The sequence below is a fragment of the Rhineura floridana genome, chromosome 9 (assembly GCF_030035675.1).
Source record: "Rhineura floridana isolate rRhiFlo1 chromosome 9, rRhiFlo1.hap2, whole genome shotgun sequence".
NCBI lineage: Eukaryota > Metazoa > Chordata > Lepidosauria > Squamata > Rhineuridae > Rhineura > Rhineura floridana.
In genome coordinates, this window is record NC_084488.1 from 13,487,766 (window position 1) to 13,549,303 (window position 61,538).

Sequence of the window (61,538 nt, forward strand, 5' to 3'; positions counted from 1 at the left end):
GAATGGAGGCAATTGTTCCAGGCCTTGTACATGGAGGGGACCACATCATGTTACGAATGGACTGCATACCGCAGATCAGAAAAGGTACCGCCAGGGCCAAGAAGATGCCAGCATGGTTAACGAGCAAAGTCAAGGAAGCTCTTAGAGGCAAAAAGTCTTCCTTCAAAAAATGGAAGTCTTGTCCGAATGAAGAAAATAAAAAAGAACACAAACTCTGGCAAAAGAAATGCAAGAAGACAATAAGGGATGCTAAAAAAGAATTTGAGGAGCACATTGCTAAGAACATAAAAACCAACAACAAAAAATTCTATAAATACATTCAAAGCAGGAGACCATCTAGGGAGACAATTGGACCCTTGGATGATAAGGGAGTCAAAGGTGTACTAAAGAACGATAAGGAGATTGCAGAGAAGCTCAATGAATTCTTTGCATCTGTCTTCACAGTGGAAGATATAGGGCAGATCCCTGAACCTGTACTAACATTTGCAGGAAGGGATTCTGAGGAACTGAGACAAATAGTGGTAACGAGAGAGGAAGTTCTAAGCTTAATGGACAATATAAAAACTGACAAATCACCGGGCCTGGATGGCATCCACCCGAGAGTTCTCAAAGAACTCAAAGGTGAAATTGCTGATCTGCTAACTAAAATATGTAACTTGTCCCTCGGGTCCTCCTCCGTGCCTGAGGACTGGAAAGTGGCAAATGTAACGCCAATCTTCAAAAAGGGATCCAGAGGGGATCCCGGAAATTACAGGCCAGTTAGCTTAACTTCTGTCCCTGGAAAACTGGTAGAAAGTATTATTAAAGCTAGATTAACTAAGCACATAGAAGAACAAGCCTTGCTGAAGCAGAGCCAGCATGGCTTCTGCAAGGGAAAGTCCTGTCTCAGTAACCTATTAGAATTCTTTGAGAGTGTCAACAAGCATATAGATAGAGGTGATCCAGTGGACATAGTGTACTTAGACTTTCAAAAAGCGTTTGACAAGGTACCTCACCAAAGGCTTCTGAGGAAGCTTAGCAGTCATGGAATAAGAGGAGAGGTCCTCTTGTGGATAAGGAATTGGTTAAGAAGCAGAAAGCAGAGAGTAGGAATAAACGGACAGTTCTCCCAATGGAGGGCTGTAGAAAGTGGAGTCCCTCAAGGATCGGTATTGGGACCTGTACTTTTCAACTTGTTCATTAATGACCTAGAATTAGGAGTGAGCAGTGAAGTGGCCAAGTTTGCTGACGACACTAAATTGTTCAGGGTTGTTAAAACAAAAAGGGATTGCGAAGAGCTCCAAAAAGACCTCTCCAAACTGAGTGAATGGGCGGAAAAATGGCAAATGCAATTCAATATAAACAAGTGTAAAATTATGCATATTGGAGCAAAAAATCTGAATTTCACATATACGCTCATGGGGTCTGAACTGGCGGTGACCGACCAGGAGAGAGACCTCGGGGTTGTAGTGGACAGTACGATGAAAATGTCGACCCAGTGTGCGGCAGCTGTGAAAAAGGCAAATTCCATGCTAGGGATAATTAGGAAAGGTATTGAAAATAAAACAGCCGATATCATAATGCCGTTGTATAAATCTATGGTGCGGCCGCATTTGGAATACTGTGTACAGTTCTGGTCGCCTCATCTCAAAAAGGATATTATAGAGTTAGAAAAGGTTCAGAAGAGGGCAACCAGAATGATCAAGGGGATGGAGCGACTCCCTTACAAGGAAAGGTTGCAGCATTTGGGGCTTTTTAGTTTAGAGAAAAGGCGGGTCAGAGGAGACATGATAGAAGTGTATAAAATTATGCATGGCATTGAGAAAGTGGATAGAGAAAAGTTCTTCTCCCTCTCTCATAATACTAGAACTCGTGGACATTCAAAGAAGCTGAATGTTGGAAGATTCAGGACAGACAAAAGGAAGTACTTCTTTACTCAGCGCATAGTTAAACTATGGAATTTGCTCCCACAAGACTTCCGGGAAGGGTGACTTAGCCTGTGCCTGCTTTTGAGACGGGCTCCTGCCTCAAAAGAAGCTTATTCAGATATATCAGTCAGTTTTTTCTTTTTTTTTTGACTGATTAAACTTCTCCCGGGTAGGGAGAAACGAAGAGATTAACCTCAAAGCCTATTTTTGTTGGGACGACCAGATCTCATTAATTTATGGGACGAGGTCCAGCCGACGAAGGTGGGACGGATTTTCAACAGCAAGCTCTATCTGTTAAAGCGAACGTTCATCTTATCTTCTAAGAGAGAACGCACTAACAGGCAAGCACCCTTCTTTCTATATTTTTCTTTTACTTGACTTAAATTGTTGCTGTTTAAAAGAGATTTGCCAGATTGATCAGTTTTTGACATCTCACTGGGGAGCCATAACTTCTCTCTGCTACGCACTAATTAATAGCTTATCTCTGTTTTTGTTGCAAAAAGCTGTCCTGGATTTGCATTCTAAAGATATACACAGAAGAGGGATTTCTATTCCAGATTTTTATTTTGAAAAATATTATACTGTTTTGAGACTACTCTCTTTTTGGTCTATTTTATTTTGACGAATCTGTTTCTTGACGATTGCCATTAATTGTTTCGATCCTGGGAACTGCATTTTGTTTACTTAACTATTGGAGAGATAAGGCTGTCTGCACTGTTTATACTGTGATGTCACCAAGTTTGGAGTATTAACCCAATTGTTGCTGAAATAAGAAGTGGTTTTCCTATATTTTTCTTTTAAAATGGCAATTAAGAAAGTGGCTGAAAATCTGGAAATAACTATGTTTCAGAAAATAATGGATGAGATTGAGATAACGAAAATTGAATTGAGTAAAATGAAGCAGGAGATTAAAGATATAAGGGTCCCTGTGAGAGAGGTGACCCTGGAAGGGGTCCCTGTGAGAGAGGAGACCCCGGAGATTGGAACAGGGGTTCCTGTGAGAGAGGAGACCCTGGAGACTGGAATAGGGGTCCCTGTGAGAGAGGAGATCCCGGAGATTGGAACCAACGTGGAACAGGAACAAGATTTGGAGTCTATGGACTTTAGAAATAAAACCTATTGTTTGGAACTCAATGTTATCTCTGAAGAAATGAATGAAGATTCTAGAGATAAAGTTATCAATGGCATGGATAATCTTCTGGACTGGAATGATGTGATGGAGCCCAATATAGAGAAAACCTATGGAATTAACTGCAGCCATGTGACAATGGAAAAACTTTTAAGAGATGACCCAGTGCATTTTGAAAAAAAGAACAGAGATATGATTTTACAGCAGTATTTCAGCAACCTATTCAGAATGGATGGCAAGAAAATATTTGGGATAGAGGTAATTCCCATCAGACTCTTACTATATGACTATGGCTTTGACAGCAAGATTATTATGGAATACTGATAATGGAAGATTGGATATTGAAATTACTGGACTTAACAAGACTACTGAAGATGGAAGATGGAAAATGGAACTAATAGAGATAATAGAACAATGGCTACTGAAATTATTGAACCTAACAGATTCTGATGTGATGGATTAATTGAAATGTTTATTTTGACTATGGTTATGACAATAAGATTATCATAATTAGTAATGAGATGGATTAATCGATATGCTTATCTGGAAAAAAAAATTGATAGATATATTTCTTAAAGAATTGAAACCTCTCTTTGACTTTTTGTGGAAAGAATAAAGTAATGTTTATGAGATTTGATGATTAAGTAAGATAACTACTGGAGGAAAGTGATTTTATAATATGACTTAAGAGACAGGATTGTTATATATTATAGACTTATAACTGATTTGATCTTTGACAAATGGGAAGTCAATATTTTACTCTTTATTTTTTATTTTTGTTTTTTTTTTTCTTTTTTTCTTTTTGTTTAACTATTTTTGATTTTGTTTTTTGTCTTTGAATGTTTTATGATTTTGTCTTGTATGTTTTATGAAAATCTGAATAAAAATTATTGAAAAAAAAAAAAAAGGAATTTGCTCCCACAAGATGCAGTAATGGCCACCAGCTTGGACAGCTTTAAAAGAAGATTAGACAAATTCATGGACGACAGGGCTATCAATGGCTACTAGCCATGATGGCTGTGCTCTGCCACCCTAGTCAGAGGCAGCATGCTTCTGAAAACCAGTTGCCGGAAGCCTCAGGAGGGGAGAGTGTTCTTGCACTCGGGTCCTGCTTGCGGGCTTCCCCCAGGCACCTGGTTGGCCACTGTGAGAACAGGATGCTGGACTAGATGGGCCACTGGCCTGATCCAGCAGGCTCTTCTTATGTTCTTATGTTCTTATGACCTTGAACATCCTCATGAGCAGAACTCACTAGAAATGCAAGTTCCCCTAGTGTGACTGCAGCAGGATCTTTGGCTGGAGTTACCCGCACGTCACCCCTAGAGCACGTATAATTTTACCCTTAACCCATGACACATACACAGAAAGTAAAATAAAGAGTGGTTTTATTAAGAGAAAAAACAAGGAAAAATATTGCATTTTACGATTACAGTTAACACTGAGCAGCTCCCTAACTATTATTCATTCATTCAGCAACAATGCTGATTCATTCATTCAGCAACAATGGAGAGACTAAAGCAAAGAGACTAACCCTATGAACACTTTCACATTAAGCTCATCCACACAGAAAGATAAAGGAAAGAAAGGCCCAGAAGTTGCATATACCTTTCCTGGAGAGTTGCTGCAAGACAAAGGCTGAGAAAGACTTTCGTATCTAGCCCAGTGAGCCAAAAGCTCTGTCCTCGTGTAACCAGTGCTAGATTTGAAAGATCTCACTCAAATCCTTAGCTCTGAAATTGTCCCAAAGATGCTAGGGTGCGTTGGTAAGAAAAACAGCTGTTGAGCCCTCCAGAAGGAGGAACTTGTGACCCCTCCCAACCCCTCATGTTTTATACCTTTTTCTAACTAAACTGACCCCAATGTAAATGTGACCAAGAAGATGTGAACCAACCCATTTCCTGATAAGTTCCCAGATAATAGGTGTGATCTCCCTGCTGTAGATTCCTGATGATTCCTAAAGGTTAAGATTATCATAATCTTTATGCAAAACCATTTCTTTGTTTGAAAGGAGTGCCTGATTCTTACTGGGCAACATTCCCCAAATTTCTATTGGAGACAAGAAGTCTATACCCTCAGGCTTTCAAGATATGTACTCAGGGGTCACAGAGAGGCTCTTTCCCAGGAATCTTTGTTGTTGTAGGTTTTCCAAACTCTGGTTCACTGAGGTGAATCAAAGATTAAAAATTCCCAATATTTGATTCCTTAGCACCAACACTGATTAACAGTACACTTGAACTGAGTAGAGATGGAAGGGATATCTCACATGAACACCCAGCCCCTAGGCCTCTTAGATTCTCAAAAGAGCCCTCCCCTGATTTAGATAACAGGGATGGAAACATGTGGATGCCTTGCTTCAGAAACCAATCAGTCACTTTATTGAGTGATGAGTGATGCGTGTTCTGCAACACAACTAAAGTGACCCCTCATTCCCTTAGTGGGTGCAAGAAGTTATTTTAGAAGCACAGGAGTGCTCCTATAATTAAAGTGAATAGAAAAAACAAGGTTCTGTCATTATAAGCCTCAACATTAAAGAGCTTATAAAGATGTTACCTGTTGGGCTAATAACTTGAAACTTGACATATATCATCTACCCGATGAGCTCTTTGAAACTGCCAAACTTCAAACCAATCTGATAAACATTGCTAGAAACACAGCAAATTAACAAGTGATGCAAATGGTAGTTTATCTCCTCCCCCCCTGTTTTTAATAAAACAAATAATATATTTTGGTAAAAACTAATATATTTTATTTAAGCTTGTTGGGGAATCTGCACTTTCATTGGTTTAGTGAAGGTCTGATCAGCTGTACTGAAGTTATTAAGATATCCCTGCCCCATTAAAGTTTATGGAAAACAAATTCTGCCAAAATAGTTTTGTGCATGATTGAAAGCAAAACTGAAGCTATCATTTTGCCAGGATTGCAGGACTGCAATATCCAGTGGTGGATGCTATGTGCAATGCATTATACAGCCACGAGAGTCAACTCACGAAAGGATTCATCTAGCAATACAGTAAAGTTCAGATGCTTCATAAGGCAATATAGAACTATGTGGAGCATCCTTGCTCGTCCCAGGCACTCCATCCTCCCCATCTGGATTTGGGTGTGAAAGACCAGGGAAAAGTGTGCATGCATGGAGGATAAGTGGGAAGCAAGTGCAGTTTTTGACACTGCTGATCCTGGGGCATGTCAGCTTCCAATTTCCTGGGTTTGTAGGACTTAGGTAAACATGGGATAATTTTAACTCTGATGTTAAATCGGCAAGTTATTTTGACTGCTGAATTTTGTTAAGCTCATAATTTTCAGGCTCTTGATTTTCCCCTCATTATCGCCACATAAACCTCCCTCCCTACTATTGCTTTTCCAGAACTTGGGGTAGCATCCATTGAAAGGGTATGGAAACAATTAAGCACTTATCCAGCAGGTGCTAACCTACGCTTGATGTTTTGCTACCTGCTGACCATAATGTGTCTATTTTGTGGGGGGGGGGTTGCCATACAGCTTGATGTCTTGTTCACTTTGAATGTGTGTTTTCTGCTACAAATGTGTTTTGGAAGCAGAAGGAAAGCATTCATGCAGTAACTGCACTCTGAAGCTAAAGTTCAAGAGCAAGAGCTCATCCCACCAGAAATATGCATTTGCACCACCAGCCCCATGTAGTACTTATCTTTACTATACCAGGAAAAATTCCTCTTGTATTCTGCTCTTCTGTAGGAAGCCCAGTGTGCGGCAGCAAACAAATAAATGTGGGACATAACAAATGCATTCCAAGGTGCCTTTTTGTCATATTTCCAAATCACCAATAGCATTTGGGGCATTGTGTAGGTTGTATGCACCAGCTAAGAACAAATCAACAAATCATTGTATTAAACTTTTATTTGCATCACATGGTCCTGCTGAGACACACCTGATGCCCACACAATTTTTCATTCCGCTTTTAAATGATAGTTTTGAGTTGCAATTCTTCTTGAATAGAATCAGCAAGTGAGACTTTGTTTAGGTCCATTCTTTTTGGGATGTAAAATCATCTGTTCTCTGGAGCAGGCAGTTTTCAGTGGTGCTGGCACAGGTACGCTCATCAGGCCATACCTTGCTGGCTAAGCAAAGGAGTCCTTCCATTTTCATGCCATGTGTTATGGGGGGTGTATCCATGGGCACATTTGCAAATCAAGAGAAGCTGTCATGGGTACCATATGTGCATTGCAACCACACAGACCTGCATGCACACACTCATTCTTCTCCTCTGCCAGCAATTGGGCTTGAAAAAAGTGTGTGCACTTTTTTTCAAGCCTTTTTTTTTTTGCAAGGGGGGTGGTGATGGTCTTTCTGGAAAGTCCAACTGGGAAGGCAAGAGTTAACCTTCCCTCCCCACTTGCAATTTGCAGGATTCTTGTACCACCCTCACCCCACAACACTTAGGTTTGATAAAAGCCTTCTAGCGGAGCCAATAGAAGACGTTTTTCAAGTGTTTGAGCATGTTGAGAACAACCACAGCTATCTCCCATGCACCTAAGAACATAAGAACATAAGAAGAGCCTGCTGGATCAGGTCAGTGGCCCATCTAGTCCAGCATCCTGTTCTCACAGTGGCCAACCACTCTCCCCTCCTGAGGCTTCCGGCAACTGGTTTTCAGAAGCATGCTGCCTCTGACTAGGGTGGCAGAGCACAGCCATCATGGCTAGTAGCCATTGATAGCCCTGTCCTCCATGAATTTGTCTAATCTTTTAAAGCCATCCAAGCTGGTGGCCATTACTGCATCTTGTGGGAGCAAATTCCATAGTTTAACTATGCGCTGAGTAAAGAAGTACTTCCTTTTGTCTGTCCTGAATCTTCCAACATTCAGCTTCTTTGAATGTCCACGAGTTCTAGTATTATGAGAGAGGGAGAAGAACTTTTCTCTATCCACTTTCTCAATGCCATGCATAATTTTATACACTTCTATCATGTCTCCTCTGACCCGCCTTTTCTCTAAACTAAAAAGCCCCAAATGCTGCAACCTTTCCTCGTAAGGGAGTCGCTCCATCCCCTTGATCATTCTGGTTGCCCTCTTCTGAACCTTTTCCAACTCTAGAATATCCTTTTTGAGATGAGGCAACCAGAACTGTACATAGTATTCCAAATGCAGCCGCACCATAGATTTATACAACGGCATTATGATATTGGCTGTTTTATTTTCAATACCTTTCCTAATTATTGCTAGCATGGAATTTGCCTTTTTCACAGCTGCCGCACACTGGGTCGACATTTTCATCGTACTGTCCACTACAACCCCGAGGTCTCTCTCCTGGTCAGTCACCGCCAGTTCAGACCCCATGAGCGTATATGTGAAATTCAGATTTTTTGCTCCAATATGCATAATTTTACACTTGTTTATATTGAATTGCATTTGCCATTTTTCCGCCCATTCACTCAGTTTGGAGAGGTCTTTTTGGAGCTCTTCGCAATCCCTTTTTGTTTTAACAACCCTGAACAATTTAGTGTCGTCAGCAAACTTGGCCACTTCACTGCTCACTCCTAATTCTAGGTCATTAATGAACAAGTTGAAAAGTACAGGTCCCAATACCGATCCTTGAGGGACTCCACTTTCTACAGCCCTCCATTGGGAGAACTGTCCGTTTATTCCTACTCTCTGCTTTCTGCTTCTTAACCAATTCCTTATCCACAAGAGGACCTCTCCTCTTATTCCATGACTGCTACGCTTCCTCAGAAGCCTTTGGTGAGGTACCTTGTCAAACGCTTTTTGAAAGTCTAAGTACACTATGTCCACTGGATCACCTCTATCTATATGCTTGTTGACACTCTCAAAGAATTCTAATAGGTTACTGAGACAGGACTTTCCCTTGCAGAAGCCATGCTGGCTCTGCTTCAGCAAGGCTTGTTCTTCTATATGCTTAGTTAATCTAGCTTTAATAATACTTTCTACCAGTTTTCCAGGGACAGAAGTTAAGCTAACTGGCCTGTAATTTCCGGGATCCCCTCTGTATCCCTTTTTGAAGATTGGCATTACATTTGCCACTTTCCAGTCCTCAGGCACGGAGGAGGACCCGAGGGACAAGTTACATATTTTAGTTAGCAGATCAGCAATTTCACCTTTGAGTTCTTTGAGAACTCTTGGGTGGATGCCATCCAGGCCCGGTGATTTGTCAGTTTTTATATTGTCCATTAAGCTTAGAACTTCCTCTCTCGTTACCACTATTTGTCTCAGTTCCTCAGAATCCCTTCCTGCAAATGTTAGTTCAGGTTCAGGGATCTGCCCTATATCTTCCACTGTGAAGACAGATGCAAAGAATTCATTGAGCTTCTCTGCAATCTCCTTATCGTTCTTTAGTACACCTTTGACTCCCTTATCATCCAAGGGTCCAATTGTCTCCCTAGATGGTCTCCTGCTTTGAATGTATTTATAGAATTTTTTGTTGTTGGTTTTTATGTTCTTAGCAATGTGCTCCTCAGATTCTTTTTTAGCATCCCTTATTGTCTTCTTGCATTTCTTTTGCCAGAGTTTGTGTTCTTTTTTATTTTCTTCATTCGGACAAGACTTCCATTTTTTGAAGGAAGACTTTTTGCCTCTAAGAGCTTCCTTGACTTTGCTCGTTAACCATGCTGGCATCTTCTTGGCCCTGGCGGTACCTTTTCTGATCTGCGGTATGCACTCCAGTTGAGCTTCTAATATAGTGTTTTTAAACAACTTCCAAGCATTTTCGAGTGATGTGACCCTCTGGACTTTGTTTTTCAGCTTTCTTTTTACCAATCCCCTCATTTTTGTGAAGTTTCCTCTTTTGAAGTCAAATGTGACCGTGTTGGATTTTCTTGGCAATTGGCCAGTTACATGTATGTTTAATTTAATAGCACTGTGGTCACTGCTCCCAATCGGTTCAACAACACTTACATCTCGCACCAGGTCCCGGTCCCCACTGAGGATTAAGTCCAGGGTTGCCGTTCCTCTGGTCGGTTCCATGACCAACTGATCTAGGGAATAGTCATTTAGAATATCTAGAAACTTTGCTTCTTTGTCATGACTGGAACACATATGCAGCCAGTCTATGTCCGGGTAGTTGAAGTCACCCATTACTACCACATTTCCTAGTTTGGATGCTTCCTCAATTTCATATCTCATCTCAAGGTCTCCCTGAGCATTTTGATCAGGGGGACGATAGATCGTTTCCAGTATTAAGTCCCTCCTGGGGCACGGTATCACCACCCACAACGATTCTGTGGAGGAGTCTGCCTCTTTTGGGGTTTCGAGCTTGCTGGATTCAATGCCTTCTTTCACGTATAGAGCGACTCCGCCACCAATACGTCCTTCCCTGTCCTTCCGATATAGTTTATATCCAAGGATAACCGTATCCCACTGGTTTTCTCCATTCCACCAGGTCTCGGTTATGCTCACTATATCAATGCTCTTCTCTAAGACCAAGCACTCCAGTTCTCCCATCTTGGTTCGGAGGCTCCTAGCATTAGCATACAGGCACTTGTAAGCAGTGTCTCTCTTCAAGTGTCTTTGGCACTTGTGGTTTGGCCTGTGGTAATTTTGCTCTTCTGAATTTATATCCTGTGCCCCTGCTCTCGCAATGCCTACTTCTAGGCCTACCCCTTTTAAAATTTCATCATTTGGTTTGGACAGGATTTCCCTGAGACTGAGAGATGCATGGCTTCCAGGGAAATCTGATCTTTGACACCTCTCTTGTAAATTACTCATTTGTCAACTCTACCCTCAGCTGCTTCCCTTTCTCATCCTTCTATGTTACTTCCTTATTATACAGCCACAAGAGTGGCTGTATACTATAGGCCACAGGATTTTTTTCATTCTGCAAATATCCCCCATGCCATTCTGATGCTTCCCATAAGCTCATTGCAAAACAAAACCTTACAAAACTTACAGTCCTGAACTCAGAAATGCTTCCTTAACAACCCTCTAAATTTTCATGGTGAAACACAAAACAGTTGGAGAGAAACAAGAGTTCTAAGTGTAAAAAGAGAGAGAGCGCGAAACCAGACCCCTTTTGGACTTTTTTCTGTCAAGAGTTATCATAATTTGTTGAAATTAATTAAAATCAGTCACGTTTACAGAGTACCTGTCAACCTATTACTGACCTAGCCCAATACTCTGACCATCTTCTGCAGCTTAAAAGTTAAAAAATGCCTGGCTGATTTTTAATTAATTTAAGAAATTTAGCATTGAACTGAATGATAAGCCTGGGCATGCTCAGTAAGAACCAACTGTCAATGTCCTAAAAGCCAGACTAAGCTGCTGGGCTTGCCTAATTAGGGGGCCATGCTCATGCCAGACCTTTATTTCACTGTAGATGGTCATGGCTTCCCCCAAAGAATCCTGGGACATGTAGTTTCTGAAGGGTGCTGAGAAGAGACTCCTATTCCCCTAACAGAGCTCCAATGGCCAGAGTAGTTTAACAGAAACAAAAGGGAACAGCACCAAACAAAGGGCAGGAAAGAGAGACAAGCGCTGGTGCTAGATGAAATTTATTGTGAGCTCGACGCATTTTGGAACTTGTCCTTCTTCAGGAGCTACAAACATTAAAACAGACTCAAATCAATATAGTGGAGACAACACTGTGATAAACAGAATATAATATTTTAGAGACCACGCTCCATATGACTCATTTTACAAACGTTTAGAAGACATAAAATTTTTAAAATGTCATATTATATCTTTAAACTTTGACATAATACTGACACCTTAAAAACTATACTGTGTGACTCAAAAGGGACAGAATCTTGTGCTAGCCGTGGCAAGACAGCTTCAACATAACACTCTCAATCCCTTCCCAGGAAAACAGAAGGGAATGGCCCTGTACTGACCTGTGAAGATCTGTTTTTCTCTTTACTCTGTCAGACAATGCACATTCTCTGAATAGGCCCACACTAAACACAAACTGAACTCAAATGCTGATAGTATCCATATCTATATATCTATATATCGTAGCCATGAAATTATATTTCTACCATGTGGGTAGTTGGCAAAAATGAATTGTTGTTCAAACTGTTGCATATATAGATTGGCAACCTCTGGAGCTATGAAGCATCCCATAGCTACCCCCTTGGTCTGCCAAAATAACGTTTTGTTGAATACAAAATAATTTTTTTGTAAAGCTATGTCTGCCAGGGAGATCAAAAAATGAGTTGGTGGATTCCATACTTCACATTTCTGTAAAACGTTAAAAATTATGTCCAATGCCTGATCTTGTGGAATACTTGTATATAAAGATTTGACATCCATGGTGACCATGATGTCTTCTGGTTGAATCTTGATAGGGCCTATTTTTTGTAGAAAATGTGTGGAATCCCACACATATGATCTCATGGAAGGAATGAAAGGTTTTAAAAAATAACAAACTGGGACAGTGGTTCCAGTATAGAGTCATTACCTGAAACTATAGGACTACCAGGGGGAGGATTGACATCCTTATGGATCTTTGGCAACACATAAAGTAAGGGTACCCTTGGATTTTTCTTGGCCAAAAATTCAAACTCAGAAGTAATAGTCCACCCCATAACATGACCCTCCTCCAGAATATCTTTGATGTGTGCACTGATTTCTTTGGTAGGGTCAGATGCAATTGGTGCATATGAGATATGGTCCTGTAGTTGACGAAGGACCTCAGCCTCATAATCTTACAATTTTGGATTACAATTGCACCCCCCTTATCTGCTTCCTTGATGACTATATCAGCGTTCTTTGACAGTTTTTGCAACGCATCCATTTCTATTTTGGTCATGTTGTACCATGGTGTATGTTCAGTTGCTTCAAGGGTCTCAAGTTGTTGCAGAATTCATCGTTCATATATCTGGATGGCTGGATCTGTAGGTCCAGGTGGCATGAATGTGGAGCGAGTTCTAAATTTTGATTGTGCACTCTGGTGTGTATAACCTTGTTTTTGAAAATAATATTTCAATTTCATGTTTTTAAAAAATCGGAATAAATCAAAGCGTGTCTGTACTAGATCGTGTTTTGGCATAGGAATGAATGACAAACCTTTTTCTAGAACTCTCATTTCTGTTTCTGATAATTCTTTATCTGATAAATTGACCACTATGGTTTCCTTGTCCTTAGCTGTCTGGGAGAATGTTGTTCCAAGTATCTTTTTTGACTCCTTTGTCGTGTATCTGTGCGTTCTGATCTCCTGGGAGGATCCTGAAAAGAATGAAGTCATACCGAACTGGTGGAGGCATCACTATTTTCTCCCATTGACTACTCCCAGTCTGAAAATGAGTCATGTTGTCGTGCGAAGGTGACTCTCTTTTTGGATCTCTGTAGCCACAAATATACACGATCATTGTCATAATCCTCTTTGTTCAATTTCTTATGTTTGAAATCTTTGAGTTCCTCATGAAACTTTTTGAGGTCTTGATCCATGGATGCCAATTTGTGGTCAAAATCTTTGGAGCTGTATGATGTTTTAAGAGCATGGACTTCTTCATCTATGCTGGCTTGTATAGGCTCATTCATTTGGAGAGAAGCTTCTATCAATAAAATCATTAGATCCTGTGAACATTTATTAAGTACAGCACACCATTTTTGGTGAAATCTTGGTTTTCTCATGACATGCCTGGTTCCTTCTGAATTCTAAGACCTCTTGGAATTCGCTGATGTCTGCAATACTCTATGAGGGTTGAGGCATGGAATTCATTTTTTATTTTATTCTTATGTAACTTGAATAAATTGTTCCATGAAGATTGTTCTGGGCAAACTGTCTGTTCAAAAAGGGAGGGTCTGGAGAGTAAATATTATATTCTGTTTATGTTTAAGACCACAGTGCTGTTCCCTTTTGTTTCTGCCATTTTTCCTTGGGAATGGAGTGGGACAACACACTCAGCGTTTCCAAAGAGCATCTGGACAAATTACTCTCCAGACCCTCCCGTTTTGAACAGACAGTTTGCCCAAAACAATCTTCATGGAATAATTTATTCAAGTTACATAAGAAAGGCGGGAGAAGGGAAACGGAGGCAGTGACAGCGACAGGAGGGAGGAGGGGTGGTGACAGGCACAAGGGGGGCAGCGACAGGTGCAAGGGGTGGTGGGAGGCAGGACAAGCAGGGGGCACACACACACACCATGTCACTCACCTCTGCTCTTCACCTCCATTCTGCTTCCACCTTCTCCTTCATCCTTGCCTTCTGGCACGGTCTGGCTCTCCACTTCCTCCCTCGTGCCTCCTAACGCAGAGCACGAGGGAAGAGCAATGCTGCTCAGAAGCCCAGTGCACATGTCTTTTGTCCACCAATCACAGGAACAGAAGACTTCCCCTGCATCCCCCTCAAGTAACATCCAAAAGTAACCCTAGAAACATTACCGTTGCTGCTAAAAAGTAAGGAAATTACTAGTCGTTCTATTATTAGCAAAATGTAATGAAGTTACCTACTCGTTACTTTAAAAAGAAATAAATTACAAGTAACTAGTTATTTGTAATGAATTACTTCCAAGCTCTGACAAAATATTATATCAACATAGGCACACAGGCAAGTACACTAGTTAGAATGTTCCAGGTAATATACAATACAGATATCTTCATACGTTACCTTCATATTCTGCTGCTAAAATTATGCAGGTTTCAAACTTTTATTTAGAAAAATAACTCCTTGGTCTAAGTCAGTGTTTCTCAAATGTTTTTCACCATGGACCATGTGAAAATTGCAGAGGGTCTTGGCGGACCACTTAATGGTTTTTCTGCCTGATGTGTAGCAATGGTAATACACTGTGCTAGATGCTAAAGTATTTAAAAATATTATATTGAATTCAAATTTTAATAAACAAAATACAATAAGAAATAAAAGAAGCAATAAAAACACAATTAAAATCAGTATGAATATTTTAATATGATGGATGAACAATGTTCATCAATGTTCAGTGTAATATTTGTCAGTTTGAGACTTAGGGCTCATCTACACAGTGGTTTACTGTGTGTTTGGTGCTACTCACATCTCCTTTAAATTTGCATGGTTCACATGACATTACTGGCAAACAGAATCTATCATGCAATTTTCCCCTTGTAAATCCATACTAACCTCTGATAATACAAAAAGTGGAGAAAAAAAGTATCCACTCCATTTCTCTAGTGGTTGTAGATGCTTTGCTCTGATGCTTTTAGGTAAGTGTGTCAATCATTTCCTCTCCACACCCATTATCTCCTCCCTTCTTTCATTTTGTTTCCTGTGGGCTGACAAGTAACTTCTGACTGCTCTCCTCCATTCTGCTAGCCTTTTGTATGTCGCTACAAATGGTGCCTTTATTTTCTTTTTCTCCTATCTTGTGCACAAAAGCATAATACTGCTCTAACACTTGTATTTCAGCTATATCCTACCAGCCATAGGCAAGGAAAACACAGATATTTGTACTTCCATGTTTTTTTTTAAAGGAAACTACTTCAGCTGGTAGAACAGACTGAGCATGCTTGGTCACCTAGCAACCAGAGGGAGTGGCAATGTATAATTAGAGGGAGAGCACAAGGAAACAGCAAGACTAATCCTTCCCAGAGGAATGCTTACTTGTGTGAATGAGAAAAAGCGATTGGCAGCTACCCTTGAGCAGGAACTGCAGACAGTGCAAATGAATAGTGAAGGTAAAAGCAGTGTATTTGCTACCAAGAAATGATCCCATGTAGATAAGCCCCTACGTCAGATTCAGCAATCATCCTGCTTCTGCTCATGCATTACCTCTCCAGTCCTTCCAATGCCTTGTCAATCTTTTCCCTGCTCAGCACCTTCCTTCATCTTGCTTCCATGTGTGGCTTTATTCCTCTAAGGAGGGCAGAGCTTCGTCCCACTCACCCTTGGGTGGACTGCTGGATTCTAAGAATGATCGAGCAGCCACAGTGCCCACCATTCTTCATACACATACGGCTGCTGTGCCAGCCATTCTTAAAACACGTACATGTACATGCACATACACACTGTTCTTCACACACGTTGCTCCAGTGCTCCACAGAGCTGCCACCATGGACCACCTGCGTGCAGCTTGTGGACACACTTTGGAAACCCCTGGCCTAAGTAATAGAGTTTAGGAAAATTTAAAGTTGTTTATAAGAGGCATCCATGGTGGGTGTGTGCACATTTATTCCACTCCATTGTCACCTCTGATCAAACCAGTTTTAAACAATATAGAAACCTGCAAAATGTGTTTACTAAAAGACAAGTGGGATGAACAAACTGCTTCCACTTGACAGCATCGTTTCTAAGGTGATATCAATATTCTGTCTATGGTAGTAGATTTACATTGGTTCAACCACGCATGTAACTTATGGCCTGGTGTTGCAGACATCAAGTGAAGATGTTTACCTGTGCTGAACCAGTAAATAGTTTATCTTGCATTAGTTTTTGTCAGGATGCAAGCATAGTTGTGCTTTCTGTCAGCACAATTCTAGTATATCAGTTCACTTGCAGGCAAATGTATGTAGCAGTTCTCTCTTCTATGCAAGCTTTATTGGGTTTTATTTGTTATAGACTGTAAAGAAAACATCGCAACAGAACTTTACACTGGAAGGTCCTCAGGGCAGGGAAATATCTTTAGCTTATGCTACTCCATGAAGTGCTACACTAATAGTGCTATAGAAATCATCATCACCTAAGTTTCTGCTTGTGTTTGTGTTAAAAACATATTTATCACAATATGCACGGAGGCCTCTGGAGTTATTGTTGGTCCAAAGGTAGAAAGGAATGCCCATTATGCTGAGCTGAATACTCATAGAAACCATCTTGAGATGCAAATCTAGATATTAGAAAGCGTTCTTTGATTTTGTATTGATGTGCTGGCATGCGACAGGAGGAAATTATTTCTCAATGTAACATTGAGGCAAGTATATTAATATCTTTAATTCCTGTTTTTAACTCTGTCTTTGACTGACGATTTTAATGTTGTTTTTTGTAAACCACTTAAAGGTTTTATGAACAATCAAGTATTTGTCATGTATTTGTCATCATATTAATATGAAAGTAAGCATATTAAAATTACATAGCTTTATGTAATTTCAGTAAGTGGTGCTTTTCAGCAAGTAGTGAGCTTTCACAAAACAAAATACATTTAGTACAAATCATGTAATGCCCTTTTTGTCTCTTGTTCTGCAGAGTGAAAAATATGGTCTGAAGCTAGCCACCACATCCAAAACACAGTATAATCAAGACAGATTAAAGTACCACTTAAGAAAACACAGATGAGTACACAATCCATGATCAGCTGTAAACTTGCTTATACAGTCAGATACACACACATCAGTAATCTACATAGTAAAAGAACAGGAAACGTTATAGTTTTTTTGATGTATATACAGGGCTTTCCAAGTCTCTTATTCAATGTCTTCTATTGCATTGAACCTAGCTGAAGTTCTGTGTAATAGTCCAAACTGGGTTTTTTTTCCAAACTAAATTGATTTTTTTTTTACCAAAATGCTGAATTCTGTGGTTTATGTAATTTATGTAAGTTGAGCAAGCTTGTATGAGATCCTCCATGGCGCAGAGTGGTAAGCGGCCGTAACGCAGCCGAAGCTCTGCTCAGGGCCGGAGTTTGATTCCAACGGAAGGAGGAAGTCGAATCTCCGGTAAAAGGGGTCGAGGTCCACTCAGCCTTCCATCCATCCGTGGTCAGTAAAATGAGTACCCGGCATATGCTGGGTGGTAAAGAAAGGCCGGGGAAGGAACTGGCAATCCCACCCCATATATACGGTCTGCCTAGTAAATGTCACAAGACGTCACCCTAAGAGCCGGAAATGACTCGCACTACAAGTGCGGGGACACCTTTACCTTTTGAGCAAGCTTGCATGTTGTATTTTGCATGATCTGTTCTTCAGTTTTAAGTACTCTGCATGAGTTTTCTGCTGTGCTGTAGGACAAGCAGCTGGACAAGGACCCTCTCTCCTCCCATCCAGCACACACCTCTACTGTTGAGATTTCAGCAGGCATTGCCCACCGTAACCCATTCTCAAGCATATCTTTGCATCCAGAAGGACTAGAAACTGGCTATTTCTATAAATGAAATGTGGGATTCTTAGGCTACATGGCGTGCCAAGTATAAATACCCTTCACTTTCTCTGAGCTTCTGCACAATTATGTCATATACGTATCACCCCGAAAGCAATGTATAAATCTATATAACTCATAGTACTCATGAAATTGGTGGAATGTACATACGTGTAGGATTGGCACACTTGGATGAGATTATTCTGTCTTGAATATTTCCTTAACAGAAAGGGTTTGCAGAGTTTCTGCACCCCCCAGGTCTGCACAATTGCCCTTCCTAACCTCATGTGACGAGAACCCAGTTACCCAATCTTACTATGGAATCAGTCCAGACTTTTTTAATTCTATGATTTGAAACTTCAGTCCTTGTACATCACATCTCAGCCAGCCCTACACTTGCATGCAATTGCCTGCGCAGTTGTAGGTCCAGAGGCAGGCGACTCCTTGAATGCATTCAATCACCTTAGAACATAAATCAAATGTTGCAGTGTATCCCTAGAGTATTTCTATTTGCAATAGTGGTCCAATACTTCAGGACATTCCAGCTACAATTTAATAAAATGAAAAATGAAATGAAATGACATCACTTGGTGCCTTCCCAGCAGTTTTCTTTGCAAGCCACATTGCAGAGAGTTCCTCTCTCTCAGCTGCAGCTCCTTTTCTTGTTGCAGTATGGGACAATGGACAGAATTTTGCTTTGGAATTTTCATTAGCAGGGATTATTATTTTTTAAATATTTCACACTAAGAACTGAGTTGGAAAGAACAGGAAATCTTTTTGCTGCTACTTTTTGGATTGATCAGGGATGGGAGGATCCCTGGTGGCCAATGTGATGTTCCACTGTACATATATTCATTATTGCTGTCTATGGTAAGTAGAGAGTGATGGGAGGGGGGAATGAATGAGTTAGAATGTTGGCAAGTGCTGTGTGTGATTGGCTGAGAGAATGAGGAATGACTGTTCATATTTGAGTGTGTGGCAGCTTGTCAGTCAGATAGGAATCCCGATCCGGGTGGAGATAGATAGGGAATTGATCCAGAGTATGTGAGAGAACAGGGTTTGTTTAGTGGTGGGATGTGATGGGAATTTAGAGAATAGGGCTTAGTATAAGTGATACTGAGGGACTAGGTATTTTAGTTATTTAGATAGGATAGAGCAGGATTAATACATTCTTATTATTTTAATTTACTGTTTAATACATAATTGTGTTTTTTCCATCATCCTATGCCTGACACTCTGTCACTCTGCTGAGAGAAAAGTAACGTAACAGTAGTATTCACACATACTTCCTCACACACCTAAGGTGTTCTGGACCTAAGATAAAGGTCCTGGTAGCAACGAAACAAGTGGTGGTTGGTAGATGCAGCCTGTTGGGAGGGCAAAGGCCTGGGAAAATCAGTGGATTGCCCTTTAAGGAGAACAGGGGCACCACAGCCAATTCCAGCTACAATGCCTTGAATTTCTCTACTAATTTTTATGGATGGCAGCACTCAGTTCCATCCTCGGGGTCTTTAAAAAAAGTTTCTAAATGTGACTGTGAAATGACATCACCTATCATGTAGACAATGAGCTGGTTCTTAGTACCCTTTTAATATTTTACTATATAAAAATGTATACCGCTTAATATAATAAAATTCTCTATGTGGTTTACATAAGAACAGTGAAAAACATTCAATAAAGTTTCCTAAAAACTAGATAAAAATGAGATAAAAGTAAAACAGAAATGTATATCACAAATAAAACTGAGCAGTGTACAAAACAAAATATTAAGAGTTGGAGTCCAGGAAAAGTTGGAAAACATATTTTTAAGAGGGGTTTTAAAGGTCTCACAAATTACCCGAGGGAAGGCATTCCAGAGGGTGGGTGCTATGGCTGAGAAGGCCGGCATCCGCATTGTCATTAAGACTCAGCAGGGTCTCCTTGGAAGGTCTTACAGATTAGCTGGACTGTATCAAGGGATAGCTAGTAGATGTCCTTGTCCCAAGTTGTTTAGGGTTTTCAGGTTTGTTTCAGAGTCAACAAAACCTTGAACCTGCCTCCTCTCAAACTATGCACCTGCTCCTTCAGAGGAAATGCAAGCACATCCAGAGCTGGCATACAACCCAATTTCTGCACCTAGGAACTGTCTATCTATAGAGTCTCCACCTTGTCAAGATTCAGTCACAGTGGATTAGCCCTCCTCATCCAGCACATGGCTGCATCCAGACACTGTTTCAGGACATGCACACCTCTCCTGATTCAGGACACACATATTTCTCCTGATTCAGATGTTTAATAGAAACAGAGTTGTGCTTCCTCAGCATAATGGTGACACCTTGCTCCAAATCTCTTAATGACTGCTTAAAGAGGCTTCATATAGATATTAAATAATAGTTGGGACTAAAGTGTGCCCTGTGTCACTATGTGGATCACCTGCCAGAGTGCCAAGGTGCAGTGACCCAATACTACTCTCTAGAACTGACCTTGTAAGTAGGAGTGAAACCACCATAAAATAGTACCCTCCAACCCCACCCCAGTCAAGGAGATGATCAAGGAGCTTACTGTGGCCAGCAGTATCAAAAGCTGCTGATGTTTGTGTCTCTTCCTCCAGCCTCCTTTTCCAGCTTCATTCTATTCCTTCTCACCCCTGGTGTTTCCCCACCCCCATTCCCCATCAGAATTTATGTCTATTGAGCATGTTCAGTACTCATTAGGCTGCTTGGCAGGCTTTCTCCCTTAGGGCTTTTGGCCTTAAGGTTTTTCTGTACTTCTGAAAACTCGAGTTCACACAAGCCTGCTGATACCTCCCTCTTGTGTGTGTGAGTGCTGCCATTTTAACTGTGTGGGCGCTCTCCCTAAAGACTAACAATATAGGATAAATTGCTCTGTGGATTTTTCCAACAGCAGTCACACTGGGAAACTCACAAACAGGTAACAGCCACCCCGTTTCTCTCCAGAATCTGGAGTTCAGGGATAAAACACCTCAGAACATTTAAGTGATGTTGCTAACAATAGTTGTAGACTTAAAGTGCATAAACGGACACCTTCATCAGGAATGGCTCACCTGGTGATGCAGAACTACGGCAAAAGCCTCCCAACACCAGCACCCTTTGCTGTTGCTTACCAGAATGGGGAGGGATCAGGCAGCAGACTAGAGCTAGCTATATGGTCCCCCAACAGGGATGCTGGATTGGCTCTGCTGGTGCACTGGACAGCTCCTCTCTTGCTCTTCCTTGTCCTGGTAAGCTCAATAATAACACGGCTGCCAGAAAACAATTGATATGACTCCACCCTGTCAGGCAAGCCATTCCTACCACAAACGGCTAGCTTTTCATACCTGCTCTAGGCCGAAACAGCCCAACTCCGCAGTTAAATGCAGCTAATTAATGCCAGCTGTAATTCCTTCCTTTTAGACAGCTTGCCTCAGCTGGAGCCTATGCTAAAGCACCGTCACCAGCCTTTTGTGATTGTATTGCTATTTGTACTCATGTGCTCCCTGCAAGTTCCTCGACACTATGAGGAGACCTAAAAAGTGAATGTTTTCTTAAGGTCTCTGCTGATGATATGTCCTAGCCCAGCTGTTTGCCTGCCACTTCCCTACACTGTCAGAAGTTCCTAGGTCACCTGAATTTAACATCCGACATCAACAAGTTGTTATACTTTTCTAAAATACCACCCCAGTCTCATTTGTTTATATAGATGCAAAGCAGAGAGCACTTGTATATACCTCCATTAATAGGTTTCAGTTGCCAGCATCAGTGTATAGACATTGTATTTTGAAAATGGGATACTTTAAAAACAATGCAGACCAACGTTTGCATGATGAACCAAGTTACAAGTTGGAACTGGTTAATTAAGGCAAGTTTTAGCTGGATAATTGATTTACCCAGTATATGGCTAGATAGACCAATATTCTGGTTTAGATTTTATTTACATTTTTGATTGTGCACTCCTCTCCTTTTTTCATACTCCTCTTTAAAAACCTGAATTGGATTTCTGGGCTATTAGTCCCTCCACATTGCTTAAATTGACTGGGTTCCACAACTGGCATAAGTGTGTAGGAGATTGGGAGGAGTAGTTGGCTGAAGCTGCCAAGCGGGAGACATGGCATTCAGCTTGCTGTTCCCTTACTCCTGAGTAGGCCACTGTAAGGCAGTAGGAATCCCACAGTCCCTGAACTAGGTGACAAATAAGTGGGTGGTCGCAAGAAGAAAGTAATGTGACGGTACATCTGTAGCTTGTGGCTATCCTACTGGGTTGGTGCTAGAACAGGGTGTTACCATCTGTGAAAGGCACTTATATGGAAGTTTTGAAAACTTATTTGAAAGTTAATTGATAAATTACCTGACTCAAATTTCCCTTTAAAGCAACTGGCTTGTTAGTTGATGTTGGGTTCCTTCCAGGTAAATTTTACTTGATTTAAATTTGAGTAAAATTTACCTGGAAGGAACCAACATCAACTAAAAAGCCAGTCACTTGAAAAGGGGATTAGACACATCTGTAAAGTATTAATCTGTTGGCCATGATAGCTAAATGAACATCCATGTTCAGAGGCAGTATACTCTGAATAATATTTGCTGGGGGACAAGCAAGAGGGCTTTTGCCTTTATGCACTGTTTGTGGGCATTCTGAAAACATATAGTTGCCACTGTTGGGGTACAGGCTACTTTGGGAAGTTTGGGACCTGCCAAAGCAGAAGCTTCCCAAAGTGCCCTGAATTGGATTGGGGAACTTGGAAGCAATTTGGGATGATTTGGAGATTCAGACAATAAATAACTGTGCAGACAGCATATCTGCAAAAATTGAAACACTTCCCTCCAATCTTACCATGCAAGAAAAATACCAGGATGAAAGGGGGGAGGGAGAGAGGAATGGTTCTTTTGTGACTGACAGGTCTAGCTTTTAATGAATGGGAATGATTTTATCAGGGCTTTCCAATCAGTTTTTTGGGGAAATGATGTTGCAGCAATATATTGCCTTGTTCTTAGCTGTTCTCTGCTCTTTGCTATATCTGCTAGTAGCGCTTGCTTGGATGAGCCAAGCAACCACTACTAGCAGATTCCCTCTCTTTGTTTTCTGAAGAAATGGAGTCTGAACCAAATCTTGCAGTCAGTGCACACCCTTAATAATATCAGTTGGCGACGTAAGGAATTGATTTTTGTTGTGTTTATGGTTATCCCCAATAATCAAGAACACAGTAAGTGCCCTGCTAGATCAGATCAAGGCTTCATTTAGTTGGTTTGGGATTTGGCATTAATCCAAATCTGATGTGCACATCTAGATATTATATGAGATTGTCACAGATAAAATCACATTGACGCATTGGAGAAGGGTTGTGAGATATTTGTTGTCAAAGCTGATTAGCTTGATTGCTCATTCCACAAACAAGAATTCACAATCATTCCTGCTGCCTAAATCAATGTTAACCTTCTGATCTACATTACTACTCTCTCTTGCAACATCCTCCACACTGGATACTTCAAGGTGCACTGAAGCCCAGCAGCAAAACAAGGTAGAAATTACACTATGAATTTTTTACTGCATACAATGGGTATTTCGCTATAGAATATGACAAAACAAATCCAGAGTTTTAATTGCCCCATGACCTTCATTGAAAAAAATACAGCAGTTTTGTACTGGAAAATATGAGCTAACCCACTTATTTAAAGAAGAGCATTTACTGAAGTTAGTTACCAGGGTTTTATTTTGCTTGCATATGTATGTGTGTGGAGGAGCTATATAAAACATTAAGGTTCCGTGGTGCCTGTGGAGGCCCCTGTTCCTTCCAGTTTTTTTTATATAAAATATTTTAATATTTGTTTGTTTTAAAAACTGTGCTTTCCCCCTTTTCCTTGTCCTGGTGCGATGCTGGGATGGTTGAAAAATGGTGGTCAAGCCTCTAGTCACCCCGCCATCTTCCTTGTCCAAGAAGTGCCCATACGGCAAAGGAAAGCAGGAGGGCGAGGAGGCTGGAGACCGGTGCTTAGCCTTCTAGCTGTGTTCATCTTTTTAAATAAAAAAGTTTTAGCAAAGACCCTTTTGCTCCTTGGTAAGCTTGGAGTGGGGGTGGACTAACTGGAAGGGGTTGCAGGAAATGGATTTTGGGGGTATCTTGCCTGTTTGGGGATGTCTCCTTGTTTGGGAGGGGGTAATGCCTGATTGTGTATGCATCTGTGTTGTAGTTTTTGTCCTTGGGGAATGATTTGAATGTTGAGGCTTTCAGGAGTGGTAGATGGATAGGATTGCCTGTTTGTGGCTTTTAGAGGTGGGTGGTTTTTGCCAGGTTTTCTTTTTTGGGGGTGGCTTTTGTGGGGCTGGATGTTTCTCTGAGCATCACCAGTTTTTCTTCTCTGAATGGAATATTTTATCATGCTTCATGGAGGCAAACATGTGGTTTAGTAATGGGGGCTCAAACCCAGCTTCTGTCTTGTTGTACTCCCTTTCTTGGGAAGTTATTTATCCTTTGTGACAAGGCAGGTTCCCTTGGCAGCCATTTTGTGACTAGGCAGGCTCTCCTATGACAGCCATTTTTGGTGGTTCCTACAGCAGTTTCTCATGTTTTCAAATGGGCTGCTAGAACCAGAAAAGTTGGGAACCTCGGCTTTAGGGCTAACTTAACGGACCCTTTCTACCTGAGATATCTTCTATCTAACTTTGAAATTCAATGCTAAAATGTGTTTCTGTCCGATGGGAGACCTGTGATAAATTTTTGTATTGCTCATCTTCCTACTCCTACACACTTTCTCACTTTACTGAAGTATGTTCCCACAAAGCCATGGGAGATGGTTTAGACACAAGTAAAAATGACAGGAGATAAAGTATTTGATTCCCCCCCTTCCCCACCTGGGCATGTTCATGGGGGAGCAGGTGCATTCATGTGCATGTAAGAGTACCTGGAAAGCGTTGCTCCTGTGGTCTTCCCTTCCTCCTCCTCCTCTGCAATCTCTGCTCTGACCACTGGAAGTTTTTGCTTGGTACAGCAGGTGAAAGTCACCAGAAAACCCTTGCGGAAGCGCTTGTACATGAAGCAGTAGATGATGGGATTCACACAGGCAGATGTGTAGGAGAGCAAATGTATGAAAGAGATGGGGGCTCCTGTCAGAAGCAGTTTTGCCAATTCTGCGTCAAATGCACGCCAAGTATTGACACTGAAAACTGGAGTCCAGCAAATGAAAAACAAGATCACAATCACTATCAGCATTCGGATGACCAGCTTCTTGGCTGTTAAGTTAGCAGTTGAGCAATTGCTTCTAGGCCGTTCAATTTTGGTGCTGCTGCTTTTTGCCGAAAGCTGTTGAAGTGGCATCTTTTTCTTCTTTTTGCCTTTTTGCAGATAGCATCCATCACCATCTTCGTATTTGCTGCTGGTGCTAGATTTCCTTTCTGTACAGACAGAGGAAATGTGATCACATAACTGTGTATATGAACATGCCTGAACAAAGCTTTTCCAACTTATAAAAATGTTGTGAGGGCACAAAATCCAGCATAATGTTGCACAAAGATAGGCATTAAAATGTGCAAAAATGCATGTTGGCCAGTGTGTGAGATCAGATGGGTGTGGTGTTTCTCAGCTTGTGATAAACTAGACACACACTTTTCTCAACTGAAATTAGAGGCATGCTTCAGTCTTGCCCCCCGAAAGGTTACCTTTAGAGTGTGTAAGAGTAAAAATTACCCTCAGTTGGTGGGGCAGTTTTCTAGTATACTGTCTGAGCCATTTCTGAGCTGGTAGTTTCCTCTGGGGCTGTAGCCCAGAGATTCAGCAACAGAGTGGCAGCTAGAACATCTGAGGAATGGAGGAGGGGCAGGTGAACTTAATGTATACCTTTTCTCTTTCCTAATAATTCCTGCCTATTAATTACTTTCTAAATATGTTTTAAGGTACCCCAAGAACTTAATGCCTAATTGGTTAGTAATGTAAATATACTGCCTTCAAGTTGATTCCAACTTATGGTGACCCTATGAGTAGGGTTTTCATGAGGCTGAGAGGCAGTGACTGGCCCAAGGTCAGCCAGTGAGCTTCATGGCTATGTGGGGATTCAAACCCTGGTCTCCCAGGTCATAGTCCAACACCTTAACCACTACACCACACTGGCTCACAATTGGTTAGTAGTTGGGGGATAAATATTCTAAATAAACAATAAATAAAATAAAGACAGTGAGCCAAAACTTATGGTTCAAAATATTTTTGCACATACAATATCTTTACTTTGACCTAAGGGTATTACTTGGTAGCATTCTGGTAATTTGGAGCAATTAATCTAGCTGCCTTTCCTCCTCCTTTTCCTGGATCCTTATGAAAATATTACTCGGTTCTGTAAAACTGAAACCAACAGTATAATTTAAGCCCAATACTTAGAGATGTAAATTGTCAATTAAATTAAAAAATGAATTTAGCATAAATGGAGATATCAACACTAGGAAATGACATTACAGTGCTTGATAATGCAATGAAAGTAACTTTTCATACAAAATGTTCCTATATAGAGCCCTCAATTTCTGAAGATTAACTGCATAATAACACAGCCTTTAGCCTGAGAAACAATACACACAAGGATTACATAGCTAGGGCCATTGCTAGCTAGTGCATTTGGACCTAATATCAGTGCAATTTTGAGCCCACCAGACTAATTTAGTATACTAGAAAACATTTCCTTCTTTGGAAGGTCTACTGTTCTGTTGTATACTACTGTAAAAGCAAGGTACTTTTCCAACAGGAAATCGTTTTACAGAGCCTCTGGGACTCCAGTAAGATTACTTAGTAAGGAGATAATTTAATCTGAAGCTAATAGAGATGTGGCTCTTGTGAAGTTTCAGTGCTGCATATTATTGAATTGGCTTGTAATAATCCCTCCCCCCCAACAGGATAATGATTCCAGCCATGGGATGTTCTTTCTCTTTAATTCTTGCTATTGATAAATCCATTCCAATTAGGCATTAACTGAGGGCTCTTCCAGATGTCCTTTTTGTTCTGCATTCATGATAGCTTGTGCTAATAATTTTATCGGAGTGGTAATATGCATTCCTGATTTCAATACTATTTGCACCTACAAAAGTTTTGGGGCTGTCATACTGCTTCATTTCCAATCAGTGCATATCATGTAACGTCCTGCTGATATCCAGTAACTTTGCACACCACAAATCTTCAGGGGAGGGGGTTTGTCCTACTTTTGTCGTGCCATAGCTCCTCTGACCTTCTCTAGGATGCACACCTTAACATGGTGAGGAGGTTTGAGAGTCTCGAAGAAGCTGACAGCAATGCCGTCAGGAGTTTAGACCAAGAGGCTAGACTCCTAGCAGGGGCACCCAAGGTGGAATGGTCAAAGCTGAGACACTAGACTAAGATGCATCCAAACTCAAAGTAAGGCAATGGTAACCCACGTCTGAATACCTCTTACCATGAAAACTCTATGAACAGAGTATCCAAAATGCAACACGAGATAGTGCTGGAAGATGAGACCTCCAGGTCAGAAGGCACTCACTGAGCTACTGGGGAAGAACAAAGGACAAGGACAAGTAGCACTGTGACTAATGACGCCACTGGGTCAAAGCCGAAAGGAAGCCCAGAGGCTGATGCACACAGATGCAAAAGGAGAGTCCAGAGTTGTATGAAATACACAATAGGAAAGTGGAATGTGAGAACCAGGGAAAGTTTGAAATTGTCAAGCAAGAAATGGAAAGCATCAACATTACAATATTTGGCATGAGTGAATAAAAATGGACGGGAATGACACATTTTAAATCAGACACCTACAAAATATTTTATGCAGGAAATGAGAAATTAAGAAGAAACAGGGTTGCTTTAATAATGAGAAGGGATGTAGCAAAAGGGCAAAATAAATAAACAAGAGCAATTAGGAGCTACAACGCAAGGTCTGAGCGAGTTATATCAATGAGATTAAACGGGACGCCTATTAACATAACCATCATCCAAGTCTATGCTCCAACGGCAAACAAAGAAGAAGAGGAATTGGAGAGATTTTACACAGAAGTACAGGAAAAAATTGATCACACACCAAAACAAAATGTTCTAATAATCATGGGGAACTGGAATGCAAAAGTAGGGAACAGAGAAGAACTAGAAATTGTGGGGAAATTGGGCTTAGGAGATAGAAATGAAGGAGGTGAAAGACATACTGAATTCTGCAAACCCAATAATTTATTTCTAGCAAACATATTTTTTGAGCAACCGAAAAGGCAACAGTACACGTGGACATCACCAAATGGTCAATATAGGAATACAATTGATTATATAATCGGTAGCAGAAGATGGAGAAGTTCCATACTGTCTGTGAAAACAAGACCAGGAGCAGACTGCAGTACAGATCATGAACTGGTCATATTGAAAATCAGAGTAAAGCTAAAGAAGAAGAACAAAGCGATCATAATGCCAAAATACAATTTAAATAACATCCCAGAAGAATGTAAAGTTCAAATAAGGAACAGATTTAAGGCTTTAAACTTAGTTGACAGAGAACCAGAAGAACTATGGAGTGAAGTCAGAGACATTATCAGGGAAGAATGCAAAAAGACAATACCTCTAGTTAAAAAGAAAGATCTCAATGGATGACTGACAAAACCCTTAAAATGGTTAAAGAAAGAAGGAAAGCAAAAGCAAAAGGAGATAGAAACAGGGTCAGAACCCTAAATGCAATAATACAGCACCTAGTAAGTAGGGACAAATAGTTACAATAGTTATTCTATTACAATACAATAGAAACAGGACAACAAAAAGGGAAGAACAAGAGCCCTATTCCGAAAGGTTAGAGAAATTAAAGGGAAATTTAAACCAAGAGTAGGGATGTTGAATAAACAACAGGGGAACACACTGAGTGACGAAGATGAAATAAAAGGAAGATGGAAGTAATATAATGGAGAAGTCTATAAAAGATATGCAAGGATGACAGATTAATTCATGGAGGAACCATATGATGAAGAACCAGAAATTTTAGAATGTGAGGTGAAAGCTGCTCTAAAAATACGTAGAAGAAACAAATCACCAGGAACAGATGACATACCAATAGAGTTGCTACAAGTTACTGAGACTGAATCTGTTCAAATATTGACAAATTTGTCAACAAATATGGAAAATAAAACATGCCCCACAGACTGGAAGCGTTCAACATATATCCCAATTCCAAAGAAAGGCGAACCCAGGGAATGCAGGAATTATCGAACTATTGCCTTAATATCCCATGCAAGTAAAGTAATGCTCAAGATTCTACAACAAAGGCTCTTACCATATATGGACCGAGAAATGCCAGATGTCCAAGCTGGATTTAGAAAAGGAAGAGGTACCAAAGATCATATCACAAACGTATGCTGGATAATGGAATGCAGCAAGGAATTTCAGAAGAAAATCACCCTGTGCTTGATAGATTACAGCAAAGCCTTTGATTGTGTAGATCATGAAAAGCTATGGAATGCTTTAAAAGAAATGCGGGTGCCACAGCATCTGATTGTCCTGATGCACAACCTATACTCTGAACAAGAGGCTATTGTAAGGACAGAATATGGAGAAACCGATTGGTTTCCAATCGGAAAGAGTGTGAGACGGGAGTATTTTATCATCCTATTTGTTAAATCTATATGCAGAACATATCATACGGAAAGTGGGATTGGACCAAGATGAAGTGGGAAAATTGGAGGGATAAATATCAATAATTTAAGATATCCGAATGATACCATACTACTAGCAGAAACCCAGGTCTGGTTCTAAAGGGCGGCCAGGTGGGGCCCTGGCTGAGGGCCCCTGGGGCTACAGGGGCTCCTGAGGCGCCCTTCCGCTCCCCTTCCGCGATCCGTGGTAGGATTGCTGCTGCGGATCACAGGGCAGGAGCTTCCGCCTGCCTGCCATTCCCTCACCCCACCTACCTGTCTCCTGCTTTTAGCATTGCCCTTAATGAATATGGTGGCCGAGGTTTCCCTAAGGTGCTGAAGCCCCTGCCGCCATCTTGGTTGATGGCAGAGATGCGCGTGTGTGCCATCAACCAAGATGGTGGTGGAGGCTTCATCCCCTTAGGGAAACTGTGGCCACCATCTTGGTTAATGGCAATGCTAAAAGACAAGAGAGAGGTAGGTGGAGGCATGTGGGGGAGTGGAGGCATGCGCACGCGCACACACCAGGGACCAGGGCAAGCTGTTGCCCAGGGCCCCTGGCATGCCTAGGGCCAGCCCTGCAGAAACCAGTAATGGTTTGAAACCAATGCTGTTGAAAGTTAAAGAGGAAAGCACAAAAGCAAGACTACAGCTGAACGTCAAGAATGACAACAAAAGATTTATGTAACTTTAAAGTTGACAATGAGGACATTGAACTTGTCAAGGATGATCAATACCTTGGCACAGTCATTAACCAAAATGGAGACAATAGTCAAGAAATCAGAAGGCTAGGACTGGGGAGGGCAGCTATGAGAACTAGAAAAGGTCCTCAAATACAAAGATGTATCTGAACACTAAAGTCAGGATCACTGAGACCATGGTATTCCTGATCTCTATGTATGGATGTGAAAGTTGGACAGTGAAAAAAACAGATAAGAGCAAAACCAACTCATTTGAAATGTGTAGGAGGAGAGCTTTGTGCATACCATGGACCGCGAAAAAGACAAATAATTGGATGTTAGAACAAATTAAACCAGAACTATCATTAGAAGCCAAAATGATGAAACTGAGGTTATCATATTTTGGACACATAATAAGAAGACATGATTCACTAGAAGAGACAATAATGCTGGGAAAAACAGAAGGGAGTAGAAAAAGAGGAAGGCCAAACAAGAGATGGATTGATTCCACAACGGAAGCCACAGCCCTGAACTTACAAGATCTGAACAGGGTGGTCCATGACAGATGCTATTGGAGGTCGCTGATTCGTAGGGTTGCTATAAGTCGTAATTGACTTGAAGGCACAGAACGACAACAACAAGCCCTCTGAACAGCAGTAATAGGGTAGCATTGGGGAAGCATCACAGAACAATTAATAAAGCAGAATAATCTACCACCAATGCACTATTATTGTGTCAAGCACATGTTACTGAATACACCTGCATTAAAACACCATTCTGGAGGGCCCCTGATTAGAATCACCTCTCATTATTGCTGGGGTAAGCTAGAGTAACTCTAGTCTTTGTTTTTAGGATGTTTTGAAACATAATGCCTTATAACTGTGCCCCATTAATTGTTGTCCCCTGCTGTCCAGGTAAGAATATTATATGTTTATGAATTATAGATGCATTGTAAAGAGAGGGTTCTAATGGGGAGAGCCACTGCCAGCCTGTGTCAACAATATTAGGCTGGATGAACCAGTGGTCTGACTCAGGATAAGGCAGCTTTCTATGTTTCTATTTTTTTAAAATGTCTAGTTCTATCGCTCGTCTCTGAATGCAGTTGTAATTTCATTTGTAAGTTGTGTCTATTCTTGTTAATAAAAATATCAGAGGGGAAAAAACACAATTGCGCAGACACACATACACACACATTAGGAATAATGGATGCAATCATTTATTTATTTATTTTACAAACTCCTGTGGATTTTAAGCCAGAGACATTTGTGAGATTAAAATTTCTGAAATCTGCTCTCTTGTAGCTTTTTATCAAGAAAAACATCTGCTGATCCCACTTTCACATCTGAAACCATTAAGAGTGAAAGAAAGAGAATGTGTTCAATCATGAAGATTACCTCGTGAAGACTTTCTCTGACTGACATCAAATTTTATTCCTCTGTAGAGCTCCAAGGAGATTAAGCCATATGCAATCGTCATTACAATTCCTGGGATAAGGAAAAGAATGAGCAGCTGGAAGATGTACCTGCAGAAGCCACAAGAGACACTTAGACCAGCCGAGAAAAGGTTAAATATTCTCACCAGCCTCTTTCTCATCTCAGAAATGAACTAAGGCTGATTCTCAGGGAATTGCCTCCTCTTCTTCACCTGATATGAGTTTTTTTGTTAAAAAAACAACAAACTAGTGTAATGATTATTATTATGGTTCACAGTGGAAAAGAAAGTTATGGTGCTAGTATCACCTGTGAGATTTCCCATGGTATTCTGAAACCTGGAGAGGGGTGTATGTGTTGGGGGTATTGTATTTTCAGAAGGTTGTCTGAATCTCACCCCTTTTACTTTATTTCATTAGTTGCTCAAGTCAGTGTGTAGTTCATTAATTCTCAAACTCCCTGACACTGGAGATGGATAGCACTTTTGTTGAGAACTGAAAGTGGAATGGAACCAATTACCTTGGGAGGTGGTGGGCTCTCCTACACTGGAGGCCTTCAAGAGGCAGCTGGACAACCACCGATCAGGTATGCTTTAGTTGGGTTCCTGCATTGAGCAGGGGGTTGGACTCAGTGGCTTTATAGGCCCCTTCCAACTCTATGCTTCTATGAATGGCAGAGTCAAGTCATGCATTCTCTCTCTGTCCCCCACCGTCACCCCAGTTTACACCTAGGATGTGTCATTGAAAATGTAAAGTGCAAATTCCATGAGTACAGATGCATGTTTGTAAATACTAGTGTCATACACATAATTTTCTTCCATGCATTTTGTGTGTCCATGTGGGTAGAAAGGGCTGTGGGGCCTTGCCTCTGCCAATATGTGGCAATGTCTAAGGCAAGAAAGTCTACTCATGTAGACCTTTACAGGTCCTGGATCCTAAACCAGGGTTCCATGATCCAAGGAAGTCTCAGCACATAGAGGTCTACTCTACACAATACATGATAAAAGACATCTGTGCTAGTGCATGAATGGTTGTCGCAGGACTAACGGGCACTGTGTGTTGTCCAGGACAGGGGCAGAAGTGCAGCCCCACAACCCCTTTCTATTCATACTGCCCTTTGCTGTGAATAAAAAATGGGCTTCTTTCCTTGAATGCTTATGCTGCAATAAAATGGTTAGTCTTTAAGGTGTCACCATTCTCTGTTTTCCTAAAACAGATGAACACAGGTGCCTGTGTAGAATTCACTATTTTGTTTGTCTGAATTCTGAAATTGCTGAAGCAAATAATAAAGGTCTCTAATAATGATTAGACATTAGTGACTTGTTTTTCACCGTTGCGTTTAATAACCAGGCCACCCTTTGAAGAGGCTGTGTGATCATGGAACTCATGTGCCTCTTTATTTCTCAGGAGCACGTCTATCTCTGGCCAAGTCACTCGGCCTTTGAACATTGCTGTGGATTTTGAATTGTTCCATGGGAAACTGATGTGGCATTCCTATTAACAGGTACAAAACAAATATGGACATGAGATCCAGATTCTCCTACACATGTAACTCCTTGAAGTGCACATGTGGAAAGGGATCCTTATGGTTTAATGGAGCCTTTTGATCTCTGTTTTCCTTTATCCACAACCCTTGCATGTATTGCTGCATGCTAGCAATTATCTGCAGTAGGAGATCCTTATATACCTCCCATACGTACATCAGAGGGTCTGCTCCATCTCAGAGCTGTGCATGAAGGCAACCTGTGTCCAAACCATTAGTCTGTTCACTTGGCCCTGGCAAAGAGCGAGTCAGTTGGATCTGCATATGGAAGGCATGCAATGGCTGATACATTGCAGTGTTTGCGTACCAGTCCAGTAGGAAGGGGGAGGAAGGGAAAACAGCTCAGTTGATCCCTACAGGGTTTCTTTTCCACATGTGCAACTCTGAGAGGTATGTAAGCAGGAAGGATTGGATTGTGCATATTGTAAACTGCCCTGGAATCCATGGGAGAATATTTTAAAATATTTTAAATAGATAAATTTGTTTTATTTATAAACCCCTGATTATGGAGTTACTTTAACATGACCAATGTCTAATGCAATCTATTTATTCATCAGGTTTATAATTGGCAGCAATAAGCCCTTAGATGTTGTACTTACTTTCCCCACTGACAGGCTAAATGACTGGGCTGTATATATTTTGACAGATTAAAATGTAACTACTTTAATACCATCTATTGCCATTTCCAAGCAATTGCTAGCTATACTTATGTATATATGTCAGCCTGTTCTTACCAAGTTTGCTCTATCACGTTGCTTGGCCAATCAATGCGACACATGTTTGCTGTGCTGTTGTAGAGTGGTTTCAACTTGCTGTAAATTGGATATGGAGTCATGATGGTAAAGGAGAGGCACCATGTTGCGGCAATCACTTTCAAGGCATGCGATTTTGTCTGCCAGACCCGAGACTGCAATGGTTTGCAAATAGCACCATATCTTTCTAAAGATATTGCAACCAGACTGAACGTTGATACGCTGACTGAGACACCTAGGCATATGAGGGAGGGGAGAGAGAAAGCAGAGAGAGTAAATGGTTGTTTCTTGTTTTAGGCAGTTGCTGAATCTTGGTCAATGATGGGAATGAGGCCAGTAATAACTAGGACCATCACAATCCACATATTTGCTGCCAGGCAACAGCAACTTTATGGGGCCATTCCGTCTCCAGAATAAAGGACAATCTAGGCCCCTATGGCTGGACTTAGTGGTTCCCAACAGATTAGACTTTTGAGGCTGAATTCTCATTAAAATCAGTGAGAGGCAGAGGCTATGCCCTGGCATTCCTCCCCCCCCCCCAGTGAGCTCTGCCTGGCACCTTCACTGAAATATTTTCAGTGCCATGTTGGGTTGCCAGGTCAGAAGCATCCCAAACCCTGAGATATTGGGGGTGGGCCCAAGTGATATCATGGGGCGGGTCTGAGTGATGTCATTAAGCATGATACGTTAAGCATCAACCACAGTTGCTTGGAACATACAATTCAAGCAAAAAAAAATTCTCTGATTGGAAATTAAGACAGAAATCTTAGCTAAAAGATGAAGCCTGGGTTGGGAACATTTAGTCTAGCCAACTTGCTTCTGGCAAAAAGGGTTTACGTGCCCTCAGGTCACCAGTCACCAGAAGGCCATTGTAGGAAGAAAGGAGCCTACTGTTATGGAAATGTTAGATGGGAGCACTCAGGAGTAAAGATGGATGTCCCTGAAGGGCTGCAGTACTTGTTCCTCTCAGTCCTTTAGTGTGGCAGCACCTACACTTTGGAACTCCCTGCCTATTGACATTAGCAGGTGCCTTCATTGTACTCTTTTTGGCACCTGATAAAAACATTTTTGTTTAGGCAAGCCTACCCAGGCATGTAGAAGCTCATATTTTTTAAATCTATTTTTAACTTGTTGGTTTTATTATTTTGAATATTTTTAAATACCTGTCTTTAACTGTTTTACCAATAATTTTATTGTTTTCATTCTTTCTGTAAACTGCTTTGAGATTTTTTACAATAAAATGGTATATAAATGTTGTAATTAAAATATATTAATAAATTTCTGAGCCTCTGGGTCTCTTTCCATTTTTAGGAACAAAGGAATCTGCCTTATACCTCTCAGGCCATTTGGTGCCATCTAGCTAAGTACTGATGATATGGACTAGCATTGGCTCTCCAGGATTCCAGGCAATAGTCTTTTCCAGAAATTGAATTTTGGACCTTTGCGTGCAAAGCATATGCCTTACCACTGAGCTATAACCCTTCCTGTTTAAAAAAATATCTTTTAAAATGGTTCTTTTCAATTCACTAATGAATGCACATCATACCTATTGCAGATCCACACCATTCATTTAAAGCACATTCAAAACATATTTGAAGCACATAAATCACACCACAGAATCATGGGAACTGTAGTTTAAGGGTGGTGGGAGCTATAACTGTGAGAAGGAAACTACACTTCCCAGGATTCTTTAGGGGAAGACATGTGCTTTAAATGCAAGTTGGATGTGCTTTAAACATATTGTGTGCATCTACTTAATAAACTTTGCTTGCATGTAAATAGTTTTAATTATTTTTTTTAATGGAAATCATCTATAACGTTTACTGGGTGACCATGGACTTCTCACTGTCTCTTAGCCTAATGTGCCCCTCAGGATGAAAACAGAAGGGAACAATGAACATCCCAAGGAAAAAAGGGCACACTGAAAATGTAGAGGAAGTAATACCATAGTGTGAAATCAGATACTTATCGGGACATAGTATGAAGAAATATTTATATAAGCATGACTATCAAATATGTTTACTATTTACACAACCTGTAAAGATATTTATAGTGCAATCCTATTTTTGTTTACTCAGAAGCAAGTCCCAATGTATTCGATGGGGCTTACAGAACTTCAGCTGCAAGTGATAAGCAACTTCATTCATGCAACTCAAAATTCAGAATCTTGCCACTTTATGCTATTTTGCAACTGTTTATACTTTTTAATGGTTATTAGATTTTAAAGAGATTTACTTCTTATTGTGAGCTGCCTTGGTTTCCAGTCTGCAACCCTATGTCACAGAGTTGTTGGAAAGACTCCATATACACACACACACTGGAGATGTAAAAATACACACATCCCATGTAATAGTTTATGGTCAAAACCAGTTGGGCATTGCACAACATTTTTTTAAAAAAATCAGTATTAGTTTCCTGCATAATAAAAGCAGTGATACCTATGTAAGCCCTGCCTAATTGCTTTAAAAACAGGATTGGTGGGGGAACGATATACAACACAAACACAATTCTTTGCTATATTTACTCAAAAGTCCCATGAATTTACAGCACAAGCCTAACTATATCTACTCAAAAGTAAGTCCTATTGAATTCAATGGAGTTTTCTCTGGGTATGTGGGATTAGCATCGCAGCTTTACTCCCAGAAAAGCAAGTGCATCTGTCTTCACAGTGGAAGATATAGGGCAGATCCCTGAACCTGAACTAACATTTGCAGGAAGGGATTCTGAGGAACTGAGACAAATAGTGGTAACGAGAGAGGAAGTTCTAGGCTTAATAGACAATTTAAAAACTGACAAATCACCGGGCCTGGATGGCATCCACCCGAGAGTTCTCAAAGAACTCAGATGTGAAATTGCTGATCTGCTAACTAAAATGTGTAACTTGTCCCTCAGGTCCTCCTCCATGCCTGAGGACTGGAAAGTGGCAAATGTAACGCCAATCTTCAAAAAGGGATCCAGGGGGGATCCCACAAATTGCAGGCCAGCTAGCTTCTAGATTAACTAAGCACATAGAAGAACAAGCCTTGCTGCAGCAGAGCCATCATGGCTTCTGCAAGGGAAAGTCCTGTCTCAGTAACCTATTAGAATTCTTTGAGAGTGTCAACAAGCATATAGACAGAGATGATCCAGTGGACATTGTGTACTTAGACTTTCAAAACGTTTTTGACAAGGTACCTCACCAAAGACTTCTGAGGAACCTTAGCAGTCATGGAATAAGAGGAGAGGTCCTCTTGTGGATAAGGAATTGGTTAAGAAGCAGAATTCGATCTGCACTGGCTTCCAGTTGTTTTCCGGGCCCAATTCAAGGTGTTGGTATTAACCTTTAAATCCCTACACGGTCTCGGCCCAGTTTATCTGATGGAGCGCCTCCAACGCCACCAATTATGCCGCCCGACAAGATCAGCCACACAGGGCCTTCTCTCAGTCCCGCCAACTAAAACAGCTAGGTTGATGGGGACGAGAGAGAGGGCATTCTCAGTGGCGGCCCCCACTCTCTGGAACTCCCTCCCGTATGATCTTCGGCATGCCCCTTCCCTGAATGTATTCCGCCAGGCCTTGAAGACCTGGCTTTTCAGACAGGCCTTCGGGACTTCCGGGGAGGGTTAATCTCTATGACAAATTGCCTATTACTCTGAACTGTCATTGTTTATAGTTTTATAGTTTTATCATTGTATTGTATTATTATGATGTATTTTATTGTAACAGAGATGTACATCGCCTAGAGTGGCCATTGGCCAGATAGGCGACACATAAATTAAATTATTATTATTATTAAGCAGAGAGTAGGAATAAATGGACAGTTCTCCCAATGGAGGGCTGTAGAAAGTGGATTCCCTCAAGGATCGGTATTGGGACCTGTACTCTTCAACTTGTTCATTAATGACTTAGAATTAGGAGTGAGCAGTGAAGTGGCCAAGTTTGCTGATGATACTAAATTGTTCAGGGTTGTTAAAACAAAGAGGGATTGCGAAGAGCTCCAAAAAGACCTCTCCAAACTGAGTGAATGGGTGGAAAAATGGCAAATGCAATTCAGTATAAACAAGTGTAAAATTATGCGTATTGGAGCAAAAAATCTTAATATACGCCCATGGGGTCTGAACTGGAGGTGACCGACCAAGAGAGAGACCTTGGGGTTGTAGTGGACAGCACGATGAAAATGTCGACCCAGTGAGTGGCAGCTGTGAAAAAGGAAAATTCCATGCTAGAGATAATTAGGAAAGGTATTGAAAATAAAACAGCCGATATCATAATGCCGTTGTATAAATCTATGGTGTGGCTGCATTTGGAATACTGTGTACAATTCTGGTCGCCTCATCTCAAGAAGGATATTATAGAGTTGGAATAGGTTCAGAAGAGGGCAACCAGAATGATCAAGGGTATGGAGCGACTCCCTTATGAGGAAAGGTTGCAGTATTTAGGGCTTTTTAGTTTAGAGAAAAGGCAGGTCAGAGGAGACATGATAGAAGTTTTCTGACTTGCAAAGGGCTCTAGTTACTACCTTGTCAATCACAACCCTGACTTCACTTATTGGCTACAAGCATGAAAGGGCAGGATTAGAGCAGCCAGCTACGAGCTCATTTAACTGAAGTTGCGGGGGGGGGAGTGATGTTTTGGTGTATATCTCAGGAAGCAGACGACCTAGAAACATATTTTTTTAAATTAAAGCTGAGAGTCCTGAGATTAAGGTGACTCACCTGGAGACCTGGAGAGAACCCCAAAAATCCAGAGTCTCCGGATGAAAACCAGAGATCTGACAACCCTAGTGCCAGGTCAAGATTTACTCTTTTTCACAGGCCTTTGATGGATTCAGCTGTTTTTGTTAGAGTGGTGCCAAAGCTTTCTCTGGTTGTTATGGAGTTTTGTTTGCTTTTTTTGTATGTGCTACATGTATATTCACGAATTGTAGGTGTTGTATGAAACTGTTAATGTTTCATATGAATGTTTCCCCCCCCCAAGGTATATTGTATTTATGGTTATGTTTTAGGTAACTAGTAACTAATAAGTCTAAACAGCAACAATAAATCCCATAAGAAGCAACAGAGAAAAATGTATTTCTTCATCTGTTATATGCATGGAAAAGCTATGGGATTTGAGATATTGGGACCAACACAACTGGAACAATTGGAAATACCACTAGATAAAATTTTAAGATATTTACTTGATGCTTCCTGCAGGATATATTAGCATGTAAGTGAGATGTATGTCTGATACTGTAGTCTTATTATTTGTTTTTATTTATTTTAGGCATTTTTATGCCACTTAATTATTAGCATTTCTAAGAGGTGTACATAAAAATAACCCTTATAGAGAATAAAACAATAAAAAGTAATTATAAAATTGAACCCTATCTTAATGTGTCTTTGTCATGTGCCTGAAGCTCAGCAAGGAGGATGTCTGTCTAAAATAAGTTGGGAGGGAGTTCCATAGACTAGGACCCACAACCCTGAATGCACGGCTGCTGATAGTTACATACCACTCATGACATAGCACGTATGTCATATTTCTTGCATTATTATAAACTGTTTACTATAAATAACAGAAAAATTCTAACCCCAGCCAGGGAGCTCAGGGTGAAAAAGAGTGGTGGCTCAATGGCTGCCTCCCAAGCCCTGCTGCTCATGCCAGCCAGGGTGGAAGATGGGAGTGAGGTGGATTTGTTAATAATTTTTGCTGCACTAGCTCCAGGGTGGTGCAGCTGAGAGGCTTTGATGGGCCCCTCTCAAGGGGATAAAGCAACTTTGGATATAGCAGATCCATGGGTACCTAAGTTCTGCTCCATTTTGCAGCCCTACAATTGGTATCTCTGGTGGGAACCCTCTTTAGTGATAGCTTCATAGCCACAGTGCAGGCCTCTGTGGCAGCACAGCCCCGTCACAGGACAAGGCTGACAGAAGGCCACTTCAACCATATCAGGGGGTTAGGATTACTCTGTAAGAACAGGTGGTGGTTATGAACAGGAAAATGCATCATAGAATATTGTAATTTAATGGGAGAAAGAAGAAAAAGGCTACCAGGTATTCTATATCAAGCTGCAGAATTTAAGACACAATCCTAAATGAATTATAATGTATTAAAAAAACATGAGGCAGCATATTTCTAATTTGGACTTGGAGAAATTCAAAATTCATAGGAATAAAGGAATATATACTGAGTCAGACAATTGGCCCATCTAGTTTGGTATTGTCTACACTGACTGGCAGAGGCTCTCAATGATTTCAAGGAAGAGTCATTCCCAGCCCTACCTGGAAATGGTGAGTATCAGACCTGGGACCTTTTGCATGCAAAGTATATGCTCTACCACTAAAACACAGCCCTTGCCCAACAATGGATATTGTTGTCATCTACTCATCATATCAATTTTATCAAAGCTGCCAATGTTGTAGAGCAGGATTGAGGAACCTGTATGAAGCCAGAAAGCCAGATCCAGAAGTGGCCAACCTTCCATTGGCCATTTTGGCAGGTGGGTGGGACCACCTACATTTCAATCACCTGATATCATGTGACATCAGATGACTGAAACTTCAACCCATGGCAGCAAAGGAAGATTTTTCCTTTGCAACTGTGCCTTGAATTCCTCTTTTGAACTTTCCCAGCTTGAACTTTCTCACCCCTGATGTCATATGACATCAGGAATAGGAAAAGTGGGCGTGGTTCACCCAAAACAGCCTGGTGGACAACCTTGAAGGCCTGGGTTCCCACTAGGGTTGGCAGGTTCTTGGCCTGAGACTGATCCTGTATCTTTAGGAGAAGAGAAAGTCAGCCAAGTGCAGGTGTTCTTGCAACTCTGTAATGAGAAAAACCACAAGGTGGAATTCTCCTTTCCCCCTGCACAACTTTTAAAGATACAGAAGACCTCTTGGTTGCCAGGCTCAGCCTCCAAGAGGTCTTCTGTATCTTTCAAATTTGTGGAGCGGGGAGGGAGAATTCCACCTTGTGGTTTTTCCCATTACAGAGTTACAAGAACACCTGCACTTGGCTGACTTTCTCTTCTCCTAAAGATACAGGATCAGTCTCAGGGCATGGACCTGGCAACCCTAGTTCCCACCCCTACTCCAAACACTGTTTGACACTATGTACTATATATTATACTATATATAATACTATATACGTATTATATATGCTGAATTAAGAAAGAAATATATAGAGAAACTGTTTGTGGTATTATTTATTATTTATTTTATTTTATTATTTCAATTTATATACCGCCCTTAGCGAAATAGCTCTCAGGGCGGTGAACAAACAAAATAAAATACAATATATCATAATAAAAATACAAAAACATATACAAACAAACCACGAAAGCACAGCAAAAACAAAATATTAGCCAGTTCAGACATCTGCACTATTGTTTGTCTGCTGTTTAACTGGAAGAAATGTGTTATGTACAGACTGGCAAAAGGGGCTAATCAGAAACTAAGAACGTTTGAAACAAATATAGCGAATAGTAAAGATTCAATCTGTAGTAGCTGAAAAGTATCATGAAGGAAGGGGCTGACTGGGGCTGACTCAACAGTTGCTGGTATGGCAAGTCTGGAGGGCCAATACATTACAGTAGCATTTGCCATTTAGCCCTTTTTAAAATACTACATTCATTAAATTCATTAAACAATTATAAAGTTTTTCCCTGATTTTTGGAACAGATAATCTAGAGGTTTCAACACTCTGGAAATGGCCTTCAAAATTAAATGAACCTTTCCATCTTAATTATAAGAAAGGAGTCAGTGTCGTTTTGACAGCTGTTATGATTTACAACTGTAACTCTCCAGATGCATGCTTGTGTAATTCAGCTATAATCTTTATCTAACAGAGCAGAAAATTATCAGTCAAAGATGCAACGTTGTAGACTCATAACTGTTGCTCCAGGTTTACAGCAGGGAATCAGCCTCACTTAAATGGTACAGGTCACTCACTCTTAGTACATTTTTTTAGAAGGCCCATGTTTATCCCCCTTTTTTGGGTTAAAGCATTTTTGCTATGCATTTTCAGAATTTTTGATGGTTAACGCTGGAGTAATCTGGATCAACAAAACAGCAAACAGAGGCTGCCATTTAATCAAGGATCTAATCAAATTACATAACCATGATCGAATCTAACACCACAGAATCCAGATGTCTAGCATCTAATGACATACTGCCCAGTACAAATCTACTGTGATTTATTTTTCTAAAACACAAAGTTTCTAGTTCTCAAATATATTAATAAAAGCTTGTCAATATGTGGGCAAAAACTGAGAGCTGGGTAGGGTGTTGTTTTTTTAGGATGATCTAAAATGGTAGTTTTCTATGTATACATCACTTCTATGAGCAGAAGGGGGGTACACCACATGTATATCATCCCACATGATAAATGAACACAACTCTGTTTTGCCACACATACTTGTGGTGAAGTAGACACACATGCATTCATCATAAGCAATATGCTCATTTCTTTATAGATATGGTTAAATGGTAATCTGAAAAGCGGCCCTTAGTGCTGTGGTGTAGACCTAAAAATTGTTCCACTAAAAATTGGAGCCGTTATTTGTTAAAACTAGTTAAACCATCCTAAAACTTTTTTGTTGATTTTCATTTTACATCTGTGTCGCTCACTATAGTTTTTTAAATGACTGTTGAAAGCCATCAGATTCCTTATAACAGCAGCTTGCAAAATTTCTAGCTTCAGAGAACCCATTTTGCATTGACATTCTGCTAGTGTCTGTTCCACTACTCTTGTGAAGGGAACCCATGCATTAAAGAGGCACCAGCAAGGGAAGCAATATGATGTCGGGAGCAGGGCCAGTGGTATAATCCCGTGGCCTTTTCAACACACGCCCCTCCTTGTATGATTATCACAAGAAGGGGGTTAGGATCAGCCATGGAATCACAGCATGTTGCTGAGCACACTGGGAAATAACTCAAGGTGCTTCAAAGGCCAGGTGGATCTCAACATATCTCCACATGAACTGAGAGGGCACAGTGGAAAGCGCCCATTAACTGCTTATGGCTGTGTGTTTAAAGTAATGGTGGGCAACCAGTCTTTTAGGAGAGTTTGTCTGCTATTATTGTTTTCACATTGGTAAATCCCAGTAAGCTTCAAATCAAATCAAATCTAATCCTTTATTTGCATTAGCTACGAGCCATTGCAATTAAAATGTATACAATAAAAGCAATAGAAAGCAAATATACAGCTTAATTAGATTTCCTGCTAGGATTCTAACATTTCTATAAGATACCAATCAGTAAAATTGATAAATCCACAATCCAACATAAGAGAGATGGATAAGTAGAACTAACAACTAATAAAAAAGGAGTTGTAACGGATTAAAACTCAAGGTACCATCATAGATCTTATTCTAATGGCACCCGCTAAAATTTTTGCAGACATTTCTGTCACCCTCTGTTCTTGGTCTGCAAGAAGAAAAACCATGTAGAAGTTGGTTGGATGCCCTGGAAAGGGTGACAGCTGTGGGATAATTAGCTCGTTCCTCAAATCTCTATAGAAAGAGCAGAATAGCAGTACATGGGCTATTGTCTCAGCACTGCCGTCTCCGCATGGGCATAGATGGTTTTGCAATGGAATTCTTTTAAAACGCCCTTCTAATACAGCTGATGGTAGTATGTTCAGTCTTGCTTTAGTAGAAGCTCTTCTACATTTAGAGATTGTTAAATTTTGTAAATAAGGGGCAGGGTGGTAAGATTGCTGAGTGACAAGCGGTTATACCACCGGCAAAATTTTCTCATTGGGGCCAGATTGCTTTGTTGTTCGATATCGTAAAGGCGCTGTTTAATAAGAGCTCTTGCATTGCTAACCCCTAAAGTAAGTAATTGGTGTGGGGATAAACCATAGGAGCAGAGTCTTAACTTGATGGACTTCATCCACTTGCTCTCATAAGAGTCAGACAGAACTCGAGAGGTCAGACCGATAGGAAATAGATTTAACTGCAGCCAGTAATTAAATGTCCTCAGCCAAGCCTGCAAAGTAACAGAAGGAAGGCCTGCTTCCATTCGCAGTAAAGCATTAAGAGCACAACGGGGAGCAGATAAAATTTGTCTAAGAAATTTGGACTGCACCACTTCCAATGGTCTTAGCTGAGTGTCAGACCAAATTTGAATTACATACAGTAATTGTGCTAAAGGTTTAGCCTTAAAAACCTCGAGTGCTGGGGGTATAAAGTTGCCACCTTTTGTATAAAACAAACACATTAAGACTTTAGAACTCTGTAGAGCTTTCTCAATTACATATTTTTGTTGGGCTAGCCATGCCCCTGTTGATTGAAAGACTACGCCCAAATATTTAAAACTCTAACTTCTTCAATTGACTGCTTGTCCAGGAACCATCTATGGGGCCTATGACGTTTAGAGAATACCATAACCTTGGTTTTATTATAATTGACCACTAAGTACTTCTTTTGGCAATAACGAGAAAATGCCCCCAACAGTCTTTTCAAGCCCAGTCTTGTTTGGGAAAGAAGCACGGCATAATCTGCATACAATAAGATAGCTTTAGAAGCCAGTTTGGGGGCGTGAAAGGCTGGGAATGTTAAATGCTCAACTATGTTGTTAATATACAAATTGAACAATACAAGGGCCAAAATGCAGCCTTGTTTGACCCCTTTTGTCACTGGGACAGAATCTGTAAGATGTCCGTCTGTGGTAGATCGCACCTTCAGCCAAGTGTTATTATATAAACACTTTATCAGGAAGAGGAGTCTATAGATGAGAAGGCTAATTTTTCCAGAGTCTTGTATGGGAGATTGAGGCGAATGCTGCCTTCAAGTCAATAAATGCTGCATATAATGTGCCACCTGGTTTCATTTTTGTATATTTATCAATTAAATGATTAAGGACAAAACAATGGTCTATGGTAGATCTGCCCTGCCTGAATCCCGCTTGTTCGTCAGCCAGGATAGCTTCCTCAGTTATCCAGTCAATTAATTTATTATAAAGATGTTTTGCGTAAAGTTTCCAATAATACAAGTTAAAAGCCACTGTCTATGCCACTGCTGTGACTTTTAATAAATATATTATATTCTACCACAAAGATTAACGTGCAAACTCCTGACTCTTGATTTTATTGTCACAATAAAATTTTGTCACAAAATTAGGGGTTTTTTTCAAGCTGCAATTTCACTAACGTAAAGGTTTGCGTTGTTGTTGTTATATGTCTTCAAGTCGTTTACGATTTATGGTGACCCTATGAATCAGTGACCTCCAACACCATCTGTCATGAACCACCCTGTTCAGATCTTGTAAGTTCAGGTCTGTAGCTTCCTTTATGGAATCAATCCATCTCTTGTTTCGCCTTCCTCTTTTTCTACTCCCTTCTGTTTTCCCCACCATTATTGGCTTTTCTGATGAATCAGGTCTTCTCATTATGGGTGCAAAGTATGATAACCTCAGTTTCATCATTTTAGCTTCCAGTGATAGTTCTGGTTTAATTTGTTCTAACACCCAATTATTTGTCTTTTTTGCAGTCCATGGTATGCACAAAGCTCTCCTCCAACACCACATTTCAAATGAACTGATTTTTCTCTTATCTGCTTTTTTCACTATCCATAGAGATTGGGAATACCATGGTCTGAATAATCCTGACTTTAGTGTTCAGTGATACATCTTTGCACTTGAGGACCTTTTCTAGTTCTCTCATAGGTAACAAATGTAAAATTTATCTGAGAAAAGTGTTGATTTACCATAACCCTAACACGGCACATTTTAAGACATAAAATTTACCTGACAAGCAAAGTATTGAAGTAAAAAGTGATTATAGCGTTTAGCAACTATAAGGTTTCTCTTACCTAATTAATCTCCAAAGGGATATTGATACTGTTGTAAATGTCACACTGATATATTCCCTTGCAATGACTTTATGACGGTAATTACCAAGAAAAAGGACAAGCTTTCATTCCTCAGATTTTATATCTGCAATTAATTCTAACTTGTTGACTGTCATCTTTTATGTATCACTGTTTTATTGATTGTCTAATGAAAAGTGTTTCCCACTTTCTTAAAAATGAACTTTGTCTCTTATTTTTATTATGACCTTTTTGGATATATGCCGTTCAGGACAAGAGATATTCTTATCTAAGGAACAATTTGTTTTGACTTTACATGTGTTTCTTTTATAAAATATTTTGATGGCACAATCCTACACCTGTTTACTCAGAAATAAGTCCCACTGAGTTCATTAGGCTTAGACCCAGGTAAATAAGCATAAGATTGCACTACTAGAGGAAGACACCCATGCCTCTTTCTTGTTACATGGTTGTTTATGAACAGGCAGAAAAAATTAGGTTCTATGATCCTTACAAAATACATTGTAGATGTGTGTCAAACCCTATGCTGATCAGAAACACATTAATTAGAAGCAGAAGTCCTACTGATTTTAGTCAGTTACTTCCATGTAAATCAATGTTTGGGATTATGTATAACAAGATATTATCAGAAAAGCCAGTTCTACAAACTGAGTTTACAATTTCAAAGTCGAACGAGATTATTCCTTCCTTCCTCACACACATACACGCACACGCACACACACAAAATTATTTGTCTTTTCAGTATAAAGCAACATAATGAAGCTGGCATTCACTATATACACATCTGGAGTTACAGTATATGAAAATAACTATAGTATCTAAAAACTAGATACATTAATATTTTCCTGCATTTCCTCTAAGGAAAAATTTCAGAAAATTGAAAGTTTATGTTTCCCCCAACTCTGATCCTTGGGAACAGTTCAGTTGCCTCTCTTCAGCTAAGTTTTTGTTCAGGTCACAGTAAATCTGGTCTCAGCTTTAGACTAATAGGGTTTTGCATGATGAAATCAGATACTTTTTTCTTTAGGAAAAACAAAAAAATATTCCTGCACACAAATGGGACAGTTATCTATCAAGGAGAGAGATGGCAGCACAATCCTAATCATGTGTACTCAGAAGTAAATCCTATTTAATTAAATTGAGCTTACTTCCTGGTAAATGGGGTTGGGATTGTAGTTTTAGTTATTCTGTTGTAATCCTCAGTGTATTTACTTCGAAGGAAATAGTACTCTAAAAAGAAATGTTTTTTTTCCCAAGGTAAAAGATCAGTGCCTTAAAATTTGATTCATTAGAGCCAAACCAGATGTGATGTTAAAATGCATCACTTGTTATGTTGCTTGGGCCTTACCTTTAGAATTCAGCTGCCTTTGCATTGCCCCTGACTAGAATGCACCAAACCTGGTTAGTAGATGAGTCGGCTTGCAGAATATCTGCTGAGTATGAGACTGTCAGTTTTACTTGTGCAGGACACAGTTTGTTGCTACTTCTAAATTAAGCACTCTTCTGATTCTGTAAATATACTTGCCTTTTCAGGCAGCCTTTATTGTTGGCAGGAAGTTATCCAAGAAAATTGTATTTCTCGAAGCTAATTTGTTTTGCAAGCACTTAACAGCATGTCCACCAAGTATTTATTTGTTACGTTTGGATTGTGCCCTTCTTCTGAGAACTTACAATGCCATTGTAGCCACTGTACTGCACATCCCAAGTAGTGCTTCCCCCCTCATGAGCCACCGAAGAGACAGATGCCACACACTAGCCAGATGCAATAAAGAAATTGCTGTGTGCAGAGAACATACTCAAAAATTAAGAACAGCCTTGATGGATAGAACGAAAACTCTGTCTAGTCCAGTTTTCTGCCCTGGCTAACAGTAGCCTCTGGGAACTGTGCAAAGATGGTCAGGAAGGCAATACCACCACCACCCCACACACAGTTTGCCCTTAGCTTCCCTTATTCAGAGCTGTACTGCCTCTAAATAGAAAAGCCCCATTTAACTATTTTGGCTGTTCGACATTGAAAGACCCTCTCTGAAATTGCCGAACTCTCTTTTAAAGCCATCTAAGCTAGTGCATTGTATCTTCTTGGAGTGGTTTCCATAAGGTAATTAAGCATCATGTAAAGACATCCTTCCTTTTGTCTGTTCTGAACCGAGTGCTAATTAATTTAATTGGGTGATCCAATGTTTTAGCATGATGAGAGTGGAAGAAAAATGCCTCTCTTCCAACACGCTGTATCATCTCTATAGCATGCACATTTTTAAAAAGCCTATTATACCCACCCACCACCACCACCTAATTGTCTACATAATGACCATGATTTTTATCATCTCTTATGGAAGTGTCAGTATAGTGCACAATTATTGAAGACAGGTGATTGGAAGGAGAGATTAAATAACAGGCCATTCAGTTCATTAACAGTGCAATCCTGTGCATGTCCACTCAAAGGTAAGCCCTAATGAGTTCAATGGAATTTACTCCCAGTCCCAGGTAAATGTGTATAGGATTGCAGCCCTGAAACACTTGGATGGGACTTACTGGATCAATCAAAATCATAATCTCTAAAAAATTTGCAGACAGCAAGAAAATGATTTTAATACTGGTTGTCAGAATATTTTAAAACAATGAATATTATATTGTAAGACATATATTTTCAGGTGATTTGATCTTCAATGCATCTTTACTTAGGAGAGAGTCCCTCTTTGGTGTTACTTTCAAGTAAGGGTGGGCACAGAATTGCAGCCAGACAATGCCATCCTGTACATGTTTATTCAGGGGTAAGTCCTTCTGTGCTCTATCAGACTTCCTTCTATGTAAGTGTGTCTAGGACTGCAGCCTAATTAGCTGACTGAAATGGAGATATTCTTTCGATGGCTGAGGCTTCAATCCTGTTCACAACTTGCCTGAGAGTAGGTCCTATGGAACTCAGTAGGGCTTACATCTGAATAGACATATATGGAATTGCACTGTGAATGGCTAAACAATATTCTGGAAATGGCAAAAACAGACAAACTGATGGATATTGTACACAAGGGTAATGGCTATCAGCCATACTTATTTAGTAACCACTATTTTTCTAAATGGTAACAGTGCTGTTCCCAAGGGGTTCACAGTTAAGGGAAAAATGGTTTTGGAAGGATGAAAGAATCCACATGAAATAAAAATGGCATTGTAACATAATACCTATTTTAAAATATACATGTAATACCTGCACTATACCACGGTATAGTATAATATAACCAACCACTTCAAAATCTCATCGAAAGGGCAGTGGTTTATACAAGCAGCTACCTCTGTTAAATACCTGCTTGCTAAAGAGATGGTGCAGAGTGGGCTGCGCCGGGAAGCAGCAGATATGTTTCAGGTGTGGAACTTGAGCTTATTTAAAAAATGGGCTTTATTTTTTTTTTATTAAAGTATTTTCAAGCCATACTTTTCAAAGAAGTACATCAGGATGGCTCACAACATACAAAGGCGTAACACATTTAAAAAACTTATAAAAACGTCATTAAAAGCATCAGTAAAAGCATCAATAAATACTGCATTAGTTAGAGAGGAATTCCTACTACAAAGGCCTGTCTAAAAAATACAGTTTTCAAGAGATGCCTGAAACAAAGGAGGGATGGTACCTGCCAAACCTCTATTGGTAGGGAATTCAAAAGGGCAGGGCCTGCCACACTAAAGGTTCAGTTCCTGGTGGACACCAGCTGAATCTCAAAGGCTACAATACTTATTGCATTTTCTTTGTAACTGTTTGCCTTAAAACATCCCCTCCCCAACTAACCAAATCCCAAAACATTTTGGGCTATGCAGTCCTTCTTCAGGAGAATATTGTTGTGCACCACCCCAATCTCCAAGCAGTGAGAGATCTCCAGGGGTCCCCGCACTTACCTAGGGTTTGGGTTCCTTGGAAAGAAGGTCAGCGGAGACTGTGGTGCCTTTTAGGAAATATGTTTTTTATTTACACACATTCCAACCTGAACTTAAGATGGAGGGGTTCAAAGCATTAGCAGTCCAATAGATCTTGCCTTTCCATCAGGCTTACAGGAGGCATCCTTAAGCCATGGTGCAGGGAGCCAGCCTCTCTGCATATCTCCAGTTCCCAGCCTTTCCTCAGACTCAACTAAAAACGCAAGCCTCTCTTAGGCCCCAGGAGGGGGGGCTCTCCTGAAGAGGATCTCCCTGGCTCATTCACCCATTAATGGGCACTTGACTTGACAGACCCATTAGCCCACCTGGCCACTCTATTAGACTAACAGAAAAAGACTCATCTGAATAGCAGAGCAGGTTTCTCAGCTGCAGAGACCACCTGGAGCAGGGTTCCAAGCCAGAAGCTGGAAAGGAACTCATAGAAATCTATCTCAACCTCCAAACCCATAATATTTTAATACTAGTTTAGCTATACATTAGTATGCACAGTTGTTACAGTTTATGAATTTAATATTCCTCCCTCCCCTCCCCCCCACCAAAAGGACTGCATAGCCCAAAATGTAACATAATGAGGATAATCTGTAGGTTTTTAAAAGAATATGCTGTACCCCATTGCAATAATTTTTCTTGTACTTTCTTTACCCTTTCCTGACACCCTAGCGCTGAAAGCAGGAAGGCAACAGGACAGAAATACCTCACTATATGGACCTTCACTTTACAGACACTCACGAGTATGGACATATTTACAGTAGCACCATTCCCCTGTTTACTTACGCTCGCTTTGCAAGAACGGACACTTAACGGCAGGTACTGTAAACCGCCCAGAGAGCTTCGGCTATGGGGTGGTATAGAAATACAATAAATAAATAAATAAATACAAATAAATGACGCCACCGCCTGATCAGTTTCCAACTACAAACTTGCATACAGTACGGACTGTTAAAATAAGGCCTACTGTGTTTATTTTAGTTATAAATGCATTATTTACATCAGTTATGCCAGTATATGACGATTGCAGTGCAGTACATGCGTCGATAAGTGAAAAAAGGTAGTGCTTCACTTTAAGTACATTTTCGGTTTACGTACTCGCTCTGGACCCATTGCGTACGTTAATGCAGGGTATTCCTGTACAGACTTGAAGGTGTCATGGTGGCCCAGCCTCGCCATCTTCCCTGAGGCATGTTGCCAACTGCTTTGGTGTTCAAAAATACTGCACTCAGGCTGACTGCCTCTATACAGAATCCCGCAGAAACTAATTTGGGATTTCTCCCTACACTCCAAAATCGTCTTAGAGGTAAAATATTTTTCCTCTCTGAGAGGAGGCATTGGAAAAATAGGCACTAGAATATATACAACAATAAAAAAATGCAGCAACTCCCCCTTCCCTAAGACTGATGCCTTCATGCACCTCTACGTGCTATGACAGCATACAAATGTACAGTAAAAATAATGAAATTGTGGTTGATTTTATGTTTTATGGCTGTCTATCCCCTAGTTCTGGCAACCAGCCAAAAAGGTCAGTTGGCCAGTTGACAATCTCATCTATGAGCCATAAGGGTTGACTTCGGAAGGAGCACAATATGGGCTGAAGTGACCAGCAGCCCAATCCTGTGCTTCAGATGTACTTAGATGTAAGCCCCACGGAATTCAATCGAGCTTATTCCCAGATGAGTATAGGTTTGCATCTTGTGTGCTCTCCTTCTAGTTTTCTAAATAGGATACAGGTGGATTTACTCTTTTAAAAAACAAAGCTACATCAGAGGAGTTGGAAGGTCATGATGAACTAAGCCCTACTGGGAGGAAGGGAGGGGTATAGATCTAATAAATAAATAAATAATCAACAAATAATAAGCCTGGGGGGACCAAGACTTTCGTACAAGCATTTCATGAAAACAGGATATTCTGTAGAACTATGGTCGTCAAACTGTGTTCTAGGGAATCCTAGTATGCCATGGAAGCTTATCTAGGGTCCCTCAACGAGAAGATCACTAATGGTGAACATTAAAGTTCTCTTGAAAGGTAGTTTGCCCACATTGCTAGTGATACTCCCTGCCATGTGCAGCTACAACAGAACATAGGACACACTTTAGGGTGCCCTCAGAACTTCATGCAGCGAAAGAGTGATGCTCAGCATGTCTGGGAACATCCCAACTTAACTGATGTACACCAACAGATGGCAGTATGGTTCACTTCCATACAGGTGGCCATTTTAGTCTCTTGCAGCAAAAGCAACAAAGAGTCGTCTTATGGCACCTTACAAATTTATTATGCCGTAAGCTTTTGCAGAGTACCATCCACTTCATCAGATGCATACAATGCACCAGGAGATGTCAATATGGAGTGACAGTTACAATGTCTGACTAGGACTGCAGAGACCTACGATGAAATCCCCATTCAGCCATGAAGCTCACTTTACACCAGGCATTCTCTCTCAGCCCTAACCTACCCCATAGGGTTGTTGTGAATATAAAAACGGGGAGGGTATGTGCTCTGTTTTGTGTTCCTTGGAGAAAAGGCAGTATATATATATATATACAGTCGAGAGAGAGAGAGAGAGAGAGAGAGAGAGAGAGAGAGAGAGAGAGAATAAATGCAGGGAATCCTCTGCAACGTGAAAATGTTCCATGGTGAGATGTGGAGCGATTCCAAATCCATGCGGAGGAAAGGGATCCGTGAAAACTGAACTTCTGGAAATGACTGGCATACAGTAAAATTTTTGTGGTTCATAGACTCACCCATGAAGTAGCTGGTAATTTTACAGACAGTGCTGCCAAAAATGAAATCCTCCAGGAGGTTGGGAATGAGGGTGAAGGGCATGCAGAAGAAGCAAAGCATGAGGTCGCTGATGGCCAGTGACAGCAGGAATATGTTGGTGACTGTCCTCATCCTCTTGTTTCTGATCAGCACTATGATTACCAGGGTGTTGCCCAAGACACTGAGCAGAAATATCAGGGAATAGAGAAGAATCCGAACTGTCTGGTCTAAATCTGAAAGCGAAACATGTAGCCGTCATAATCGGAAGAGACCGATGAGGAAATCGCAAGGTGCGCGTGGCCACACTACACCGTACAGAGCTTGTTTTCTGTATGACTTAATGGGGCCACTGTGCAAAGGTAGACAGGGATCCTGTACCTTTCATAGTTGTATTAAAGAGGTTATTTCAGCAGTTGAGGCACTCTCATCCTTGTTGGCATGAAAGTTGCAGCAGAGGAATACTGGGGGGGGGACATCTCTCCAAGATGACAAGTAGCTTTCCCCTTCCCCACCACTCCCCATTGCTGGACCCCTATTTGAAGGATTTTTCACATACACTCCCTTCTTTTTTCTGATGCCACCACTGTGCACCTCCCAAATTCCCACTTCTAAATTACTGTTACAGGCCCAAGAGCCCTGGCCTCCTCTGCATACACACAGCAGTGGCAAGTGTGTGCAGTGAGCATGTGTGTGCGCGTGTGTAGTAGAGACATTTGCAAGGGTGAAGGGGATGGTGCTCTTAACCCAGCCTCAGGCCAGCCGTCTCCTTGGCAAGCCCTGCTCCCTGTCTGCTTTCCTCCCAGCTAGGATTCTGAGGCATGTCAACCCAGGGAAAGCAGCTGGTGTTAGGGGGGAAGAGATGGGAAAGTTGTAGAGCAGCCTTTCCCAACTAGTGGGCCACCAGATGTTGTTGGACCACAACTCCCATCAGCCTCAGCCAACATTGTCAATGGTCAGGAAAGATGGGAATTGTGGTCCAGCAACATCTGGTGGCCCACTAGTTGGGAAACGCTGTTGTAGAGGAAAAGTGATAAGACGCGTCTGCTACAAATGTTAACCCCACCTCTTATTTGCATTTAATTTTTTTTAATATCTTAGTATTTCAGTATCTTTGTATTTGTATTTAATGTTGTATATGTTAGTTATATGTTTCGTCTGTTTGTCTAACTGTTGTTTTGAGGATTAGGTGGTTTTAAAATTGAAATGTAAATATATATTTTTATTTGTTGTACACCGCCCAGAGAGCTTTGCTATGGGCGGTATAAAAATTGAATTAAATAAATAAATAAATTGCACATCAGGGACAAAGATGGGGTTGGGAAAGCTCTGTATGCTGTTGCTGGACATGTAGTTTTGCCCTAAAAGGGTGAAGCGAACTCATTAAACTAAGTGGTATTATCTCAACTGCTATAAAAAGCAATCAAAAAGGTGGCAATGAGCCTTTTATTAGCTAAGCTGATGTAAACCACACATCTGGCTGTGTTTGGTCCAGTTGCTTCTGTTGCACTCTCAAGCATAGTTCTAAACAGCTCGATTCTAGTTTACCTAGAATACATCCCATGCCCTCTTTCAAAAGCATGGCATATTCAGCATCTTATACTTTATTATGACTTCTTTCGATACAGTACTTCTAAATCATGAAGTTTGTAAACCCATATTTTTACCCCCTAGGAATCTGTTCTATTACTGTGTTTTGTATGACTATATTTTGACCTCTTTGGTACAATAAATACATGTTAATTCCTTCTGTATTCAGTTCATAATAATTGCAATTACATTTGTACTTGAAAAAAAACGAACACCTGTTAGAATTGTACCAGAGTTTCAGTTTACTCTGACATTTTATGCCCTGTGTTGTAACTATTAAATGTTTCAGTAACCCATTTGTTCTGTAGGTGCAGTTAAAACTAGAAAAAAACAATTACTTTCGGGGGGTTATATTAAACCATATCTTACTCAGAGTAGGCACATTGATATGAATACACTTAATTTAGTCACATCCATTAACTTCAATGGGTCTACTCTGAGTAGGACTAGTGTCGAATACCACCCTTACTTTTTCCACTTTCATCAAAAACCTGACTGTTAATATCAGCTTCTGGCATTTCTGGCTAATGTAATAGATATTGCTGTTTTATTCCTGTCTTACCGAAATGTTTTTTAGTTACTGTCTTTTGTTGTCTTATTGCCTTGTGAACCACCTTGTTATTTCCTTGAAAATAAAGGCGGTATATAAATGGTTTTAATAAATAATAATCAACAAATGCCTATTTACACAGAGCTTTCCTTTAAAATCCTTGATAAATTATTTACCATAGATTACCTGCAGGTGAAACTGATTGTGTTAAAAATAATTTGTATATAAAAATTGCACCTACCTTTAAAATGCTCAGAATGATTCCTGCAGAAAATAGTATGATTTTCCAAATCGGGATCACAGAGGATAGCAGAAATGTTGGCGAGTAGATCAGTTATATTCATCCTTCACTCTTCAGAGATTAGTTTCAAAGGCAGAAAGCGCAATTTGGGGACTCTCTGTCCATTCTCTCAATGAATACAAATAAGGCCTAAAGAAAACCTGCAATGGAGGGCTTTGACAGTGTCACTGTCCAAAGTTGTCCTTTTTCATCCACCCATAGGGAATGCTTAGTCCACAGAATTCTATGAAGCATGGGAACGGTTGCTTCTAGTAAGACATGAGACAGCTTAGATGCCGTAGAGAGAAATGCATGCATGCACACCAGCTCTCTGTTTCCTCTCTTCTAGATCCACCCCTTTCTATGATAGACCGAGCCAGCTTTGGGATCATAACCATACTGGAGAATGATTACAAAATTAACCCCTTGCACAATTGTTTCAGCTCACATATGCTCATGACTTCTCCATTCAGTTATTTATAAACTTCAGTCAATAAATCAATCACAATACAAATTGCAACAAAACAGACTTGTGCAGCCTAATCTTAGGCATGTTTGCTCAGAGGTAAATCCACTGAATTCGATGGGAGTTACTCCACACTGTGCATAATGACAACCGAAGGCAACAATGTTTTAAAGGATGTTAAAAAGTATAGTCCTTTATTAAATACATTCAACTTCTATGTTTCTCTTAGATAGGTTAGTAAAAAGGCTATGGACACAGTCTAAGTCCACAGTTTTAAATCACTGGGTTTAGGAACACCTCTTTTGGATTTTGGCTGAGATTGCTAGGTACACTTATTAACTCTAGCATTTTCATCCTAAAGATTCACTCTGATCCCATGGAAATCACTGACACTTCAAGCCAAAGTAAATGTTATGCATAATATGCATTGACAATCTCCTATCATCTTTTTTAAAAAAACAAAAGCAGCTCAGTGAGACTTCAGTTAGGACTGAAGGAGTGGGGTGGGAGAAGAGTTGTGTAACACTTCCCATTGCTGTCATTTTCTGTTCAAAATCACCATCCACAAGCCACACCTGTAGAGGAAAAGATATACGGTCCCTATAACTGTAGTGCTGCAGAAGGAAATGCAGCTTTGGAAATGGGTGGGGACAGGGTTTAGTTGCCCCTCCCCGTGCTGTTAACTCCATCATCCTACCTGCTTTCCAGAGAGAGAGAAAAGATGGGAGACTGTTCCTGCATCACATCTGGTTTGGCCCTTCTAACTGTTCTTCACACTACACACAGAATTGGAATGATACTGATGTACAGTTTCGGACCATGTCATTTCAGACTACAAGTGGCGACAGAGTATATATTTGTATGCTGCCACACATAGAATGTATGTGGTGAACTAAATGAACCACACTGCAGCTCTAATCCTTTCTGCCTGATGTACGTATTCATGACATGTAAGGATTTTCTTCTTCTTCTTCTTCTTCTTCTTCTTCTTCTTCTATGGGAGGAAGCTTTCAAACATATGAGTTTGTATCTAGTATTAGTCAGAGTATGCTCAATTAATTTCAGTTAGTCTTCTTGGTTGAATACAACTAATGATCTTCAACTACAATGTGAAAAGGTAGAATCCAGACTTCTGATGGCTACTTTTATATAATGCACAGGATGATTCCTTCTTTCTAGCAGCCTTTCCCAATGTTTGGGTCCCCAGATATTGCTGGTTGACAATTCCCATCATTCATGACAATTGGCCATGCTGGCTGGGGCTGATGGGAGTTGTAGTCCAAGAACATCTGGGGATCCAAAACATCTGGGAAAGGCTGTTCTAGAGGGTTGTATACAAAAAAGATCCAGTGCCCCAAACAAGCTTACAATCTAAAATAATCAACAGGAAAACAACAGGAAAATAAGACAACAGGAAGGGAGGAAGATGGAGAGAGTAGAGACAAAGGTAGGAAGGCTGAATGTGAGCAATACAATTGCATACATTTGAGCTCTGTTTCAGGTAGAGTGATAAGGGTTAAGGGCTTAAACTAAACACTGTATTGAAAAGGTGGGTTTTGCCTTGCAGAGGATTTTGAATGGAGAGAGCTGGTTGTGGCAACAGGCTTAAAGATCTTGAAGGACAGTGGCCAAAAGGGAGGTCTAGGAAGAGGGGGCAGGTCTTGTTTAGAGACAAGTCCAGAAAATCAAAATAGTGAAAATCAATGATTATTTTCTTTGTAAGTAGCTTATGTTTCCTTTCTGAGAAGTAATTATTGGCTGTTGTCATCAGTACAGAAAGATGAAACATATGGATTTTTCTCCAAAGATAAATTTATTTCCTGGTTTTTCTCTTTTTTATACATTCCTAAACAATCACACCACACAATATAGTCTATGTGGGGGCTATCACTGAAGATCATCCAGACCCTGCAGCTGATGTAGAACATGTAGCTGTTGGGATCATATTTTGCCAATCCTTAAAGAACTGCACTAGATTCCTGTTTGGTACCAGGCCCAAATTAATGTTTTGACTTTGGTTTATAAATTCCTATGTGGCCTGGTTCCCAAATTCTTGAAGAATTATATCTCCCAATATCTGACACAGCAGGCCTTCAGATCTATGGGGGAAACCTATCTACAACTGTGATACATTAGACAGTGACCAAAGACAGAGCCTTCTCCACTGTGGCACCCCAGTTGTGGGATTCCTTTCTGCTAGAAATACAATTGCCCCCCTCATTACCAGATTTTCATTAATAAGTTAATTTTTTTCATCGGACATTTGGGCTGCCATGAGCTGAGATTTGTCATGACTGCATAGTTAATTTTATATTATTTTATAGTTTTTTATTTTAATCATACATGATGAAATCTTGTATTTTATGTCTTTATTGTGCACTGCCATAAGATCGGTTTGGAATGGTCTAGAAAAAAAATAAATGACAATAAATAATTTTCAAAATGTTGAAAACAGAAATGAGGCTTTTAAAAACTTAGTGGCCATGATCCAGGGAGCTGTGAATGCTCTGCTCATGTTTGTTTGCTTTATTTACTTTAAAAAGAATTCTACACCATCTTTCCATTAAAAGATGACTGAGGGCTAAACCACATATGACAATAAATGCACTTTTGACTTTAATGTGTACATTTCTTTCTTTATTTAAATGCAAACAGCAGTTCAGGGGGAGATGATATTTTTTGGAATCACAGTAGGTGGGATGGGGGAATTTAATACTTTCTTTTCCTGATGTAGCCCTGAAACACACACACACATTTCTTCACACTTCTTTGAAACCCCCATTGTCACATTTAAGGACATGTCCATTTGTCCGTAAGTTGGTTCTTAGAGTGCAAATGGAGCTGGAAAGCAAAAGCCACAGTTAGCTCTCAGGTTGGGGCAGAAAAGCAAACAATCTGAGCTGGGTGTTCTCTTTCCCTGCCCTAACAGCTTCCCTACTGGTACAGGCAGATGGATGAACAGGGGAGCCTAGTAAAGGGTTTGTTTGAATGGAGGAATGGGGAGGAAGGGCTTGTGACGCCCTTCCCTGGCTCTCCCTGTCAGGTTCCTGCCTGCTTGTGGCTACTACCTTTCACTAGGCACCACCAGGGACTCCACCAGTCCAGACTGTCCTTTTTATGGTTTCTCTCTCTGCTCTAGCACAGATCTCACTAGATCCCTCTGCTAGGCAGCACCACCAGTCACGTCCTATAACCAATGTTCCCAGAGACTTTGCCTGAGCCTCTCTCTGGTTACTTTTGTGACTGCGTGCTTATGCTGTTCCCAACCCCTTTGTATCTATATAGATAACTCATATAACTCTGGGTTGCATTGCGCTGGATACTTGTAATGTTATTCTTCTTCTCTTCACTGCTGCCACCATTCGTTACTGTTTCCCTTCAGCCTTGGTAATTACCTTGCCCTCCCTTCTGGTCTGTGAAAACCCCAGCCAAGGATCAGGCCTTCGGTAAACCAAAATAGTATTTATTAAATATCAGAAATAACAAGATTACTTTTATAATGGTACATAAGCATATGGTTTCATCTATTCCTGTGATACTTGTCTTATTATTAACTAGAACTCCAATTCCCTCTTTCTCCACACTCTCCTAACATCCACCACCAAACACCTTCTTCCTCTCACATCCACCAACTAACATCCACCGACTAACATCCACCCAGATTCAACTGTCATTCTTCCATTTATACTCCCAGCCATTCAAACGCTCAGCCAATCATCCAGCATTCTACTGCTCATCTACTCCCCCCTCCTCTTTCACTCCACTTACCATATATCTTCTATACAAACAGCACTTACCATATTTACATTAATACAGGAACATCACAGGGCTACATAACACCCTTCCCTCCTTCTGCTTGTCTGTTCAATCGCTGGCGTCTCTCTTTACAAACAAAATAAAAATGGAAAAAGACAGTTTGAGAGCCCTTGCTAGACATAAGAAAATGTACTGGTAGATGGTACAATTGTCTCATGTAGCATAAAACAGCACCATATATTCATATTGCTATAGGATTGGGGGGATAGTCTGGATATCATCACTGGACCTGTCGAAGACTGTGGTTTCATGGCTATAAGATGGAATTCTGTAGAGGAAGTGTCTAAACAGGTCTTTTTTAAAAAGTTAATGGTTCTAGCCAAGTCTGTGAAGCGTTTCTTTGTATGACTAAAGACTAGAGACACTACTAGTTTGAGGTGCTTCAGAAGGCAGGCCTCTTGGCCCTTCACCAGCTGGAGGTGATCTCACTGGTGACTTTAAAACTGAATACATCAGGGAGTAGTCTCATTTGGAGCTAGAGCTGTGAAGACATAGAGAGTGGTATTCAGTTAAATTATTATACTAGTGCAAGAATTAGTGCTAGTGCAATGAAATGTCCCCCTCTCTTCCCACCATGCATGTCCGGCACCATCCCCAAATCTGCTTTAGAGGGTGAACAGATTTAGGGAGTGCACGAGGGAGGTGGGGAAGAACATTTCAATGCACAAGGGGACATCCTTGTGCTGCTAATGAAACATTCATTTCAGCATTCCCTTCAATACGATCCAGAGGCCTGACTTGCTCTCTGTGCTGAACCCAGAGCTATGGCATTGGGAGATTTCCCCTAGAAACCTAATGCTGGACCAGCATCTGTTGGAGTGTTAGTGCTGTGAACTCTCCCATCCTATGTTCAGCTTCTATTTATGTATAAATAAAACCATATACCACAATGTGCACTGACCCTTATTCTAAGGAAACCAGGCACAAGTTATATGCTGGCAGCACTGAAATCTCTCACAGCATGTGGAGACAGGTAATAATAATTATACAGCCATGAGAGTTGGCTGTATACTATAGCCATATAGCCAGCATGGATTTTTCGCAATCCACAATGTTAAATTGAAAATACCCCCATGCCATGCTGCTACTTCCCATAAGCTCATTTCAAAACAAAACCTTACAAAACCTATAGTCCTGAACTCAGAAACACTTGCTTAACAACCCTCTAAGTTTTCATGGCAATACACAAAACAGTCAGAGAGAATCTAGTGTTCAAAGTGTAAAACAAGAGGGGGGGGAAATCCAGACCCCTTCTGGCCTTTTTGCCGTCTGTGGTCTCATAATTTGTTGAAATTCATGAAAAATCAGCCATGTTCACAGAGTACCTGTAATCCTATTATTGACTTTGTCCTATACTCTGACCTTCATCTTCTGCAATTTAAAAGTTAAAAAATGCATGGCTGATTTTTAATTAACTTAAGAAATTTAACATTGGAGTCAATGATAAGCATGGGCATGCTCAGTAAGAAACAACTGTCAGTGTTCTAAATGCCAGATTCACAGCTGTTTGGCTTGGCTAATCAGGGGGCCACATCCAGACATTTATTTCACTTTTGACAGTCATGGCTTCCCCCAAAGAAGCCTGGGAAGTGTAGTTTGTGAAGGGTGCTGGGAATTGTTAGGAGACTCTTATCCCACTGACAGAGCTCCAGTGGCCAGAGTGGTTGAACAGTCTGTTTGGTATTTTAAAATATGTGTGAAAAAGGAATAGTTTTGTGGTCCTATTTCTTAGCAGAGATATGAGAATCAACCAGTCCACCCTTTCCCTCAGACACAAATAATTACAGACACAATCTTCTTAAGTAAAAGATAAAGAATGTTTACTCATGACCTTTCATATGTTCAGGAAACATAGGCTCTAGCCTAGATAGAAAAGTAGAAGTCTCAGTCCATGGTAATGGTCATCTTGGAGAGGAGCATATGCATGCTCCACTCTCCCCAGGCTTAATGGATAATATGCAAAGCCCCAGACAAAGAAGGAGGAAGAGAAAGCCAGGTAACCCCACTAGGGTTGCCAGGTTCATGGCCTGAGACTGATCCTGTATCTTTAGGAGAAGAGAAAGTCAGCCAAGTGCAGGTGTTCTTGCAACACTGTAATGAGAAAAACCACAAGGTGGAATTCTCCCTTCCCCCTGTACAACTTTTAAAGATACAGAAGACCTCTTGCTTGCCAGGCCCAGCCTCTAAGAGGTCTTCTGTATCTTTAAAAGTTGTGCAAGGAGAAGGGAGAATTCCACCTTATGGTTTTTCTCATTACAGTGTTGCAAGAACACCTGACTTGGCTGACTTTCTCTTCTCCTAAAGATACAGGATCAGTCTCAGGCCATGAACCTGGCAACCCTAAACCCCACCCTTTAGGAAGTTACATCACTGGTAAACAGGTACATAGGAT

General features: G+C 40.6%; 1 protein-coding gene across 1 annotated transcript; it reads right to left on the reverse strand.

The window, feature by feature from the left end:
• Positions 1–24,829: 24,829 nt before the first annotated feature.
• CCKAR (cholecystokinin A receptor) lies at positions 24,830–54,928 on the reverse strand. Its single transcript, XM_061584700.1, has 5 exons — positions 54,826–54,928; positions 52,429–52,680; positions 33,961–34,213; positions 31,649–31,776; positions 24,830–25,359 (listed from the first exon to the last, which is right to left on the reverse strand). Exons 1-5 carry the CDS (start codon positions 54,926–54,928, stop codon positions 24,830–24,832), a joined length of 1,266 nt encoding a protein of 421 aa, XP_061440684.1.
• Positions 54,929–61,538: the final 6,610 nt, after the last annotated feature.

Excerpts from the sequence above, each read along its gene's own strand:
- CCKAR (XM_061584700.1), bottom strand. The coding sequence starts at position 54,928 with ATGAATATAACTGATCTACTCGCCAACATTTCTGCTATCCTCTGTGAT. Across the intron at positions 52,681-54,825 it reads TCATTCTGAGCATTTTAAAG|ATTTAGACCAGACAGTTCGG; the intron begins GTAGGTGCAATT and ends TTTCGCTTTCAG. Across the intron at positions 34,214-52,428 it reads AATTACCAGCTACTTCATGG|GTGTCTCAGTCAGCGTATCA; the intron begins GTGAGTCTATGA and ends TCATATGCCTAG.